The sequence below is a fragment of the Coregonus lavaretus genome (genome assembly GCF_964263955.1).
Source record: "Coregonus lavaretus genome assembly, chromosome: 5".
NCBI lineage: Eukaryota > Metazoa > Chordata > Actinopteri > Salmoniformes > Salmonidae > Coregonus > Coregonus lavaretus.
Genome location: NC_139992.1, coordinates 46396064 through 46457011, shown reverse-complemented (window position 1 = coordinate 46457011; position 60948 = coordinate 46396064). Strand labels below are relative to the sequence as shown.

General features: G+C 43.8%; 3 protein-coding genes and 1 pseudogene across 4 annotated transcripts; all 4 read right to left on the bottom strand.

Moving 5' to 3' along the window:
- Positions 1–1107: 1107 nt before the first annotated feature.
- On the bottom strand, positions 1108–18575 carry LOC311129284 (angiopoietin-4-like; the record flags this gene model as incomplete). The annotated part of the gene is made up of 5 exons (XM_084161570.1): positions 1108–1433; positions 3633–3821; positions 4024–4141; positions 4370–4461; positions 18491–18575. 5 exons carry the CDS (start codon positions 18573–18575, stop codon positions 1108–1110), a joined length of 810 nt encoding a protein of 269 aa, XP_084017696.1.
- A 2627-nt stretch (positions 18576–21202) lies between these two features.
- LOC311129085 (angiopoietin-4-like) lies at positions 21203–25481 on the bottom strand. The gene is made up of 7 exons (XM_084161354.1): positions 25273–25481; positions 23390–23468; positions 23268–23295; positions 23067–23158; positions 22733–22850; positions 22398–22586; positions 21203–22230 (listed from the first exon to the last, which is right to left on the bottom strand). Exons 2-7 carry the CDS (start codon positions 23453–23455, stop codon positions 21929–21931), a joined length of 795 nt encoding a protein of 264 aa, XP_084017480.1. The 5' UTR covers positions 23456–23468; positions 25273–25481; the 3' UTR covers positions 21203–21928.
- A 3486-nt stretch (positions 25482–28967) lies between these two features.
- LOC311129283 (protein adenylyltransferase SelO-1, mitochondrial-like) lies at positions 28968–36396 on the bottom strand (annotated as a pseudogene). The gene is made up of 9 exons: positions 36393–36396; positions 35103–35565; positions 33673–33860; positions 33067–33244; positions 32661–32791; positions 32051–32375; positions 31329–31514; positions 30800–30956; positions 28968–29183 (listed from the first exon to the last, which is right to left on the bottom strand). The product of its transcript is annotated as a protein adenylyltransferase SelO-1, mitochondrial-like (transcript).
- Positions 36397–39504: 3108 nt separating this feature from the next.
- LOC311129427 (tetraspanin-7-like) lies at positions 39505–40596 on the bottom strand (the record flags this gene model as incomplete). The annotated part of the gene is made up of 1 exon (XM_084161709.1): positions 39505–40596. One exon carries the CDS (start codon positions 40594–40596, stop codon positions 39505–39507), a length of 1092 nt encoding a protein of 363 aa, XP_084017835.1.
- Between the last annotated feature and the right edge of the window lie 20352 nt (positions 40597–60948).

Sequence of the window (60948 nt, the reverse complement as noted above, 5' to 3'; positions counted from 1 at the left end):
ATGGTTGGGATGGTGTTCTTCGTCTTGCAAGCAACCCCCTTTTTCCTCCAAACATAACGATGGTCATTATGGCCAAACAGTTCTATTTTTGTTTCATCAGACCAGAGGACATTTCTCCAAAATGTATGATCTTTGTGCCCATGTGCAGTTGCAAACCGTAGTCTGGCTTTTTTATGGCGGTTTTGGAGCAGTGGCTTCTTTGCTGAGCGGCCTTTCAGGTTATGTCGATATAGGACTCATTTACTGTGGATATAGATACTTTTGTACCTGTTTCCTCCAGCATCTTCACAAGGTCCTTTGCTGTTGTTCTGGGATTGATTTGCACTTTTCACACCAAAGTACGTTCATCTCTAGGAGACAGAATGCGTCTCCTTCCTGAGCGGTATGACGGCTGTGTGGTCCCATGGTGTTTATACTTGCGTACTATTGTTTGTACAGATGAACGTGGTACCTTCAGGCATTTGGAAATTGCTCCCAAGGATGAACCAGACATGTGGAGGTCTACAATTTTTTTTCTGAGGTCTTGGCTGATTTCTTTTGATTTTCCCATGATGTCAAGCAGAGGCACTGAGTTTGAAGGTAGGCTTTGAAATACATCCACAGGTACACCTCCAATTGACTCAAATGATGTCAATTAGCCTATCAGAAGCATCTAAAGCCATGACATAATTTTCTGGAATTTTCCAAGCTGTTTAAAGGCACAGTCAACTTAGTGTATGTAAACTTCTGACCCACTGGAATTGTGATACAGTAAATTATAAGTGAAATAATCTGTCTGTAAACAATTGTTGGAAAAATTACTTTTGTCATGCACAAAACTATAGTTTGTTAACAAGAAATTTGTGGAGTGGTTGAAAAACGAGTTTTAATGACTCCAACCTAAGTGTATGTAAACTTCCGACTTCAACTGTATATTTTGAAACTCCATTGGATTTTTGCCCAAAGCAAAAAATTAAAACAATTACTGAACATAATTAATGATGGTTTTTATTTTATTTTATTAAGTTAAAGATAATAGTTTCAGTATAGTTTTGTTTGTCAAACCTTGCCTTGTTTATTATTTTACTTTTAGTTTACGAAATTGTTTTTTCAAGATTTGTTTTCATATTAGTTTGCTGTAATAATCTTCTTCCACACAGACTTGATCATCATGCGGCTGGCTCGGGCCGAGTATGGGGCAGGTCCTTTCCAGGTCTCCCAGTGGAGGCCGGAGGCCCAGCCGTTGTGTTCGCCGGCGGGGTGCCAGTCGCCGTTCAGGCTGGCGGAGCCACAGCGGCTGTACCACCACCCTCCTCCTCCCTCCGAGAAGCTGCATGTGTTCTCGGCGATGTCGCCAAAGATGCAGGGCGAGCAGCCGTCATTGTCCTTGTCGGTTGTGCTGAAACCAAAGCCATTCTGGTCAATGCCTGTGTAATTCCCACGGATGGCATCACCTACAGAGAGACAGGGAGTGATGAAGAGAGAGTACATCAGTTCTACTTCACTCTTAATTGTATTGACTTCCAAAGCATACACCATCTAAGAATATCAACCCAGCATACATACAGTGGGGAAAAAAAGTATTTAGTCAGCCACCAATTGTGCAAGGCCTGTAATTTTCATCATAGGTACACGTCAACTATGACAGACAAAATGAGAAAAAAATTCCAGAAAATCACATTGTAGGATTTTTTATGAATTTATTTGCAAATTATGGTGGAAAATAAGTATTTGGTCAATAACAAAAGTTTCTCAATACTTTGTTATATACCCTTTGTTGGGAATGACACAGGTCAAACGTTTTCTGTAAGTCTTCACAAGGTTTTCACACACTGTTGCTGGTATTTTGGCCCATTCCTCCATGCAGATCTCCTCTAGAGCAGTGATGTTTTGGGGCTGTCGCTGGGCAACACAGACTTTCAACTCCCTCCAAATATTTTTTATGGGGTTGAGATCTGGAGACTGGCTAGGCCACTCCAGGACCTTGAAATTGTTCTTACGAAGCCACTCCTTCGTTGCCCGGGCGGTGTGTTTGGGATCATTGTCATGCTGAAAGACCCAGCCACGTTTCATCTTCAATGCCCTTGCTGATGGAAGGAGGTTTTCACTCAAAATCTCACGATACATGGCCCCATTCATTCTTTCCTTTACACGGATCAGTCGTCCTGGTCCCTTTGCAGAAAAACAGCCCCAAAGCATGATGTTTCCACCCCCATGCTTCACAGTAGGTATGGTGTTCTTTGGATGCAACTCAGCATTCTTTGTCCTCCAAACACGACGAGTTGAGTTTTTACCAAAAAGTTATATTTTGGTTTCATCTGACCAAATTACATTCTCCCAATCCTCTTCTGGATCATCCAAATGCACTCTAGCAAACTTCAGACGGGCCTGGACATGTACTGGCTTAAGCAGGGGGACACGTCTGGCACTGCAGGATTTGAGTCCCTGGCGGCGTAGTGTGTTACTGATGGTAGGCTTTGTTACTTTGGTCCCAGCTCTCTGCAGGTCATTCACTAGGTCCCCCCGTGTGGTTCTGGGATTTTTGCTCACCGTTCTTGTGATCATTTTGACCCCACGGGGTGAGATCTTGCGTGGAGTCCCAGATCGAGGGAGATTATCAGTGGTCTTGTATGTCTTCCATTTCCTAATAATTGCTCCCACAGTTGATTTCTTCAAACCAAGCTGCTTACCTATTACAGATTCAGTCTTCCCAGCCTGGTGCAGGTCTACAATTTTGTTTCTGGTGTCCTTTGACAGCTCTTTGGTCTTGGCCATAGTGGAGTTTGGAGTGTGACTGTTTGAGGTTGTGGACAGGTGTCTTTTATACTGATAACAAGTTCAAACAGGTGCCATTAATACAGGTAACGAGTGGAGGACAGAGGAGCCTCTTAAAGAAGAAGTTACAGGTCTGTGAGAGCCAGAAATCTTGCTTGTTTGTAGGTGACCAAAAACGTATTTTCCACCATAATTTGCAAATAAATTCATTAAAAATCCTACAATGTGATTTTCTGGAGAAAAAAAATCTCAATTTGTCTGTCATAGTTGACGTGTACCTATGATGACAATTACAGACCTCTCTCATCTTTTTAAGTGGGAGAACTTGCACAATTGGTGGCTGACTACATACCTTTTTTCCCCACTGTATCATATGACATACAGTACCAGTCCAAAGTTTGGACACACCTACTCATTCAAGGGTTTTTCTTTATTTTTACTATTTTCTACATTGTAGAATAATAGTGAAGACATCAAAACAACGAAATAACACATATGGAATCATTTAGTAACCATAGAATTGTTAAACAAATAAAAATATATTTTAGATTTTAGATTCTTCAAGTAACCACCCTTTGTGTTGATGACATCTTTGCACACTCTTGGCATTCGCTCAACCAGCTTCACCTGGAGTGCTTTTCCAACAGTCTTGAAGGAGTTCCCACATATAGTTTTGATGTCTTCACTATTATTCTACAATGTAAAAAATAGTAAAAATAAAGAAAAACCCTTGAATGAGTAGGTGTGGCCAAACTTTGACTGGTAGTGTATGTGTGATGTGTAGAGGTCCCATTGCTGCCACCAAATGTGAATAAACTATAACACTGAAGTAAATAATATGACCACTGTCACCTTGTGCTGTTGAAATTCATTGTTACCTGCGTTGCCTCTGTAGGCTCCAACGTTCAGATAGTAGGCCTCGTTCTCCGTGCCCAGACGGAAGTCGCTGTACTCAGCAAAGGCAGTGGCCCCTTCAAAGTCCCACAGGTCGACCCGCATAGTCGATCTCAGCCCCCTGCCCCAATTGGTTAGAGCAAACACCTTACTCAGACCCAGCCAGTGGTCCTCTAGGAAACAACAGGGAAGAGAACTAAAATGGGAAAATGTAAATGCACTGCAGTATGGGGAACCCTCTATGATAAGTTGACTTAGAAGAAACATTATAAACAAAAATACATTTCAATATTTGTAACATTGGTTCAGTAATCTACACAGTTCTCACTATCAGTTGCAGGTGGAATGTGAGGTCTCAGAGGGAACCTTCCTTACTCTGTAGATTCCCAAAGCCTTGTTCGTACTTGGCCCACTTCCTGTTGAAAAGAACCTCTGCCCCGGAGCGCCTCTGAAAGACTGTCCAGCCTCCATCTGCCAGCATTTCACAAAACACCTGTATACAATATCAATGTAGTTTTGAATCAACAATGTTTTTGACAAGTTGTTTTGTTGTGAACAAAAATGGTCCAAGAATGGAACCCTGTGCAACTCCAGTAACTCTGGCAAGCCTGACGACACCTTCAACATTCTGTAGCTAAGCTTTACTTCCCCAGTGTGGTTGTGTAACCAAATGACAACAGTAGATATAGTGCCTGGCCTAAATATTTTGATGTTTCCATACCTTAAAGGGGGATGTGACTCCTGCAGGCTGAATGACATACACTCCACTGGTGGCTTGAGGGGAGAGAGTTTTGATCTGTGTGCAATCAGTCCCTGAAACAAACAAACACACATGCACATACACAAGAACATATTGAAATAGGCAGGGGTCAGGTAAAGAATGGCTGTCTCTTGTGTTTTTAATGTAAGTAAAACAAATAACTGTAACCCTTACCTTGAACAACTAAAGGTGTTTTCTGGCCCTGTACAAAACCAGCAGATAAGTAATGGTTACTCCCAGCTTTAAAGGAATAACATGTTTCTCTGTTTATCAGTGTTGACTGACTGTGTACTTACCTGAGTCTGGTCAGTGATGCAGATGAGACTGACCACCAGTCCACAAAAAAATAATATCCTATTCCACATTTTGTCTGATTTTCTGAGAGAAAGAGAGGGAGAGAGAGAGGGGGGGGGGGGAGAGAGGGGGGGGGGGGAGAGAGAGGGGGAGAGAGGGGGGGAGAGAGCGGGAGCGATTAAAATGTCATTTTATTTTCAGCTTTTTCCTTTTTATTGGTATCATTGATATCACCTGAATTTTGTTATTGTAATCCCACAAATTATGATATTTTAGAAAGGGCTAAAAATACTGATATTAATGTCTAACTTATCTAAAATCTTAGAAACTAGTGGCAAATATCACAACATTATCACAGAGAACCTGAAACGTCACCATTCCCACTCCATTCACAACAGAGTGGTGACCATACATGTAACCTTGAAATTCAGTTTGACCAAATAAGGGAAAATTAAATAGTTATAGTAAAAAAAATGTTCTTATGCTGCCATCATTAGACATTTCACACAGGATAAATATTATGTAAATTATTATAATCACAAATTAGAAATATGCCTGCATGTGATTCATAAATGTACAGAAAACCTACCTTCTCCTGTGTATTCCTTTACAGTCTATGGTCTACTCCCAGTCAGTTGAAAGTTCATTCAGAGAGGGTTTCCTGTAACTCTATTTATTTAGGTTGAGGGTGCGGATCCGTAGGTAACCGCCCGTTCCGCCCCGTCCCACCCCCATGGATCCCCTGGAAAGATCCGTATCATGTTCTGAGCATGTGTTTCTTTACCTCAACCTAATGCACAAATTGTTGTGGTCACCCTCCCTTCACATTTCTCACTGTCAATCGTGAATTAGAATTCTTCAAGTTTTTCTGGTGAAACGTCCATGCAGCATCTGCATGCCAACCATTTGATCTCAATCAGTTTCATGGGAATATGCATTTAGATCTTTTTAGTTATGTAGTGTGCGAATTTGAGAGAAGATGGTGTTAACAGACTGTAGCATACCAGTGTTATTTTTTCAATCAAAGCACATAATTTGCCTAATGGCGCGTGCTGTTAAGTTGTGGCTGCATGAGAGAAACATTTGACCATTCACACAATCATCCTAAACTGTCATAAAAAAAGTGTTTTTTGTCTTACTGTAACATTATACTATGCCTTACTCGGTTATGTTATGTAATACACTATCACTATGTGATCTTGCAGACACTGACTCAGCTTTGATCTAACTTCATTAAACGAGCACCATTCGCCAGAGTAGCGTGTTCTTTAAGAATAGAGCAGAGACTGTGCGTAACTTCAGGGCCTTTAGCCCCTAAAGAGGGGTCCAGTAAAGTTGGATCCGCAGTCGCTCCGATTTATTCATTGACTCAAGCATCACCTACTGTACATACCCTCACTCCACATTTCCAGTAACAGTTTTCAGTCGCTTGACCTGACGAACATCTGTGTTGGATTGAAATGTCGTCAATAAAGGTGGTAAATTGGGAGCATATTCAGTGTGTGGGCCTCTCTGTTCTTTTCAAGTGTTGTCAGTTGCCTCACAGTATGACAGATAGATAGTTAATGTTGTTGCAAAAAACACTCCACCACCACGTCCTTGTGCTAATGTTATTGTGTGCTCTGTGAGCCCTGTCGCTGTCTAAACTCACAGCCCGCCCCAATTACAAACAGCAAGGAATACATCCAGCACAATCCAATGAGCAAGGAATAAAATAAAGTATGTGTGTATGTGTTTATCTCTCAAATGTCTTTAGATGTATACTATTCACCCCAAATACAATTGCAAAGTGTTTCAAATGGTATTATTTATGTATCAGGGTTGGTGGATTACTTGAAAAATTGAATCAGTTACTGATTACAGATTACATGACAATAAAAGTAATTAGTAACATAATCCATTGGATTACGCAAAATGATTAACGTACTTTTGGTAATCTGATTACTTTTGGACACCTCAGTTTATGCTGTAGACCGATCAGTTCCCTCTCTAACTCTGCTCTGTGGATGCTCTTTCCACAGTTGTATCCTCAGTGTCCAACACAGATGGTCTAGTACGGGATGGATCCTCTGTGACTCTGCTCTGCAAAAACTCTGACATGAGTAATGCTTGCTGGAGCAGAAAAATGTAATTGGTTTCGATGCGTTGAACCCATAGTGAAGGTATCAGGACCCAACATTTTTTTTGTCCTGACACACCCTGACACCAGTCTCAGAGGTGACCAGATGGGTATCCTACGAAGCAGGTTTGAGGTGTTAGTGAGGTAACTCTGCAACTCGGAATAACCGGTCTTACAAAAGTGGCTCACCTTTTAGCCAGGTAAATTTCTATGGCAACGAATCCTTCAGAACTAACTTCACTGAACTCCACTTACCCTGAATGAAATTACTGAGCCACGAGTTGAGGACCAATGAAATCAGATTCCCTCCCTCTTGCAAAGAATGCATCATCATCCCTTTCATTTGAGGAAGACAACTTATAAAATATTTAATTAATCAAATGTATTTTTGTGTGTAAAAAAATATTAATGTTAAAATATATCACATTACACATTTAGTAATGACAGAATACATTTTAAACTTCACGCACAGTAACACTTTTGTATGACAATACAATACATTTATTGATAGGAGTGGGAAAAAAGTGCTTGTGGTTGTGCATTGATAAGCACACCAAAGTTGCCATTAACGATAAGTAATAAAATAAAGACAGCACTTCCATAAACCTATTTCACACCATAGCCTGCGGAATTTGCAAGATAACTTTTTCTTTCATTTGGATTTCAGCAATGTGGCACTGACTCGCCCATGGATTGATGTTTTAACATTGTCTCAATTAAGATTTTGGTGTTTGAATAGCCATGTGCGACATGCAGTGGTGGATAAAGTACCCAATTGTCTAAATAAAACATTCCTTATATTAAGCAAACCAGACGGCACCATTTTCTTGTGTTTTTAATTTATTTACAGATAGCCAGGGGCACACTCCAACACTCAGACATCATTTACGAACGAAGCATGTGTTTTTAGAGAGTCCACCAGATCAGAGGCAGTAAGGATGATCAGGGATGTTCTCTTGATAAGTGCGTGAATTTGACCATTTTCCTGTCCTGCTAAGCATTCAAAATGTAACGAGTACTTTTGGGTGTCAAAAGTTTTGTGTTTTTTTATAGGGGGAATGGATCAGCTTAATATTGCAGATAGATTGTATCTTCTATCAATGTAATTGTCTGCATCACTTCCAATCCCCCATGTTTTTTTTAATATATATACTCCCCTTTATTACTTTTCAACCCCACCATCCTTTCCCTACTTGGAGTAAATTAGTGAACAACAATGCCCAGGCCTCTACTTCCGGTCTATACTTACTATCTACACCTTATGGACAGAGTTAATTTTACAATAATTCTATTATATATATATATATACAGTGGGGAGAACAAGTATTTGATACACTGCCGATTTTGCAGGTTTTCCTACTTATAAAGCATGTAGAGGTCTGTAATTTTTATCATAGGTTCACTTCAACTGTGAGAGACGGAATCTAAAACAAAAATCCAGAAAATCACATTGTATGATTTTTAAGAAATTCATTTGCATTTTATTGCATGACATAAGTATTTGATCACCTACCAACCAGTAAGAATTCCGGCTCTCACAGACCTGTTAGTTTTTCTTTAAGAAACCCTCCTGTTCTCCACTCATTACCTGTATTAACTGCACCTGTTTGAACTCGTTACCTGTATAAAAGACACCTGTCCACGCACTCAATCAAACAGACTCCAACCTCTCCACAATGGCCAAGACCAGAGAGCTGTGTAAGGACATCAGGGATAAAATTGTAGACCTGCACAAGGCTTGGATGGGCTACAGGACAATAGGCAAGCAGCTTGGTGAGAAGGCAACAACTGTTGGCGCAATTATTAGAAAATGGAAGAAGTTCAAGATGACGGTCAATCACCCTCAGTCTGGGGCTCCATGTAAGATCTCACCTTGTGGGGCATCAATGATCATGAGGAAGATGAGGGATCAGTCCAGAACTACACGGCAGGACCTGGTCAATGACCTGAAGAGAGCTGGGACCACAGTCTCAAAGAAAACCATTAGTAACACACTACGCCGTCATGGATTAAAATCCTGCAGCACACGCAAGGTCCCCCTGCTCAAGCCAGCGCATGTCCAGGCCCGTCTGAAGTTTGCCAATGACCATCTGGATGATCCAGAGGAGGAATGGGAGAAGGTCATGTGGTCTGATGAGACAAAAGTAGAGCTTTTTGGTCTAAACTCCACTCGCCGTGTTTGGAGGAAGAAGAAGGATGAGTACAACCCCAAGAACACCATCCCAACCGTGAAGCATGGAGGTGGAAACATCATTATTTGGGGATGCTTTTCTGCAAAGGGGACAGGACGACTGCACCGTATTGAGGGGAGGATGGATAGGGCCATGTATCGCCAGATCTTGGCCAACAACCTCCTTCCCTCAGTAAGAGCATTGAAGATGGGTCGTGGCTGGGTCTTCCAGCATGACAACGACCCGAAACACACAGCCAGGGCAACTAAGGAGTGGCTCCGTAAGAAGCATCTCAAGGTCCTGGAGTGGCCTAGCCAGTCTCCAGACCTGAACCCAATAGAACATCTTTGGAGGGAGCTGAAAGTCCATATTGCCCAGCGACAGCCCCGAAACCTGAAGGATCTGGAGAAGGTCTGTATGGAGGAGTGGGCCAAAATCCCTGCTGCAGTGTGTGCAAACCTGGTCAAGACCTACAGGAAACGTATGAGCTCAGTAATTGCAAACAAAGGTTTCTGTACCAAATATTAAGTTCTGCTTTTCTGATGTATCAAATACTTATGTCATGCAATAAAATGCAAATGAATTACTTAAAAATCATACAATGTGATTTTCTGGATTTTTGTTTTAGATTCCGTCTCTCACAGTTGAAGTGTAACTATGATAAAAATTACAGACCTCTACATGCTTTGTAAGTAGGAAAACCTGCAAAATCGGCAGTGTATCAAATACTTGTTCTCCCCACTGTATATATATATATATATTATTATTATTTTTGCTCTTGAACTTCTTCTACTCTCAACCTCTCCGATCATTTTCATGATGTACATCCGGTTTGCTTCTATATGCCATATCTTTCTAACTGTGCTCTTTCCCAAAAGCTCCCAACATACAACCTATATACTTATTATGGACACAGTATGCTTACATTATTAGCTATCTTTGTTATTATTTGTTGTTATTTGTTATTAGTCCCATCCTTCAACTCTATTCAATACCTCCCATCTATCTCTTAACACCCCATATATGATTTCTATTTGCCATATATATTTCAACCGTACTGTGATGTTTTACAAAAGTTCTGAACCTTTCTATTCTCATTGCTTCTACAGATTGTGAATTAAAAATAAACATTTTTGCTAAAAGTATTATTATATTATTGATTGATTGACTATGACTTTTCAGATCACCCAGTAATGCTATCTGCAAGGTTAGTTCCAGGTAAATATTGCAATCCTTTAGCCATTCCTGGACCTGTGTCCAAAAACAAGCTACAAATGGACAGAACCAAAACAAATGATCTAATGATTCTGTCTCTTCACAGCAAAATCTGCAGAGCTGGGAAGATTGTATCCCCCATATAAATAACATTCTATTGGTAGGAAGAATTTTATATAATAATTTAAATTGAAAGATTCTAATTTTTGAATCCGGTGTCGTTTTGCGTGTCAGTTCATAAACACTATGCCATGGGATCGGTACGTCAAAGATCTCTTCCCAACTATTTTGCAATCTATATGGGACGGCTGTCAATCCTTTGGTCCTTAAGTGAAACTGACAGGGACGGCTTGTTCAATAGGGCGATATGGGCGACGCACTGCCAAACGGGAAAAGGAAGGGATTTTTTTTCTAATCAATTATATCACGGCAACAGCAGTTATCAGTGTTCACGTCTGATCTGCCAGCCACTAAATGTCAAATCAGGCTAAAGTCGTGCTTCAAATGGCCCCGCCCGTTTTTGGGGCGATTTCAGTCAAGTTGAAAATCGCCCAGAAGTCTCTCATAGCCTGTCATGTAAAATCTATTTTTTTCACATTTCAAAGCTTTCAATACATTCTCTATGGGTGTCTGTGGGCTTGCACTTACGCGCTTTCGTCATACGTGACGTAACGTTGAACGTAACTAAGACAATGGCGGCTATCAGCGTCTCTGTTGCGACCTGCAGTGCGGCGTTATTTTATGTTTTTAATTTGTAGACTTAGTTTACAAACATTCTGCCAACCATGGATTTCCAGTGGTTGGTTTTGGACTGATCTTGTTGATCGTGTACATACCCGCTACGAACGGACTAAATAATGAAAACGCTGCTGGCAGCTGAATCCCAATACAGCTGGGAGACTTGGCTGGATGAGTCCCGGACAGAGAAGTGGAGCCGGCCACCTTCACCCTGGTCAGAGCGGACCGCGATCCTGGTAAGAGAGCGACTCTGTACCCCGACATTGAACTGCTTTCTGTGTCATTGCGACCTTACTATCAATTCAATTCAATTTAAGGGCTTTATTGGCATGGGAAACGTGTGTTAACATTGCCAAAGCAAGGGAAGTAGATAGTAAACAAAAGTGAAATAAACAATAAATATTAACAGTAAACATTACACTCAGAAGTTTCAAAAGAATAAAGACATTTCAAATGTCATATTATGTATATATACAGTGTTGTTACAATGTGCAAATAGTTAAAGTACAAATGGGAAAATAAATAAACATAAATATGGGTTGTATTTACAATGGTGTTTGTTCTTCACTGGTTGCCCTTTTCTTGTGGCAACAGGTCACAAATCTTGCAGCTGTGATGGCACACTGTGGTTTTTCACCCAGTAGATAAGGGAGTTTATCAAAATTGGGTTTGTTTTCGAATTCTTTGTGGATCGCTGTAATCTGAGGGAAATATGTGTCTCTAATATGGTCATACATTTGGCAGGAGGTTAGGAAGTGCAGCTCAGTTTCCACCTCATTTTGTGGGCAGTGTGCACATAGCCTGTCTTCTCTTGAGAGCCAGGTCTGCCTACGGCGGCCTTTCTCAATAGCAAGGCTATGGTCACTGAGTCTGTACATAGTCAAAGCTTTCCTTAAGTTTGGGTCAGTCACAGTGGTCAGGTATTCTGCCACTGTGTACTCTCTGTTTAGGGCCAAATAGCATTCTAGTTTGCTCTGTTTTTTTGTTTGTTCTTTCCAATGTGTCAAGTAATTCTCTTTTTGTTTTCTCATGATTTGGTTGGGTCTAATTGTGTTGTTGTTGTTGTTGTTGTTGTTGTTGTTGTCCTGGGGCTGTGTGGGGTCTGTTTGTGTTTGTGAACAGAGGCCCAGGACAAGCTTACTTAGGGGACTCTTCTCCAAGTTCATCTCTCTGTAGGTGATGGCTTTGTTATGGAAGGTTTGGGAATCGCTTCCTTTTAAGTGGTTACTATCTGCCCCGTGAGTTCCCCCAATTGTTTGTTACCGTTGTGTACTGTTGATAATCACAAGTTTACTGGAGAACTGAGACCAAGTAGAGACTTTGGACAGGGTGGATATGGTATAATAAAGGCAGTTTATTCAGAGGTAAAGATATCTGGAATCGCGTGCACGGACTCGTGCACGTGTGTAGGTCACCTAAATCATCAGAAAAATTGCCCCTCCTGAGAATTTTTTCAGGAGCCGCCACTGGAAACTGATATACTTTTTTATTTATCACAGTTTTCCTTAACCAATTATGTTATTTAATGCAAGGCCGACAGACAAGTTCCTTACTTTCTCCCCCTTCCACTTTCCTCTTCCACTTTTGCGGTAAGGCTGCAATTAATTGGTTGTAATTTTGGGTAGAGCAGACATTTCCATATGTTTTTGTTAGCTGCATGTGCGTCATAACTCCACCAGTCCTACCGATGATATCATTTACGAAGATTATTGTCACACCCTGGCTATGGGACTCTAGTTGTTGAGCCAGGGTGTGTTTGTTCTATGTGGTGTGTTTCTATGTTGGGGGTTCTAGTTCGTCTATTTCTATGTTTTGCCTGAGTGACTCCCAATCAGAGGCAACGAGTGTCAGCTGTTGGCTGGTTGTCTCTGATTGGGAGCCATATTTAAACTGTATGTTTTCCCTTTGTGTTTGTGGGTTTTTGTTCCGTGTTCGGTCATTGTCACCGTGGACTTCACGAGTCGTTTCTTGTTTTGTATTTGTGTTTACACTTTAACTAATGAAAGTATGTTCGTTCATCACGCTGCGCATTGGTCTCTCCCTGACGATCGTGACAGAAAAACCCACCATACCAGGACCAAGCAGCGTGTCCAGGAGCAGGCAGCCTGGACATGGGAGGAGATATTGGACGGGAAAGGGTCCTGGACCTGGGAGGAGATCCTGGCCGGGATGGATCGCCGGCCATGGAGTGAGACAGTTGAGAGGCGACAGAGAGAGGAGCAACGGCGTAAGCAGTGTCAGCGTCGGACGGTCGAGAGGCAACCCCCAAAAAAATTTAGGGGGGGGCACATGGCAGGGGCGACTGGGCAGCAGGAGGCTGCCACAGGGCGATTAGGTGAGGAGGCCACCAGGTTAAGGGGGCTACTGGCCCAGAGGGAGCAGGAGTTAGTGTTGCAGAGGATGGAGCTATTGGAGACGATAAGGGAAAGGGTGAGAAATGAGGCACGGCGAGAGGAACTCGGTAGGCAGCTGAGGGAGCGGAGGGTTATGATGAAACCCAGTCCCGCTCCTCACACCAAGCAAGTGGTGTGCGTCACCAGTCCGGTCCGGCCCGTTCCTGCTTCCCGCACTAAGTGTACGGTGCACGTCGCCAGCCCAGCCCGGCCTGTTCCTGTCCCTCGCACCAAGCCTACGGTGTGCGTCGCCAGCCCGGCCCGGCCTGTTCCTGCCCCTCGCACCAAACCTACGGTGTGCGTCGCCGGCCCGGCCCGGCCCGTTCCTGCTTCCCGCACTAAGTGTACGGTGCGCGTCGCCAGCCCGGCCCGGCCTGTCCCTGCTCCACGCACCAAGCCTACGGTGTGCGTCGCCAGCCCAGCCCGGCCTGTCCCTGCTCCACGCACCAAGCCTACGGTGTGCGTCGCCAGCCCGGCCCGGCCTGTCCCTGCTCCACGCACCAAGTTTACGGTGTGCGTCGCCAGCCCAGCCCGGCCTGTCCCTGCTCCACGCACCAAGCCTACGGTGTGCGTCGCCAGCCCAGTCCGGCCTGTCCCTGCTCCACGCACCAAGCCTACGGTGTGCGTCGCCAGCCCAGCCCGGCCTGTCCCTGCTCCATGCACCAAGCCTACGGTGTGCGTCGCCAGCCCAGCCCGGCCTGTCCCTGCTCCACGCACCAAGCCTACGGTGTGCGTCGCCAGCCCAGCCCGGCCTGTCCCTGCTCCACGCACCAGGCCTACGGTGTGCGTCGCCAGCCCAGCCCGGCCTGTCCCTGCTCCACGCACCAAGCCTACGGTGCGCGTCGCCAGCCCGGCCCGGCCTGTTCCTGCCACTCGCACCAAGTCTACGGTGCGCGTCGCCAGCCCGGCCCGGCCTGTTCCTGCTACTCGCACCAAGCCAGGGGTGCGAGTCGTCAGCCTGGTCCAGCCCGTTCCTGCTACTCGCACCAAGCCAGGGGTGCGAGTCGTCAGCCTGGTCCAGCCCGTTCCTGCCACTCGCACCAAGCCAGGGGTGCGAGTCGTCAGTCCGGTGAGGCCCGTTCCGGCTCCACGCACCAAGCCAGGGGTGCGCATCGTCAGCCCGGTCCGGCCCGTCGCTGCTCCACGCACCAAGCCAGGGGTGCGAGTCGTCAGTCCGGTGAGGCCCGTTCCGGCTCCACGCACCAAGCCAGGGGTGCGCATCGTCAGCCCGGTCCGGCCCGTCGCTGCTCCACGTACCAAGCCAGGGTTGCGAGTCGTCAGTCCGGTGAGGCCCGTTCCGGCTCCACGCACCAAGCCAGGGGTGCGCATCGTCAGCCCGGTCCGGCCCGTTGCTGCTCCACGCACCAAGCCAGGGGTGCGAGTCGTCAGTCCGGTGAGGCCCATTCCGGCTCCACGCACCAAGCCAGGGGTGCGTATCGTCAGCCCGGTCCGGCCCGTTGCTGCTCCACGCACCAAGCCAGGGGTGCGAATCGTCAGCCAGGTCCGGTCCTTTCCTGCCTCACGCACCAAGCCAGGGGTGCGCGTCGTCTGTCCGGCACAACCCGTGCCTGGGTCACCGGTGCCTAACCAGGTACCGGTCAACGGCTCCACTACGGAGTTGAAGCTAACCGCTCCTGCTACGTCCAGTCCAGCTCCAGCCAGCGGGGCCAGACCGGACCAGGGGCGCTATGGGGGGTTTGTTGGAGGGTGGTGGGCAAGCCCGGAGCCAGAACCGCCGCCGAGGAGGTATGCCCACCCAGCCCTCCCCTGTTTTGCTCTTTTTGAGGCGCGGTCGCAGTCCGCGCCTTTAGGGGGGGGGGTACTGTCACACCCTGGCTATGGGACTCTAGTTGTTGAGCCAGGGTGTGTTTGTTCTATGTGGTGTGTTTCTATGTTGGGGGTTCTAGTTCGTCTATTTCTATGTTTTGCCTGAGTGACTCCCAATCAGAGGCAACGAGTGTCAGCTGTTGGCTGGTTGTCTCTGATTGGGAGCCATATTTAAACTGTATGTTTTCCCTTTGTGTTTGTGGGTTTTTGTTCCGTGTTCGGTCATTGTCACCGTGGACTTCACGAGTCGTTTCTTGTTTTGTATTTGTGTTTACACTTTAACTAATTAAAGTATGTTCGTTCATCACGCTGCGCATTGGTCTCTCCCTGACGATCGTGACAATTATACCTTTTTTAAACATTCTGTCAAAAAATAAAGGTTTTTTGTCAATTAGTATATTTGAATTTAACCACAATATTTGTTGCATTATTTGTTCTGTCGTTTCTGGAGGATTAAATTGAAATTGCAACCAACTTTCTATGGCTTGTTTTAGAAATAGTGACATTTGGGAGATTATTTCCTTTTCAAATAACTGAAAGTGAGAGGTTGTAATCTGATTAAGGGAAAAAGGCCTTTCTTGAACATTGGGTGAGACAATCTTACTAATTTGCTTGAGAACCAGTTCGGATTTAAGTATAACTTTTGTATGACTGAAGCTTTTAGTGATAGGTCTAATGCTTTAATATTTAATAATTTCTGTCCTCCGAATTCATATTCATTATATAAATATGCTCTTTTAATGTTGTCTGGCTTGCCGTTCCAAATAAAATTGAATATTTTTTTCTCATATAATTTAAAAAACTGTTCGCTAGGCGTAGGCAAGACCATAAGCAAATAGGTAAACTGGGATAATACTAAAGAGTTAATCAGGGTGATTTTTCCACAAATTGACAGGTATTTTCCTTTCCATGGTAGTAAGATCTTATCTATTTTTGCTAACTTTCTATTAAAATTTATTGAAGTGAGATGATTTATTTCCTTTGGGATACGTATTCCGAGTATATCCACATCACCATCAGACCATTTTATTGGTAAACTACATGGTAATGTAAAAATTGTATTTTTTAGTGATCCAATACGTAATATAGTACATTTGTCATAATTTGGTTGTAATCCAGAGAGGTTAGAAAATGTATCTAGATCCTCTATGAGGCTGTGGAGGGATTCTAGTTGTGGATTTAAAAGAAAACATGAATCATCAGCGTACAATGACACCTTTGTTTTTAAGCCCTGTAATTCTAATCCTCTGATATTATTATTGGATCTGATTTTAATAGCTAACATCTCGATGGCCACAATAAATAGATATGCCGATAGTGGACAACCTTGTTTCACTCCTCTTGACAGTTTAAAACTTTCTGAGAAATAGCCATTATTTACTATTTTACACCTAGGGTTACTATACATGATTTTGACCCATTTTATAAGAGATTCTCCAAAATTGAAATGCTATCTAAAGATAGTTAATGGCAAGTAGTTTTAAGTCAACGTCCTTTAATTCTGGTCCAGGGAAAGTGCTCCCTTTCTAAGTATGTGTTTGCCTCCATTGTTCCTTGTGTCACTGACAGTTGTCACAAAGAGTATTTACTATCAACTCACTGCGATACTAGATGTTTGTCCAACGGTCACAAATTTCTGATTTTGGAACGTCGAATTATGGCAAGAATTTACTTGCCTTGTCAAAATAATTACATTAGCCTATCAAAATGATGATTTCAATTACACAATAACCCGGGTGAAGTTTAGCCAACGCTTCAACTTGGTTAAAAAATGATTGGCACGTGTGTTTTTCTGTTGCTCATTAGAAAAACAAGATTTCAGTCTTGGAGGTGTGTTTCCTGACCAATTCGGCATTTGGTTAATGATGTTTGTCCCCCATGAGACGCTGTAGCCTATTTCACTTCCTCAAAATCCCCAGAATGAATCTAAGATAACTCCATAAATCTGTAATTATTTTTTTGCATTGTAGCTAAGGTGTTTGGTGCAGTATTTCTCAAGTTAAAAAAATGCGCGATGTGTTGTCATATGGAAACCAAGTTGTAGCTGCTGGGCAGTTCTGTCTCACTGTCCATGCTATTGGGTAGAGAGCAATCACCGCAGCTGTTCACCCCATGTTAGTGGGCAAATTGACATTTTTAAATCAAAACCCAACGTTCATTTACCCGATGTGCACGGATGTTCCAAACTCAGTTGTAGATGACTGACTTTATGACCAAAAGTAGTAGTCAATCTTGACACTAGAATAACTGTTTCTGACTCATATCAATGCTACATAGGCCGTTTTCAAAGGGATTTGTTGCTTTTTAAAGGCAGTCACTCTTTAAGGTTAGGGCAATGGTTAAGGGAGAAGTTACACGACAGTTAGACCTAATCACGTGATTCTGCGCATGCGTGTAGCCAGCTAATGTCACCATGATATCGCCTACATGTGTAATCAGGGATTTATATTCACTGTGAAAGTGATGGCAGCTTATACTTTACTTCCATATCCTTTCCCATGCTGTTTTGAAAGGGCTTCAAAATTATGTAATCAAATTCATTAAAAACACTGTCATTTAAGATATTGTAGCGAACAGCAGGGCAGGGATGTGAACCAGGGATAGACACTAAGGGTTGCCCTATTGTCTGGGGGAAGTGAACTGAGCAGTCGTGCTAGTTGAGCCTGCTCTGAGGTGATTTAAAAACACAACCTAACTGAAAATAATTCCAGCCTAAAGCTGATTTTTCTCGATCCTCCCCGTTTTTTAAGTGAAAGTGAAAATGTAATTTATGGTATTCGAGAAGTTGAGCCTGCTCTGCAAAACACCCAAAATACAAATAATTTCACAACAGATATTTCTGGTTCCTCCCCTATGTGTAGGTAAAAGGCTGGCAATACTGTATATAGCATTTCTGCATATAAATAGCTAATTTACATTTTGGGTCAAGTGATCATAATCTTTGGGCAACCAAAAATATTCCTGACTTGCCCAACGAGCAACACAGTGTCCCGTGTGTATCAACAATGGTCCACCACCCAAAGGACATCCATCCAACTTGACACAACTGTGGGAAGCATTGGAGTCAACATGGGCCAGAATCCCTGTGGAACACTTTTGACACTGTAGAGTCCATGCCCTGACGAATGGAGGCATGTTCTGAGGGCAATAGGGGGTGCAACTCAATATTAGGAAGGTGTTCTCAATGTTTTGAAAACTCAGTATATATACAATTATGTTCTGCTAAATGGCATATATACGTTTTTTTCAATCACTTTGGCACATTTTTCAAATGTAGGTGGTATATTTACAAAACTCTTAGTACAAAAGTCAAGACTGATATCACTTGTAATGCCCCCTGTCTTATGTTCAGAATCTTTGATTGAGCACTCTTTGGTGTTGAACACATCTTCCACCCCTGAGTCATTCATCCGAAATATTTTTTTTTGTTTACGTAAAATACCATAGTTTAGTGACAAGATGCAGGCTTCCTTATTGTTCCAAGAATTTCTAAGCAAGCAGCTGGAGGAAGGGCTTTTTCCTAATGAGCTCGTCTTTCATGGAATGGTCTGCCGATCCATGTGAGAGACGCAGACTCTGTCTCAACCTTTTAAGTCTTTACTGAAGACCCATCTGAAGACTTACTGAAGACTCATCTCTTCATTAAGTCCTATGATTGAGCATAGTCTGGCCGAGAGGTGCAAAGGTGAACGGCAATAAGGCAATGAAGTGACGAACCACCCTTGCTGTCTCCCCACTCTCCACTGGGATTCTCTGCCTCTGACCCTATTGAGGGGGCTAACTCACTGGCTTGCTTGCGCTTGCCGTTGCCATCTCTTGGAGGGAGGTGCTACCTTGTCCCGGACCTGCTGTTTCAACTCTGTCTGTCTCTCTCTTTCTCTCTCTCTCTCTCTCTCTCTCTCTCTCTCTCTCTCTCTCTCTCTCTCTCTCTCGCGCGCTCTCGGGCCTGCTGTCTGGACATCTGAATGCTTGGCTATGAAAAGCCAACTGACATTTACTCTTGAGTTGTTGATCTGTTGCACCCTCTATAACCACTCCCCTTTGCGTCGTGCCTAAGAACAGCCCTTAGCTGTGGTATATTGACCAATATAACACACCGCCTCTGACCTTATTGCCTAAATATACAATTCCAGTGATACAACTAGTGGTGTATTTTTTTGAACTGTTAATGGTAACCACAGATCACGATATATATACAGTGCTATGAAAAAGTATTTGCCCCCTTTCTAATTTTCTCTACTTTTGCATATTTGTGATACTGAATGTTATCAGATCTTCAACCAAAACCTAATATTAGATAAAGGGAACATAAGTGAACAAATAACACAACAATTACATATTTATTTCATAAACAAAGTTATGCAACACCCAATTCCCCTGTGTGAAAAAGTAATTGCCCCCTTACACTCAATAACTGGTTGTGCCACCTTTAGCTGCAATGACTCCAACCAAATGCTTCCTAAGTCTCCCGAGTGGCGCAGTGGTCTAAGGCACTGCATCGCAGTGCTAGCTGTGCCACTAGAGATCCTGGTTCGAATCCAGGCTCTGTCGTAGCTGGCTGTGACCGGGAGACCCATGGGGCGGTGCACAGTTGTCCAGGGTAGGGGAGGGAATGGCCAGCAGGGATGTAGCTCAGTTGGTAGAGCATGGTGTTTGCAACGCCAGGGTTGTGGGTTCAATTCCCACGGGGGGCCAGTATGAAAAAAAAAAGAAGAAAAAAAAGGTATGCACTCACTAACTGTAAGTCACTCTGGATAAGAGTGTCTGCTAAATGACGTAAATGTAGTTGTTGATCTAAAATGTAAATGTAGTTGTTCCTTGTTGATCAGTCTCTCATGTCGCTGTGGAGGAATTGTGGCCCACTCTTCCATGCAGAACTGCTTTAACTCAGTGACGTGTGGCATTTCAAGCATGAACTGCTCGTTTCAAGTCCTGCCACAACATCTCAATTGGGATTAGGTCTGGACTTTGACTAGGCCATTCCAAAACTTCAAATTTGTTGCTTTTTAGCAATTTTCATGTAGACTTGTGTGTTTTGGATCATTGTCTTGCTGCATGACCCAGCTGCGCTTCAGCTTCAGCTCACAGAAGGATGGTCTAACATTCTCCTGTAGAATTCTCTGATACAGAGCAGAATTAATGGTTCCTTCTATTAAGGCAAGTCGTCCAGGTTCTGAGGCAGCAATGCGTCCCCAAACCATCACACCACCACCACCATGCTTGACCTTTGGTACTGTGGAATGCAGTGTTTGGTTTTCGCCAGGCATAATGGGACCCATCTCGTCCAAAAAGTTGACTCAAGTTTGCTAAAAAGCACCTGGATGATCATCAAGACTCTTGGAAGAACGTTCTATGGACAGATTATTCAAAAGTATAACTTTTTGGACGACATGGTTCCAGTAATGCCTGGCGAAAACCAAACTCTGCATTCCACAGTAAGAACATCATACCAAAGGTCACGCATGGTGGTGGTGGTGTGATGGTTTGGGGATAAAACAGGGTACGTTGATTTAGTAATCTGTTTTATTTTATTGATCCTTTATTTAACCTGGATCAGTCACATTGGGATTTTTTTTCCAACTGATATTTACTCCTGAGGTGCTTACCTGTTGCACCCTCTACAACCACTGTGATTATTATTTGACCCTGCTGGTCATCTATGAACGTTTGAACATCTTGGAGAACGATTTGGCCTTAATGGTCACAGCCAGAAGAAGACTGGCCACCCCTCAGAGCCTAGTTCCTCTCTAGGTTTCTTTCTAGGTTCCTGCCTTTCTAGGGAGTTTTTCCTAGCCACAGTGCTTCTACATCTGCATTGCTTGCTCTTTGGTGTTTTAAGATGGGTTTCGGTATAAGCACTTTGTGACAACTGCTGATGTATAAGGGCTTTATAAATAAAACAAATTAGATGTTTTATTGATTTTTCAAGTGAGCCCTGGACTTAATGTAGCAACGTGTAACAAAGATAAAGATCCATAATCAATCAAAGTTAGAAACCTGGCTCTAGGGTAGGAGAAAAACAAACCTATTTACTGGATGAGAAACCATGAATGATTTAATGTGCAATAAGTACAACGTTTATTTCACTATAAACACACACCATAGAATGCATGCATCCAAGCATGTTTACAGGGCAAAAATAATGGTGTCTGAACTTGATTGAAAATGGGCTAAGTTTGTGTTAAAGAAATGTTCAAAAAGTTATTATATTTAAAAATGCATACAGTATCAACATTCTAGAATATAAATTATGACAAACTATGTGATGAAACAGTTCACAAGTTAGATCTGTAGAATTGTTGCTGTGTAACAAATAAAACTTCCACAAGGTATTTTCTCTTCACTGAAAACATGGTGGCTCTGAGCATGGTGGACTTCAGACTTTAAATGGTCAAGTGTAAAAAAAACTATATTTTCTATTTCTGTCACATGTTGGCTCTGATTTGTGCATCATTATATAATACAACAAAGAGAATTGGATAAACAAAAAGATGAAGAAACGAATAGATGAAAAAGCGCAAATACAGTGTGTTGATTGGACAACAGGCCCAAATAAACAGACCATTCAAGCTAAAGCAATATGGCACGGCATGCAGGCATCACTCCATGGAACACATAGCTGTGTGTGTTCCAGTTCTTTTAATGGCTTCCTCTACTCATGCCCACTACTGTGCCACACTGCCAGGTGCTTCTCAGACCGGTGGTCATAAAGGAAAGGAGACATAGGCCTAGGAAACCATTTCAGATAAATTGAGACGTGGCCTCACACAGACTTGATCATCATGCGGCTGGCTTGGGCTGAGTATGGGGCAGGTCCTTTCCAGGTCTCCCAGTGGAGGCCGGAGGCCCAGCCGATGTGTTCGCCGGCGGGGTGCCAGTCTCCGTTCAGGCTGGCAGAGCCACAGCGGCTGTACCACCACCCTCCTCCTCCCTCCGAGAAGCTGCATGTGTTCTCGGCGATGTCGCCAAAGATGCAGGGCGAGCAGCCATCATTGTCCTTGTCGGTTGTGCTGAAGCCAAAACCATTCTGGTCAATGCCGGCGTATTTCCCACGAATGGCATCACCTACGGAGAGACAGGGAGTGATGAAGAGAGAGTGCATCAGTCCTACTTCTATAGAATATCAACACAGCATACATATCATATGACATATATGTGTGATGTGTAGAGGTCCCATTGCCATTTAAATAATATGACCACTGTCACCTTGTGCTGTTGAAATTCACCATTACCTGCGTTGCCCCTGTAGGCTCCAACGTTCAGCTTGTAGGCCTCATTCTCCCTGCCCAGACGGAAGTCACTGTACTCAGCGAAGGCAGTGCCCCCTTCAAAGTCCCACAGGTCGACCCGCATGGTCGATCTCTGCCCCCTGCCCCCCTTTGTTAGAGCAAACACCTTGTTCAGACCCAGCCAGTGGTCCTCTAGGAAACAACAGCAAAGAGAACTGAATTGAGAAGAGTAGAGTACAGGGAACCCTCTATAAGTTGCCTTAGATGTAAACATGAGTATTATAGACAAAAATTAGTTGCTGGTGAAATGTGATGTGCTCAGAGGGACCCTTCTTTACTCCGTAGATGCCCAAAGCCTTGTTTGTACGCGGCCCACTTCCTGTTGAAAAGAACCTCTGCCCCGGTGCGCCTTTGAAAGACTGTCCAGCCTCCGTCCGCCAGCATCTCACAATACACCTGTATTCAATAAAAATGTACTTTTGAATCAACAAACTGTTTTGTTGTGAACTAAAACGGTCCAAGAATGGAACCCTGTGGAACTCCCGTAACTCTGGCAAGCCTGGCGACACCTTCAACATTCCATAGCTAAGCTTTACTGCCCCTGTGTGGTTGTGTAACCAAATGAGAAAAGTAAATGTAGTACCTGGCCTAAATATTTTGATGTTTCCATACCTTAAAGGGAGATCTGACCCCTGCAGGCTGAATGACATACACTCCACTAGTGGCTCGAGGGGAGAGAGTTTTGATCTGTGTGCAATCTGTCCCTGAAACAAGGAAACGCACATGCTCATGCATGAACATATTGTAATAGGCAGAATGGTTTTCTCTTGTCTTTCCAATGTAAGTGATGTTTTGAAAATAACTAACACTTACCTTGAACAACTAAAGGTGTTTTCTGGCCCTGTACAAAACCAGCAGATAAGTAATGGTTACTCCCAGGGTTAAAGGAATAACATGTTTCTCTGTTTATCAGTGTTGACTGACTGTGTTCTTACCTGAGTCTGGTCAGTGAGGCAGATGAGACAGACCACCAGTCCACCAAAAATAATCCTATTCCACATTTTGTCAAATTTTCTGAGAGACAGAGGGAGAGATGAAAATGTCATTTTAGTTACATTTCTTCTGCTGTTTCCTGTGTGACCCAACGCTGTAAAAATGCAATGTTCCCTAAATTGCATCCTGTACAGGTCCCAAACTAAGAAATAATCTAAAACACTACATACTTCATCTCCTTAGACCCAGAGCTATCTCTTAGTAGTATTTGGTGTGTGTTAGTATGATTATTGTGGCATCAGTAACCTCTTATACATTAGAAACCTGTCCACTCATCTGCAACCACACTGGTCCCCTACACAAGCAAGCACATGTTGTTGGCCATCCATGCAAGTAAATTACTTGAAATATATATTTTTTCTGTCTTCTCTAAGATGTAGTGATTATGTAGAAAACAAGAAATTGAGAAACAAACAGAGCTACTGTAGTTTTGTAAGTGTTACAAAAATGCAACATTTGGCTTAAAGGGTTGCTAAACTGAGACACAGGGCCACATTCATTTATTGACATACAATTAGAGAGATTGTTTCCCTTCCAAATTCTGCAAATATGGACAATCAAATACTTCAGAAGTAACTTTGATGTCCCCTCTACACATCAAAATAACAGACATGTAAATCTTACAAAAAAAATACATTATATGCTTTTGATAGCGAAATACTTAAATTTGTATAGGTCGAGTTGTATCAGTTTGGCTATTTCAGATAAAATAGGACATCATTTCAGATGTATATACCATTAAACAATACACTGAGTGTACAAAACATTTGGAACACCTGCTCTTTCCATGACATAGACTGATCAGGTGAATCCAGGTGATAACTATGATCCCTTATTGATGTCACTTGTGATATCCACTTCAATCAGTGTAGATGAAGGGGAAGAGACAGGTTAAAGAAGGATTTTTAAGCCTTGAGACAATTGAGACAAGGATTGTGTATGTGTGCCATTCGTAGGGTGAATGTGCAAGACAAAATATTTAAGTGCCTTTGAACGGGGTTTGGTAGTTGGTGCCAGGTGCACTGGTTTGAGTGTGTCAAGAACTGCAATGCTGCTGGGTTTTTCACACTCAACAGTTTCCCATGTGTATCAAGAATGGTCCACAACCAAAAGGACATCCAGCAAACTTGACACAACATTGGGAAGCATTGGAGTCATCATGGGCCAGCATCCCTGTGGAAGGCTTTCGACACTGTAGAGTCCATGCCTCGATGAATTGAGGCTGTTCTGAGGGCAATAGGGGGTGCAACTCAATATTAGGAAGGTGTTCCTAATGTTTTGTACACTCAGTGTACGTTCCATCACATGTAAATGCTTTTGATACATTTTGATGTGATTTTAATAGATTTTCACAGTTTTCTTACCACCATTCTTTTCCTACCATTGAAGCCCAATGTTGCATTTTTTGCAACGTTTCCAGAAAAAACGGATTAAATAAGAAAATATGAATATTATCAAAATCTGAGGCAAGTATTTCTGAAGGGCAATCAATTGTTTTTCCTCATTTGGATCTATACTTGGGTCTCAAAGGGTGTCACTGTTATCACATTAACATTTGTTTATTGTAATCCCACCCACATTATTATATTTTTGAATTGACTAAAAGGACTGATAAGGAAATATCTAACTTATCCTAAACTTTTGCAAAATGTTGTGGCAAATATCCCCACATTATCACAGAGAACTTTAAACATATCCACTCCATTCACAAAACAGTAAATGCTGCCATCATTAGACATTTCACACAGGATAAATATTATGCAAGTTATTATATTGCAAATTTGAAATTGTCATTGTGTGATTCATATATGTAGAGAAAACCTACCTCCTCCCGTGTAGTCCTTTATGGGATATCGTCTACGCCCGGTCAGTTTAAAGTTCATTCAGAGAGGATTTCCTTTAAGCCTCTTTATTTATTGACTCAAGCACCGCCTACTGTACACACCCTCACTCCACGTTTCCAGTTTAGTGTTGTCAGTTGCCTCAAAGTATCACAGACAGTGCTCACAGACAGGGAGATTTCACTTAAGGGCCAATGGAAGGTTCTACAATGTGCAAACTCCTCCCAACCTGGGCACCGGGCCATGCAAAATGAACTTGCCCATAGTGTTGTTGTGGAAAAACACTGTGCTAATGTTATTGTGTGCTCTGTGAGCCCTGTTGCTGTTACTTAGAGCCCCCGTCCCAAAGCAAACACTCTTGAAATTCCAATGCTGGACTTTACAGGAAATTACAAACAGCCAGGAATACACACAGCACAGTCCAATGAACAAAAAATACAATAAAATAAAAGTATGGACACTCTTGTTACCAACTCCATATGTATTTATCTCTCAAATGTCTGTAGATGTACCTTATTCAAAAACAATTGCAGTGTTTGTCATGAGAATTTTGTTATCTCAATGGTTGAAGTCAACTACTTCTTAAATCTTTGAATAATTCCCAGAGGTTGTAAATCTCTAGTTTAAATAATAAATTAAACAAAGACCCCTTTCTGCAATGGTCAGCCTTTATTAATGAGAGCGCTCTGCCACAAAATGGACGCACAATATTTTTATACACACACATCAGAGGAAAAATCCCACCCCGCTTTAGGCGGGCTGTATTTTTCCACTGTACACATCTTGTAAGCTCACACCTGGGTTTAGCTCATGTGGTTATCCTCTGCTCTCCTGACCATCAGGTCACACACACACACACACACACACACACACACACACACACACACACACACACACACACACACACACATACACACACACACACATGTTCTTATCATAGCCTACTCCTTGCTCGGTCAGGCTGCATTTTCTCTCTATTCCCATACATAGTTATCGCTGTTCTCACAATATTCTGCAAGCCTTTCACTCCCCACCACAGTACATGTGTTAGTTAGACTGTATTTTGTGTGTTGGTTGTAGCTATCAGGACAGTCAAATCAAGCCCTTTTATGACAACACTCCAAATGAGGATAATATAATGTGGCACATTGGCTGCGTACTGAGCACTGTTCTGTATGTACTATAAATATTAAACAAACATACAACAATATCTACATTCTGAAAAAAAAATTGAAAAAGCTAATCTCAATCAAATCAAGAATAATTTAAAGATACAGCTGAATATAAAGTAATGATAGGTTTATTAAAATGTAACATGGTAGAGCAAGTTATCAATAAGCAATACCAAACCTGCTGTACATTAATATTTACATTCATAGTTTTAAAAGCACATCAAAGTGCAGAACAAACTCATTTTAAAGCATATTTTTTTCCACTTTCAACATATCACATAATATAAATTAACATAAAGTTGAAGTCAGAACTATACATACACTTAGGTTGGAGTCATTACAACTTGTTTTTCAACCATTCCACATATTTCTTGTTAACAAACTATAGTTTTGGCAAGTCGGTTAGGACATCTACTTTGTGCATGAGACAAGTAATTTTTCCAACAATTGTTTACAGACAGATTATTTCACTTATAATTCACTGTATCACAATTCCAGTGGGTCAGAAGTTTACATACACTAAGTTGACTGTGCCTTTAAACAGCTTGGAAAATTCCAGAAAATGATGTCATGGCTTTAGAAGCTTCTGATAGGCTAATTGACATAATTTGAGTCAATTGGAGGTGTACCTGTGGATGTATTTCAAGGCCTACCTTCAAACTCAGTGCCTCTTTGCTTGACATCATGGGAAAATCAAAAGAAATCAGCCAAGACCTCAGAAAGAAAATGGTAGACCTCCACAAGTCAGGTTCATCCTTGGGAGCAATTTCCAAATGCCTGAAGGTACCACGTTCTTCTCTACAAACAATAGGGACCACACAGCCATCAAACCGCTCAGGAAGGAGACGCGTTCTGTCTCCTAGAGATGAACGCACTTTGGTGCGAAAAGTGCAAATCAATCCCAGAACAACAGCAAAGGACCTTGTGAAGATGCTGGAGGAAAAAGGTACAAAAGTATCTGTATCCACAGTAAAACGAGTCCTATATCGACATAACCTGAAAGGCCGCTCAGCAAGGAAGAAGCCACTGCTCCAAAACCGCCATAAAAAAGCCAGACTATGGTTTGCAACTGCACATGGGGACAAAGATCGTACTTTTTGGAGAAATGTCCTCTGGTCTGATGAAACAAAAATAGAACTGTTTGGCCATAATGACCATCGTTATGTTTGGAGGAAAAACAGGGAGGCTTGCAAGCCGAAGAACACCACCCCAGCCGTGAAGCACAGGTGTGGCAGCATCATGCTGTGGGGGTGCTTTTTGCAGGAGGGACTGGTGCACTTCACAAAATAGATGGCATCATGAGGAAGGAAAATTATGTGGATATATTGAAGCAACATCTCAAGACATTAGTCAGAAAGTTAAAGCTTGGTCCAAATGGGTCTTCCAAATGGACAATGACCCCAAGCATACTTCCAAAGTTGTGGCAAAATGGCTTAAGGACAACAAAGTCAAGGTATTGGAGTGGCCATCACAAAGCCCTGACCTCAATCCTATAGAAAATGTGTGGGCAGAACTGAAAAAGTGTGTGCGAGCAAGGAGGCCTACAAACCTGACTCAGTTACACCAGCTCTGTCAGGAGGAATGGGCCAAAATTCACCCAACTTATTGTGGGAAGCTTATGGAAGGCTACCCAAAATGTTTGACCCAAGTTAAACAATTTAAAGGCAATGCTACCAAATACTATTTGAGTGTATGTAAACTTCTGACCCACTGGGAATGTGATGAAAGAAATAAAAGCTGAAATAAATCATTATCTCTACTATTATTCTGACATTTCACATTCTTAAAATAAAGTGGTGATCCTAACTGACCTAAGACAGGGAAGTTTTACTAGGATTAAATGTCAGGAATTGTGAAAAACAGAGTTTAAATGTATGTGGCTAAGGTGTATGTAAACTTCCGACTTCAACTGTAACATTGTGTGAAATCTAGACTCAAAATCATTATAAAAAAAAAAAAATGGATTCAAGAGATTGTGTGTAGATATGGTTTTTAACCAATGTTCTAAGATCAATACCATTTGTGGGTGTTAGTCAGATGATCAATGATTATGTTTCTGAATGTATGAGTTTATTTGTTTATATCTCTGCAATGATGCATACACTACATGTTGTGTGTGAAATAATCTAAATACATGCAAAAGTCAAGTGTGTGTGTGTGTGTGTGTGTGTGTGTGTGTGTGTGTGCGTGTGTGTGTGTGTGCGCGTGCGTGCGTGCGTGCATAGACACACAGTCAGGGTGCTCCTGGTCTCTCCAACCCAGACAGGTCACTGTTTTGACTGATTACCTGAGTCTTCATACACCATCAGTTTATTCTACTGATTGACATCCAGGAGCACTCTGAAGTATACAACTACCTCCCTTGACATTAACCCAACTGACTAGGAACAAAGAGGAGGGTTCCATCATTGAAAAGTGTAATGGACCTAGAACAGTGCCCTGAGGGACACCATCTACATCTTTCTCCACTGTCAGTTGAGTTTTGGGGTCAGGAGGCACTATGATGATCAGGTGACACAGATCTCTCGTGCCCACACAGGAGGCTTGCTGTCATATGGGACACCATTTTGGTTTCCAGCTGTCCTCCCCTCATCCTTCCTTCCCTCTTTGTCTTTCTCCATCCCTTTCTCGTCCCTCTCTCCAAATGTTTTAGGCCCACCAGGTAGTTCTGACTCAGGTTGGGCAGAGAAGGGGTTCTCTAGAACTTTTAGAACTCTGCGGACCTGAGAGATTGAACAAGAGTTGATTAAACTTAATGAGCAATGATATATATACAGGGTTCTGTACTAACGGATTACATGTAACAGGGATTACGTAATCAGATTACAAAAATGAAGTAACTAATCAACCCAGTTTACTAAAAAAATTAAATAAAAAGTTACTGTTAGTCTTAAAAACAGCTGAATACATTTTGGATTACTTCAACTAATAAGATGTGGGCTGCAAGTGTTTGACTCAAGCACACTGAAATGGGTCTTGCTCAAGGGCACATCAGATTTTTCACCCAGTCGGCTTGTGGATTCAAACCAGCGACCTTTCGGTTACTGGCCCAACTCTCTTAACTGCTAGGCTACCTGCTGTTACACAGCCCAGAAGTCACCTTTCAGTGTTAATGGAAGCTTTTCCCTTCCGTTCTAATCTATTTTAAATCTCCAAAACTGCCAAGTTCTCTCCTTGGTTGCTTTCCACAGAAAACGTTTTAAAAACTAGAAACGTCAGACCCCCACTTACTGAAAACTGAATCATCCCAAATTTCATCAGGATTTTTGGGTCAAAAGGATAATTTTGATTAATCAACACAGCTCCATCCTGTTCATTTCCCAAGTACTGGGATGACACACATGACAAATCAGCTGCTTACTCAGCTAAACCTCTAGTTTCAGTGGAAATGAGTACACTAAAATCTACCTGTCTGACTTTTCAGACAGATCTACGTGTTTTGCAAACTTAGAATAGTCTACATTCAAAGAATTTGCACAATTGATCATCCAACTCATGAAATAATCGGATTACTATTGGATCCGTTACATCTGTCTATTGATGTCTTTATCATGCTAGACTGTTATAGGTCAGACATGGGTGGGTCAGACATTCATGGTTGGGTCAGACATTCAAATGAACATTTCCTCTTTTACTGGCCACAATCTGCTTGGTGGCTGGGTGTAGTAGGCCTATTGATGAGTGTTGGGAATGCTTTCCCTGGAACTTGACAGTGAAGCTGACCTTTTAGCAGTGATGCAGCAGGCAGCTGAGCCAGCACTTGCCTGAAGATATCTGCAGCATAAACTGAGGAGGCAGATACTGGCTAACCAAAGAAGTAATCCAAAAGTAATCATATTACGTTACTCATTTCGAGAAATCCAATGGATTACATTACTAATTACTTATTGTTATGTAATCTGTAATCAGTCACTGATTACATTTTTCAAGTGATCCACCCAACCATAGATATACAGTACAGTGAGCTCCAAAAGTATTGGGACAGTGACACATTTGTTGTTGTTTTGGCTCTGTATTCCAGCACTTTGGATTTGAAACGATACATTGGCTATGAGATTAAAGTGCAGACTGCTTTAATTTGAGGGTATTTTCATCCATACTGGGTGAACCGTTTAGAAATTGCAGCACTTTTTGTACATAGTCCCCCCATTTTAGGGGACCAAAAGGATTGGAACAAATTCACTTATATGTGTATTGAAGTATTCCTAGCAATGTGTCACTGTCCTAATACTTTTGGAGCTCACTGTATAATATCACTACAAACAGAAAATGCAAAAAAAAATGGATTTCACCATGCATTGATAGCTACAGCGTTTAAAGTAGATACAACATTCTATACCTCTGAGAAGTCTCCATTTTCGGCAGCCTGTATTGCATTCTGGGCAATGTAGTTGCGGAGAACCACGCGTGGGTTGGTGCTGTCCATCACACGGATCCTCTCTTCCTCGATGGTACACACCTCCCTCGTGCCATTACACTCCTTCACCAACCGCTTCCTGGGTCATCGAACACACAGGGGGGATGATGTAAACCATGATTACAGTGTGAAACAGAGGAGGCTGGTGAGGGGAGGACGGCTCATAATAATGAATGGAATGCAGTGAATGGAATGGTATCAAACACATAGAAACCAGGTGTTTGATGTGTTTGAGACCATTCCATTGATTCCGTTCCAGCCATTACTATGAGCCCGTCCTCCCAATTTAAAGTGACACCAGCCACCACTGGTGTGAAACTATACCAAGAAAGTATGGATCAATTCATATATGCTTTAGTATGCAGGAAGCATGCTATTTCTTTCATCAATAACCAAGTAAGTGGTTTTGATTGAGTAGGATCCTCGATCCGGCATCTCCTAACTAACTAACCTGTACTGGCTGACCCAGCGTAGCCAATCCTCTCTCTGCTTTGCCCTCAGCTCATCCTGATTGGTGCTCAGCAGCTCCTTCAGCCTGCTCATCTTCTCCAGCTGATGGGCCACCTCTGGTCGGTCTGTCACCAGGCAAAACATGGCTTGGTTGGTCTGGGCCATAGAGAGGACCATAGCCAGCTCACTGTGTGCAGAGAGTGAGTCAAGAGAGATGTAAAAGATTGAGGGGCTGGATTAAAAACATTAGCTAGGAGAATGGGCAATATAGTGCTAGTTCGCTAATTACTTGGTGATAACTATACGAATATGAATTCATACACTGAGGTGCTACATCTGACATACTTACATTAGCATGTGTAGCTAATATTGCTAGCTAGCTACCTACTTAACCAGACAGATAATAAAAATGTCTAGCAACCTAAAACAGGTCCTTCTGCACTAAAACAGCCTTAACTTACAGATGTAAGTGTGTTGGTGAAGAGAGAGAGAGAGAGAGAGAGAGAGAGAGAGAGAGAGAGAGAGAGAGAGAGAGAGAGAGAGAGAGAGAGAGAGAGAGAGAGAGAGAGAGAGAGAGAGAGAGAGAGAGAGAGAGAGAGAGAGAGAGAGAGAGAGAGAGAGAGAGAGAGAGAAAAGAGTCTGAGTGGGGACTTTATATGTTCGGTTGCTGGTTGAAATAACTTATTGTTGTGCAGAGTTAGTCCCCTCTGTATGTACAGGTACAGTATGCCTGTTTTCTGCACAGTTTGTCCCATCCCTCTCCCCATACCTGTGTTGTGCATGAGCCGCAGCAGCTCAGAGACAAGCTCCTGGTCCTCCGGTTCCTTCCACCTCAGTAGGCCCAGCTTCCTCCTCATGTTGGCCAGGTAGAGGGTCTCGTAGAGAGGCATGAACTCGTCAAGGATGGCCCCTGCCTGGGAGGCATGGAGCTCAGAGCCCAGGGTCTCAGCCAGACGAGCGAGGTTCCAACGGCACACGGACGGCTGGGCTTGGTATGAGTAGCGCCCCCTCCGGTCCGACGCGTTGCACAGAAAACTCTGGGTCGAATCTGGAAGATGGGAAGAGATATGGAGTGTTTACCAATAAGCCCTTATGATTAATCAATTGTGTACCATACATGACCGCACAAATTGCATTTTGTTAGCAAAAATGTATAATAAGGAATTTTAGCTGTGTTCTTTCTACCTAATAATACTGTATATTCAGCTTGCCTATAAGTTATTTTGTGAGTTACATACTCATGATACAAGTTTCCATTTCCTGAATGAATATGTTTTGATGTCATTAGGACATCTTGAAGTTCCTGTTGAAAGGGGAAGTGAGGCAGAAGTACCTGTCCATGAAGCCAAAGGGGCCGTAGTCCACAGTATGTCCCAATATGCTCATGTTGTCTGTGTTGAGGACACCATGATATAAGCCAACACATTGCCACTGGGCCACCAGACGAGCCGTCCGCACTGTCACCTGGAAACACAAGGGGGCGCCACAGAGCACAAATGAATGTAATTTTGTCAGTGTGCACTTCAGGGTGAAATGTAATCCCCCTGTATAGTTTATGTACAGTGCTTGAGAATAATTTAAGAATATTAGCAATGTCCATCTGGTACCATTGTTCATATTGATAATAAGTAACACTATCTCATATTTATTATACAAGTAGCAATACAAAGGGTAGTATAGTCGTCGTATAGTGATACAGGAACCTCACGTTGAAACTGAAGTTTCAGTATGGTCCACACCTCTTTGAAAAATGCTGTGTTCCTCTCTTTGTGGTTGCTGTGGTTTCGTTGGATATCAGGGTAAAAGGTGTCGATGATGTAGTCCACTAGCTGAGCCCGAATGTCGTGGCGCCCTGGACTGGGACCCTGTCGGCCTGAAAACTCGTCCCGAGACTGAAAGATTTCAAAGGAGCCGAACCTGCACAAGCAAGTCATCATTCAGTAACAAAAGCAGAGTTCATGGCTAGCCAGCTAGTCAGCTAGCCAGCTAGCCAGCTAGTCAGATAGTCAGCTAGTTAGCTAGCCAGCTATATCCCAATGCTCTTAAATGAATTATTTTCCTTGTCTTCTCTCACCTATGACCCTGATACACCACCTACAATAAGAAGGCTATCACAGTAATATAATATAGCCAAATCATCATATTCAATGGCTTCCTCTCTCTACCACTGAGCACTTGACAAGGGAGAGAAATATTGTATAAATCCATCCATTCCATTCACCTTCCTACTGTGGTCATCATGAAGGAAAGGAGACAAGGAAAGGAGGCCATTGGTACATATTGTAACAAGGACCCTGTATCTCGCTACATTGAGAGGAAGAGGGGAACCACCAATAACTATTCACCTGATGAAGGAGGGGGCGATGCGCAGGACCACCGAACGCCTGACCATTGTTGAGGGGGTCTCTGTTGACATAGAGGTCCGATGTCACCAGAGAGGCGGCACGGGTGGTGGGGATGCCCAGGGCGGCCATGGCCTCGCTGCACAGGAACTCCCGGATGCTGGAACGAAGGACCTTCCGTCCGTCTGACTCTGAGGAGGATGAGAGAAGAGGAGGAGAGAGGAGGAGGAGACGAGAGGAGAGAGGAGGAGACGGGAGGACAGAGGAGGAGAGAGGAGGAGAGAGGAGGAGATGGGAGGACAGAGGAGGAGAGAGGAGGAGAGAGGAGGAGATGGGAGGAGAGAGGAGGAGATGGGAGGACAGAGGAGGAGAGAGGAGACGGGAGGAGAGAGGAGACGGGAGGAGAGAGGAGGAGATGGGATGAGAGAGGAGACGGGAGGACAGAGGAGGAGAGAGGAGGAGACGGGAGGAGAGAGGAGGACAGAGGAGGAGAGAGAAGGAGACGGGAGGAGAGAGGAGGACAGAGGAGGAGTACAACCATAACATGGATTAGGAATAATAATAAAGGAAGGATTAGAAATGGTCCTCTTGCCAGGAAATAGTACTACCAGCTGTACTGGCCAACTTCTGTTTGAAATGACTTATTTTTACAGTGTAGTTAGACCTAAATGTAACGATGTAAAGAAATTATGATTCTACGTGACTACATGCACATGATAGCTGTGAAACAAAGATAAAGTGTGACCAAAAGGTGTATTGGTCCCGGAATCAATTATGAGTGATAGCTATCTGAAATTCATAAGAGTATTGGTCTTTGGGTACAAGTCTTGTGTGCAAATCCAAAGAATAGAAGTAGACCTACTCAAGCAGTAGTACCATTCACTAGGTGGGCCTGGCACAATTCAGATGCCTGTGCATTGTTTAGCACTGCAGAAGGAGTTGAAGTGTGCCAAGAAGTTGATCTCTTAAGCAACTCTGCAGCTGTTGTGCAATTGCCTCACATGCACATGACTCTAATCTAGGCATGGGAGACTTGGCTGGGATGCCAGATCCATTGAGTCAGCAAATTACTATTGTGTGCCTTTGCATGGAGGAACATTCTGGAACATACCCCTACATTCATGCATGTTTACAGACTTCCAAAACGATGTCCTACTTAGCCTACTGCTAAAATAATATCATATAGGCCTAGTGAATGACAAACAATGAGGGAAGAGTGCATACAACCAATATTAATCTCGTAAAATTAAGCATAGGGCCTGGGCTGTAAATGATACAACTGTCAAAATCTGTGCAGTTGCCATTTCAGGCCTATTGTAGGCTAATTGTCGGTTGTGATAGGTTTATACAAAAAACGCGGACCTTCCTTGAAAACCTATTAGGCCTAGGCAGTAATACCATTCAAAACGTATTGCAAAAATAAAAGCTGTTACCTGGAGTAAGGTGTGACACCTGCACCCTTCACCTGTATTTCCCATCGGCCACATGGGTTGTCACGCTGCTTGGAACCGATTTGGTCCGCAGGTGCTTCCACCTCACCAAGGTAACACAGCTGTCCAGCAAATAGTCCAAACTGATGACCACAGTAACAATGCGCAGCCGGCTCCGTGCCCGGTAAAACTTTCAAACCGCTCAAATATTCAGGACCGAGTGGGTCGTCAAATATTTCCTCTGCGTCTAGCCCAAGCAGAGCGAGTGCTGGTCCGGATACTGCAACGCAAGTGTGGTTGATAAGAGGTTGTGGCTGGACTCGGGAGAAGCATGCTCCGCTGACCGTTCGTGACCCTGGTTCTTTGGAGGAGTCAAGTGGAAGTTTTTTCAGTGCAACATTGTTGAAAGGTAGGCGCTCGAGAGATGAGGATGCAGAGCCTTCCGAGTCCATGCCGACAGTGACCACTATAATGGTCAACAGAGTTCGGGTCGGCCAGTTAGTCGTGCCCGGCACGAAAGAAGTGCTCTATAATCCACTCATAGATTTAGTTTATGGCAACTCTCTCTCACACTGACTGGATCATGGTTCAAAACAGTGAGTGGAGCTTATTAGTGCACTATTCAAAACCAGCCTACATAGAAAGTCGTTAAAGTCTCAATTTGACTCACTTGAAGGTTGTCATTATGGTAATCTGACATCCCTCTAGTCTATTTTGCCTTGGTTAAACCAGATTGCGATTATTAATTGCCCGATGGAGTAGGCTACAATGCTCAAATAAAGTATTATTCTACAGTGAGCTTTCAAAGTGTGTGTGCATGTGCACGTGTGTAAACTCTGTCGTAGCCGGCCGCGACCGGGAGACCCATGGGGCGGCGCACAATTGGCTCAGTGTCGTCCAGGGTAGGGGAGGGAATGGCCGGCAGGGATGTAGCTCAGTTGGTAGAGCATGGCGTTTGCAACGCCAGGGTTTTGGATTCGATTCTCATGAGTGGCCAGTATAAAAAATAAAATAATGTATGCACTCACTAACTGTAAGTTGCTCTGGATAAGAGCGTCTGCTAAATGACTAAAATGTAAATGTAAATGTAAATGTAAACAAGGTATGCCTGGCTACATATGTGTAGCTAACTGTGTGTGTAGCTTTGTTGATGTCTGTGAATGTGTGTGTGTGGTTTGTAATGTAACCTTTTTAATTGCCAATAATATAGACCAGGGCACATTATTGCTTCCTTGTGCAGGAGAGTATATCGCTCTTGTCTCATAGGGTTTTAATGAGATGTCATATAGGTACCCATAATTCAACACTGTGACTGTGTCTGACCAGAGCGGCCCAGGCGGAATCGACCATTCCCGATGCTGAGGATTTAACACTCAGGTCCACTTCCAGCACGGGTCCTGGTCATAAAATAAAGGCCAGCTAGCATCCAAGGCTTTTAAAATGCAGATGGAAGCACTATGCCTGCCAATCTGTGAAGCAGGAGATACATTTGGCAGTTTATATCTTTAAAGAGGAAGCACTGGGGAAGGACTACCTGGATTAGTTTTTGGGCAAAATGGTGGGATATGACTATGGAATTTGTATCATATAGGTAGGCGTAGTTGATAAAATACAGTATAGGCATTTGACACAATTTGCCACTATCATGCATATTCCCTGCATGCATATCAGCTTAAATGTATACAACAGCAAGTCATATATACCATCACAAAATACATAAAGAATATACACTACAGATGGTTTATAAAGAGTTGCAGAACATCAACACACACAATCAATTTTCAAAGATTCACTCAGCATATAATTATGTGTTTGGAGTGTAGTTTATTAAAGCAAAGAGCTCACCGTCGTTCTTTCCTTTGAGTATTTGAGTGAAATGTACTTTCCGGTGAGTATATTTTTGTATACAGGAGTTGTGTTTATCAGATTATGGCCACATCAACATGAGTAGTACAGTGGTGTCATGTGTTTGTGTCTCTCATGTCAAGAACAACCAACAGACTGTGAAGTACATCCATTCTCTGTCATGAGGTATGACACAAATATTTTGTTAATCAGTCATGAGGTAATGTCTGTGTGTCGATAAGCATTAGAATAGATGTTACACATTATAAACTGGGTGGTTCGAGCCCTGAATGCTGATTGGCTGACAGCCGTAGTATATCAGATCGTATACCACGATTATGACAAAACATTTATTTTTACTGCTCTAATTACGTTGGTAACCAGTTTATAATAGCAATAAGGCACCTCAGGGGTTTGTGGTATATGGCCAATATATCACGGCTAAGGGCTGTATCCAGGCACTTCGCATTGCGTCGTGCATAAGAACAGCCCTTTGCCGTGGTATATTGGCCAAATACCACACCCCCTCGGGCCTTATTGCTTAATTATAACACGTGGAACACAACACAGTGAGTATTGGAGGGTAGAGGATAAATGGTGATTGTGAGATCACATTAGGGAATGTACTGATCCATTGGGTTGTACACAAGATAAATTAGGGGGCGGGTGTTGAAACAACCTATAATGGGAATAGATGTCCATTACAAATGATTAGGGGAAACAAGACATTTTGAAGACAGTTCCCCCGCCTACAAAATCCCTATTTAATTCCTGGTTGTATAGATGGTTACTTTTTGTATGATAGACTTCCATTGGTCTGAGTTACTTCATATTCAATATCAAATCGATGTCAATTGCCATTCTTATTGCAGTTTGATTAACAACAATGCACCTTGTGAGGAATTGCGATAGTTATTTTAAAAAATGAATCACTGAGGTAATGATGATTTTAAGGCTGTCAAGTACGGCTTCATGCTTATGTGACAGCCCAACCAATACACTATATCTGTGTCATGCCAGTGCCTTGGAACCATTACAGAATTGGTGTGTAGATGAATTTGTGTATATGCTAAATATAACAAAGTGGTTATTGTCACAGTAACTTGCAAACCGAGACCAGAAAAGGATGATACATTCCCATCATAATACACCAAATGGAGGTAAATGATCACATTTACTGTCACCAATACAGCCGAGGCTGCCCCTCCTCCTTGCTCGGGCAGGCTTCGGCGTTCGTCGTCACCGGAGTACTAGCTGCCACCGATCGGTGTTTCTGTGTTACACTAGTCTTGTCTTTATAATTCACACCTGTTACCCATTAGGCTTATTTGTTTCCCTATAATTACCTCTGTTTTCCCTCCTGGGTTTGTGCGTGATTGTCCGTTGTTTTACGTCATTTGGTGAGCTGTTGTTCTGCTCTTCCCTGCGTGGAGGGTTTGTTATGGTTTACTTTTGTTTAGTAAATCCATTCATTTTCTCAGTTCTGTGTCCTGCGCCTGATTCCGTTTCACCACTTCACCCAGACGTTGACATTTACATTATAGACATCGATCTGGTCTTTTCAAAAGCTTAACCTGACAATTTATCACAGAATGTTGGGAGTGTATCATCATAAGATGAATATGTATCACAAAATATAACTGCACAAACACTTAAAACATTTATACAAAGGTATACATGGAACTAGACCTGTCTGCTGTAGCAATTTGGACATTAGACATCTTCCATAATGGTCAACTGACTGTCAAATATTGATATACAAGACAAATATCACCAAACTGAAAATGGTATAGTCAGTACACTCTTGGAAAAAAAGGTGCTACCTAGAACCTAAAAGGGTTCTTCGGCTGTCCCCATAGGAGAACACTTGGAAGAACCCTTTTTGGTTCCATGTAGAACCCCGTTCCACAGAGGGTTCTACATTGAACCCAAAAGAGTTCTATCTGGAACCTAAACTGATTTTCCTATGGGGAAAGCCAAAGAACCCTTTTGGAACCCTTTTTTTCTAAGAGTGTATGGTCAAGTCTGACAATCATACTGTTAAAATATAACAGTAAATATTACATTTCTCTGTGCCAGATTATTTACAAGAAACAACCAAATTAGTTATTATGACTTATAGCACAGAATAAAATAACACTTTGTTTCACTGCACATCTTGTTAAACAGTCGCTCCACACATGTATATTACAGTATATGTTCAGTCTTCACATTTCTTAAAGGGGCATGTTCATAAACAGCAGGCAGTATATTTACAGTTATGTCAATTGCCGGTCTTCACAGATGTCCATGTATATACAGTAAATACCTCAGGATTGTTGGTCGGAGAAAGAGATGGTGAGTGGATGTGAAAAGGAGCAGGTATGTCACAGCTAACCTCGTTCTTGGGTTAAAGTAGTGACACTACACTGTCAGAGACAGAATAAAAAGATATGTCCTCCATTTTCCTCTTCCACACACAATCCCAAATGTGAAGTTAGAGGCATTGTACAGTCCAAATGGTATTACTCGCCGATGGGTTGATCCCTAGTCAAGGTCCAGGGTTGGCCCACTCTCTTTATTAGTGTGCGACTGGTCGGTGCGGTCTTGGTTGCAGGTGGTTAGCTAGTAGACAGGCCATGGCGATGCCGCCTAACTGGGTGAAGGCTAGCCCTAGCACGGTGGCAGCAATGTGGAAGACGTTGTCGTTGACAAAACTGAAGACCTTCCGGAAACATCCGTGGGGATGGATCCCAGCAGCCGCGACCCCTTCGCTGCCCACTGCTGGTAAGGGTCGGTTCCTGCAGCCCTTGCGTCGCACGCAGCAGCTGTCGGGTAGCGACACAGAGGAGCCGTTGCCCATGGGCGAGAAGGCTGCGTCCTGATTGGCCCAGTCGGAGGTCAGCCAATCGCGCCAGCCCTCGGCCCCGCAGCACTCTAGCACCCTCTGCAGGCTATCCAGAGCGTTGGAGCTGCCCTCGTCTTCGCCATAGCCTGCCACTGCCCGCTGCAGTCCGCTACGGAACCCTCCGGCGATGTCCTCGCGGTAAAACAGGCCCGAGAGGCCGGCGGCTAGCCCTGCCATCAGTGCCGCCAACTGGATGAAGCCATATGCCCGCAGCACGAAGGGTAGGTTGGCGGCCACTCCCAGACAGCCCAGGAAGCCCCAGGCCGTGACGGTGGCCCCCGTAGCCAGAAGGATGAGCGGGGCGTTGGGGTAGCGGTTGGCCGACAGCAGCATGTAGTCGGCCAGCGATACCTGGGCCCACACGCCCAGGGTGAAGATGGCCAGACCGGCCGCCCAAAAGAGGCAGCTGAAGGCCAGCAGGGCCAGGCGCAGCAGGGGCATGACGCCTACTGGCCGGCAGCAGGGTAGGGGTCCGCCCGCGCGGGGAACTGGGGGCGCCATGGAGGCCTCGGAGCACAGGGACAATGAGAGGCGCTGTTGCTGCTGCAGCTGTTCCTGGTGTTCCTGGTGTTGCTGCTCCTGGAAGGGCGAGAGCAGGTACCCGGGGAGTGCCGAGGGCCGCCGAAGCCCAGTAGAAGTGTTGAGGAGGCTCAGCCCTCTGGGAGAAGAGAGCCTCCGCGCCGCTAGCTGCTCACGTTCCCAGTCCACTGCTCGCCTGGGGCTCAGCCGAGCGGGCAAGGAGTCGTAGGGCAGTGCACAGCTCATGATGCAGGTTCAGGCTTTATCTACCTCCCTTTCTTGCTCACTCTCTTTCTTTCTCTCTCTCTCTCTCTCTCTCTCTTTTTCTTTATCTTCCCCTCTCTCCTCCTGTTCTCCCTTGTTTCTCCCTATGACGCAACCCCTCCCCCCTTTCTTTATGACTGGCTGTTAACCCCCCCCCCCCCCCCCCCCCCGTACCCCCACTTCACCGTAAATCTCGTTGACGGAGGCGTCGTGTTGTGGTGTTATCTGCATCCGCAGCCCCCCTCTTTCTGTCTTATTTATCTGTTTATTTCGGGCATTCCTTCCACCTGCGTGGTCACCAGAGCTCCATGTCACTATGGTGAGTGCCGCATCCTCTCGCTCTATGGTCAGCGACAGAGGTGTTTATGATGGCTAGGACTCGGAAACCACCCACGCACCCCCTCTCTCGGTGCGGAGGAGTCACCCCCTCTCTCGGTGCGGAGGAGATTTTAGTACCTACTCTGGTCGATTTGTAGCATCAACGAGCCGGCAAGAAAGTCCCCTATTCTGGTATGTGCTGTATTTTGTGAATATCATCCCAATAAAGACACATGCACTCACATGTAGGATATTCTGTTGAGATAAGGCAAGTGGCTGACAACCATTTTGTGAACCAATATCAGTCCAGGACCTATATGGACCACTGTACTTTATGGCACTTGGAATGGGATTGGATGGCGATAAAAACTAACGCAACTAGAAATACAGTATATTAGATCTGATCAACTGTATTAGATAACGAAACACAATTGGTTACACGTCCTTACATAGGCTATATAATTGTTTTGTTGACAATAGCCTGACCATTCCCATAATATCCTGCAAAATCCATGCAAATCAGAGGTCCCAGCAGAAATTCTGCTACAAATGATATGGTGTCAAAGGAGAGGCATGTCCCCTACCCTTCCCATAGATATTAGCAATCATTACCAAAGTTTGCTTTTGTTTAGCTGGCGTGCTATAGCTTCAGTTAGTTTGTCATACTAGCTTCCATTTTTCGGAACATCTGAGTAATTTACAATGAGATTACAACAACAGTCCCTTTTGGATCCCCTCTACCCTCGCAATACGCTTCAGCCATTTTGTGAACAAGTGCATGAAAAGGGTAATGTTTTAATTGGAATTAGTCCGGAGGTGATTTTGATAGTCAATGGGAAACCAAATTCAGCTGAAGGGTTTGGTGGGGTAATGGGCTTAATGGCCTGACTGCCATTAACAACATCGAACCATTAGCCAAGGTAAAAGTCTCAGTTTGATGTCATAGCCCCACCAATATATCATGGTATATCCTCCATCTTGGGCTTCCTGGACACATTAATATACTTTCCCCTATGAGTTTGCTGCAAATGGCACTGACCCTAATGTTTTATATCTATTTTTCAGAAATAGCATTTGTTTACAGTGTTTAGTCATGAAAGAGAGGAAATAAGCTAAATATAGACTCCCAATTCATGGACCGAAGATATCTCCTTCTCTCAGGTGCTGTTAAATGGTAACCCGTTGTCCCCGGCTGGAATAAGTGCATCCCTCTAAGACATTGGTCATCCTCTTTCTCCTTCTGCGTCACACACACACACACACACACACACACAGAGACACACACACACACATATACACACACGCACACACACGCACACACACGCACACATATACACATATACACACACACACACGCACACACACACATATACACATATACACACACGCACACGCACGCACACACATATACACATATACACATATACAGATATACACATATACACACACGCACACGCATACACACAGAGACACACACACACACATATACATACACGCACACACACGCACACACACGCACACATATACACATATACACACACACACGCACACACACACATATACACATATACACACACGCACATGCACGCACACACATATACACATATACACATATACAGATATACACATATACACACACGCACACGCATACACACGCACACACACACACATACACATGTACACACACGCACACGCGCACACACACACACACATTTACACGCACACACATATACACACACACATGCGCACACACACACACAGACACACACACATACCACACACACACACACATACACATACACACACCAATCAGGGTTCATTAAAGCCCCTTCCGCTAATTAAACACATTCGCGCAATGAAGGCATCGTTTGAAAAGGACAACCATCCATCAGGGGAGAGGGGCAGGGAAAGGGGGGTGCCAGGGGAGAGGGGGAGAAGGAGGAGGAGAGAGGGGCAGGGGAGAGGGGCACACCTTGGAGGGCCATTTACAGTTTTTTTCAATTGCTAACAAGCATCGGTCAATACTGAAGCCACTTTTTCAAAACTCTTCACACAGTCTGCATTACCAACATACATCTTGGCCAAACAGTTAATCTCACCTCCAAAACTCACTCAAACCACCAAAACATTTAATACATGTCTCAAAATAAACTTGTTCGACCATAACACTGGCAACAATTCTCACTCAGAAAGCATACATTGTCACTCGTAACACACTTACCTAAAAAACAATAACAACAGGGAGCATTACATAAATGATTAACTTTTCTCTTTGAAGTTTGAATGATTTTTCACATAAATCAGTATTTCATTATAGAATAAGAATAACACCTTTTCACTTTATTGACTGTACTAAAGTACAGTGAGGGAAAAAAGTATTTGATCCCCTGCTGATTTTGTACGTTTGCCCACTGACAAAGAAATTATCAGTCTATAATTTTAATGGTAGGTTTATTTGAACAGTGAGAGACAAAAAAATCCAGAAAAACGCATGTCAAAAATGTTATAAATTGATTTGCATTTTAATGAGGGAAATAAGTATTTGACCCCCCCTCAATCAGAAAGATTTCTGGCTCCCAGGTGTCTTTTATACAGGTAACGAGTTGAGATTAGGAGCACACTCTTAAAGGGAGTGCTCCTAATCTCAGTTTGTTACCTGTATAAAAGACACCTGTCCACAGAAGCAATCAATCAATCAGATTTCAAACTCTCCACCATGGCCAAGACCAAAGAGCTCTCCAAGGATGTCAGGGACAAGATTGTAGACCTACACAAGGCTGGAATGGGCTACAAGACCATCGCCAAGCAGCTTGGTGAGAAGGTGACAACAGTTGGTGCGATTATTCGCAAATGGAAGAAACACAAAATAACTGTCAATCTCCCTTGGCCTGGGGCTCCATGCAAGATCTCACCTTGTGGAGTTGCAATGATCATGAGAACGGTGAGGAATCAGCCCAGAACTACACGGGAGGATCTTGTCAATGATCTCAAGGCAGCTGGGACCATAGTCACCAAGAAAACAATTGGTAACACACTACGCCGTGAAGGACTGAAATCCTGCAGCGCCCGCAAGGTCCCCCTGCTCAAGAAAGCACATATACAGAACATCTGAATGATTCAGAGGAGAACTGGGTGAAAGTGTTGTGGTCAGATGAGACCAAAATCGAGCTCTTTGGCATCAACTCAACTCGGCGTGTTTGGAGGAGGAGGAATTCTGCCTATGACCCCAAGAACACCATCCCCACCGTCAAACATGGAGGTGGAAACGTTATGCTTTGGGGGTGTTTTTCTGCTAAGGGGACAGGACAACTTCACTGCATCAAAGGGACGATGGACGGGGCCATGTACCGTCAAATCTTGGGTGAGAACCTCCTTCCCTTAGCCAGGGCATTGAAAATGGGTCGTGGATGGGTATTCCACCATGACAATGACCCAAAACACACAGCCAAGGCAACAAAGGAGTGGCTTAAGAAGAAGTACATTAAGGTCCTGGAGTGGCCTAGCCAGTCTCCAGACCTTAATCCCATAGAAAATCTATGGAGGGAGCTGAAGGTTCGAGTTGCCAAACGTCAGGCTCGAAACCTTAATGACTTGGAGAACATCTGTAAAGAGGAGTGGGAAAAAATCCCTCCTGAGATGTGTGCAAACCTGGTGGCCAACTACAAGAAACGTCTGACCTCTGTGATTGCCAACAAGGGTTTTGCCACCAAGTACTAAGTCATGTTTTGCAGAGGGGTCAAATACTTATTTCCCTCATTAAAATGCAAATCAATATATAACATTTTTGACATGCGTTTTTATGGATTTTTTTGTTGTTATTCTGTCTCTCACTGTTCAAATAAACCTACCATTAAAATGATAGACTGATCATGTCTTTGTCAGTGGGCAAACATACAAAATCAGCAGGGGATCAAATACTTTTTTCCCTCACTGTATATGTAACAAGAATGATTCAGAAATGCAGTAATTTGCTTCAATAGCCTTTTTTTTCTATATCTTTGCATATAGTACTTTACTTGTGAAAAATAAAAAGTTTAAACAAAAAACTAAATCCTGAAATTCCAGGGCTGCAATAATAATAATAAAAAAAACATCATCAACATGTATAGTATAATCACTCATACTGTACAGTACTGTGAGGGTTCTAGTTCTCCCTCTCTCCTGCATTTGGCCACAAGTTCTCATCAACATCTTATTTATTCTCTGGCGATGCATCTTGGAAAGTATCTTCTGGAATGTCTAATCCAACCCTGGCAGTCTTCAGGAGCAGTGTCTCCACACCCCGCGTTCATGGCATCTAGTAAGGACATCTGGTCATGTGGATGGTGGTCATAAACCTTCCACCTCCACGCAGAGAAAAACTCCTCTATGGGGTTTAGGAAGGGGGAGTATGGAGGCAGGAATATTACTGACGTCCTGGGATGTGCAGCAAACCAGTCTGTGACTGCAGCAGAGTGGTGGAATGCCACATTATCCCAAACAACAACGAAGGTAGGCGAGTTTCTTGCCCCTCTTTCCTCCGCTGGCACAAGTCGATTATGCATATCATCCAGAAAATAAATGAGCCTCTCTGTATTGTAAGGGCCAATGAGTGGTTTGTGTAACAGCAAACCATCATTGGACAGTGCTGCACACATTGTGATGTTAGCTCCTCTCTGGCCTGGAACATCCACGGTTGCTCTCTGTCCAATCACATTTCTTCCCCAGCGGCGTGTTTTTGCCAGGTTGAATCCAGCTTCATCCACAAAGATGAATGTATGTGCGGTTTGCCTGGCTTCCATCTCCATTACTCTCTAAAATACAGTAAATCCACAGTTTTACAGTACTTTACGTTATGCATAGCTGTGTATGTACCCTGTTTGGTTATTGAACAGATATCTTACCTAGACATATTGATACCGGAGTTCTTTCATACGTTCACCGTTTCTCTCAAAGGGTACAGTGTACAACTGCTTCATCCTTATTTTATGTTTCTCTAGGACTCTGGAAATTGTCGTTGTGCTGACCGTATTCACATTCCCAAAAGTGATATTGTCTGTCCCGAATTTCCCGCAGTTTTATTGCATTGTTGCCAATTACCATGACAACAATGGCAATTTCCTGCGCATCTGATAATATTCTTGTCACACTCTGGCTCTGGGACTTTTTATGTTGAGTCAGGGTGTGTAGATTTCCGTGTGTTTTGTACTGTGTTTAGTGTCTAGGTGTTCTCGTTCTATGTTTGGTCAGTGACTCCCAATCGGAGGTAACGAGTGTCAGCTGTCGGCTCGTTATCTCTGATTGGGAGCCATATTTAAACTGTCTGTGTTCACCTTGTGGTTGTGGGTTTTTGTTCTATGTTCAGTCGGTGTAACTGAGGACGTCACGGATCGTGTTTTGTTTTGTCGTGTGTTTCAACATTAAAATCATCATGTTCACTCCCAACGCTGCGCTTTGGTCGTACTTCATAGGCGACCGTGACAATTCTGTCTCTCCCTCCTGTGGGAGGCAACCTTTGGATCCTACTGAAAAACACAAAACAATCAATATATTTCAAAATGTCAGTACATGTAAAAATGTGAACATACTGTATTGTACTGTAATATGTAGTTCAATTATCATTGAAGGATGCACATCTCACCTGTTGTTTTGCCGGAAAATTCGTACTATTGATGCAACTGTTGAACGCTGCAGATTTGGTTGCACCCTTAAACCGGCCTCTCTCAAAGAGAGACCATGGTTTACAACATGGTCAATAATTGTGGCCCTTATCTCATCAGAGACCACCGCTCTTGGTCTTCCTCTCCTTTGTCCTCCACACATTCTCCCTCTCCCTGCAACTCTTCTTTCTCCACCAACCTGTCTTCCTTGATCCATGTTTCCAAAATAAATAATTTCGAAGCTATCCTCTTTTGTCTGTTTGGTAATGAGACTAAAAACAGGACACTTGGATAGGCTTTCAGCTGAAATTGCAATCAGCTGTGTTTGGAATGATTAAATATTCTGCTGAGATTTTCTATACGTTTCAATCTGGTTACTGCAGAAATGCACGACATTTGCCATCATTTTGTTTTTAATGTATTTTTTAACAGTTTTGGAAACAGTGTGTTAGCATTTGAAAACATGTGCTGCAAATATATCGTTTTGCAGGTGGTGGAGTATGAATGAGAAAAGAGTTCATGGATTTCAGAGAATGTGGTCATTGAAGGAATTTTGTGTGAAAGCAATGAAAATGATTCACAGTTTGGTCCGCATACACTTCTGTTTCGCTGAAATTGTGAAGAGTTTTGACAATGTGACTTCAGTTTTGACCAATGCATGTTAGCAATTGAAAGAAACTGTAACTAGTGTGTTCCACCAGTGATGTTGGGGTGAGGAAGGTTCTGTGCAAACCAAGCCTGGAATATTGTCCATGTGAATGGTCATGTCCATGCCATGAGATTCCTCCTATTCCATCGTCTTGAAGAGTGTCTTAATATTACACACCTCACACCCATGTGCCAGTTAGTGTTTGTCACGTTTAGCTTGTGTCTGAATAGACAGCTTGGGCTTATGATAAATATGGTGGAACAAGGGACAAAAAAATAGGACAAAGTCCACAGAAAACCACAGTAGAAAACCACAGTAGAGGGCAGCATTTGCAAAGGAATTCAAATTCCAGCGGAAGTATTCACCTCTTGTTAAATGAAGGAAAAGAGCTTAGATCGATAAACTTTGATTCCTGGCTAATTTTAGCAATGCTGAGTATCATTTCTATAATAGTCACCACAATGTGACTGAAATTGGTTGACGGTTTAATCATCCATTAATTTAATTGAGTTATCTCCACCCCTTCTCTCCACATCTGGCCCAGTCCAGGGTATTTCAGGCAGTGAAACTGTTCAACTGCTAGACTGGTAGCTGTGGGAGTGAAACTGAGATTTACATAGACAGGGCTGGGTGGTTCTGCTTGTCCCAGAATAGAGCAGCACTGTCACCAGATGTTCACTCTGATCCCAGGGGGTTGGAGGTAGAGAAGACTTGGTGAAATATAATTAAGTGTAGACTACACATTGTTGAAATCCATTACTAAAACTTATAATTTAATAAAATCATATTGGGAATTAAACATTGTATGGAAAGTAACTGCTTAGCAGTTTGTGTTCTGAGAGCAGATCTTAGAGGTTTAATATCAAATATCTCTAATTATCATCACTGGTATTGATGCTACAGTATAACAGGCAAGATGACATGCACAACTTAATCTCAAAATAGTTCATTTAGCACTCAGCACTACTGATATTATTCACTATTATACTTTAACATTCAGCTCTAAAACACTAATGTTTCCAGAACTAGCACCATGTGGGGACTCTCTAGCTCCCTACAATGGCTTCTAGACACTAAAGTGACTTCTCCGGAAGGCGGCTGAATCACTGGTGTCGTAGTGGGTGACCCTGCAGGTGTACACCTCTCCCACTACCCAGAGTGCCTTGCTCAGGGTCAAGGTGCTGCTGTGGCTGTAGAGGCCACCTTTCTCTTCTTCTGTGGTGGTCAGGACCCCCTCCGTCACCTCCTCCCGTTCACCTACCAGCTCACCATCGCCCCCTGGGGGGAGTAGCCGCTCAGCAGTCAGGCCAGTGTGGCCGAGCCCCCAGAGAGCTGCTCAGAGGACGGGGGGAGCAGAGACATTGTGGGCCTGACAGAGGGAACAGCAGGAAGAGAGAAGAGAGGAGGGTCAGCTACTACTACTCTATAATGGAATATATTAGGAGAGGAGAGGAGAGGAGAGGAGAGGAGAGGAGAGGAGAGGAGAGGAGAGGAGAGGAGAGGAGAGGAGAGGAGAGGAGAGGAGAGGAGAGGAGAGGAGAGGAGAGGAGAGGAGAGGAGAGGAGAGAAGAGGATAGGGTCAGCTACTACTACTACTACTACTACTACTACTACTACTACTACTACTACTACTACTACTACTACTACTACTACTACTACTACTACTACTACTACTACTCTATAACATTAGGAGAGGAGAGGGGAGAGAATACACTGTGTTATCAGTGAACAAAACCATTTCAGATCAACAACACACACAGGATAAACAACTAGCTACAGTACAGAGAACCACCGAGAACAATGAAACACTGAATCTATAAAGATAAAGGTCAACAAAAAGCTCTGGATGGATTTTTAGACAAAACAATCCATCAGATACATGTATGTTACATTCATGCTCTACAGGTTAGCACACCAAGAGCAACAAAAAACTAGGAGGGGTTTTCCTGGACACAGATGAAGCCTTAGACTAAAAATCACTTTCATATAGTCTGGATACAGTATCATTTAATATTCACAATGTCAAATCAGACATGAAATCTCCATATCAATTTATGTCACATCTACTCTGAGATACAAGCCCAAAATGACCTCAAAATACTATTCAAAACTATAGATGAGATTCATCTTTCAACCATGTCAGTGTTAACATCTACTATGAATACAATTTAAAGTGTCGTTTATATTATAGAAAAAGTAGTTGCTACATCTCAACAGAACAATGAGCTGACATGCAATACTGTATATCAAAATGTGCAACTGTATATCTTTTTAAATGTCACATTAAAATACTTTTATTGTCAAATAAACTAGGTTGTATGTGAACAATTCTCTCACTTCGGTGACTCTGCCCTTTAAAAATCTACCAATCTGTCCACAGTAATCTCTAAAATGATATAGTCTAAAATAAATGTATCTGGAGAAGATGATAACATCTCAAAACGTTGTTACATTTAGTTTAATTTTTCATTCTGGTGAAGTCTTCGTACAAAAACCTCCTTCACACAAGAGTGAGCACCTTCATGCCCACAACATTCTCAGTACCACCCTAATAGTACTGAAGTATTAGTATAATACAATAAGGACTGATACTACTAAAATACTAGTATAATACAATAGGGACTGATAGTCCTGAAGGACTAGTGTAATACAATAGGGACTGATAGTACTGAAATACTAGTATAAGACAATAGGGACTGATAGTACTGATGTACTAGTATAATAGAATAGGGACTGATAGTCCTGAAGGACTAGTGTAATACAATAGGGACTGATAGTACTGAAATACTAGTATAAGACAATAGGGACTGATAGTACTGATGTACTAGTATAATAGAATAGGGACTGAAAGTAGTGAAATACTAGAATAATACAATAGGGACTGATGGTCCTGAAGAACTAGTATAATACAATAGGGACAGGAAGTACTGAAGTACTAGTATAATACAATAGGGACTGATAGTACTGAAGTACAAGTATAATACAATAGCGACTGATAGTACTGAAGAACTAGTATAATACAATAGGGACTGATAGTCCTGAAGTACTAGTATAATACAATAGGGACTGAAAGTACTGAAGTACTAGTATAATACAATAGGGACTGATAGTACTGAAGTACAAGTATAATACAATAGCGACTGATAGTACTGCAGAACTAGTATAATACAATAGGGACTGATAGTCCTGAAGTACTAGTATAATACAATAGGGACTGATAGTAGTGACGTACTAGTATAATACAATAGGGACTGATAGTACTGAAATACTTGTATAATACACTAGGGACTGATAGTACTGAAGTACTAGAATAATACAATAGGGACTGATAGTACTGAAGTACTAGTATAATACAATAGGGAATGTGTTCACACAGTGATACAGAGCCATACAAAAACCTCCCTAAGTCAGACTGCACAGTGACTGTACTGCTACAGCTGGGACCTACTGCAGGTGCTGAGGGGGAAGAGACAGTGACATGGAACACTGGTTAGTGAAGTCAACTTTTAATATGTTTAGATAGCATCATTCAGATCACATGTTCCCCATCATCATCATCATCATGCTTGTGAAAAATTGTTGTCATGGTCGGAAAGTGGACTTATAAAAGTTAAATGAAGTTTTAAAACACACAATACCTGTCCCTATGCAGAGTCAGATCTACAGAAGTAAAAAATAAATAAAGGTGGTGTTACATCAGCTTCAGCCTCCCTAAATCAAATCCCCATATGTACCTCACAACCAAATATTGATGTGATCATCTAGCATTATATTAACTGTTTTGATGATCAGGTTACTGACTGTTAGATCTGTGAATGAGACATGATGCTGGGCTCGAACATTAGACACATTTATGTAGAGACATACACTATACAGTATTATCATAAAGTATAATCTCAATTTTATCTGTCATTAATTACATGATGGCATATCTATTGTTTCTCCCTCCCTGAATCCACCATAGAGGTTAAAACCAGTCACTCCCTTACATCTGGCCCAGTCCAGGGTATTTCAGGCAGTGAAACTGTTCAACTGCTAGACTGGTAGCTGTGGGAGTGAAACTGAGATTTACATAGACAGGGCTGGGTGGTTCTGCTTGTCCCAGATTAGAGTAGCACTGTCAAAACTATCTTTATTTGAACTCAGAGGCAACAAGACATGCACAACTTAATCTCAAAATAGTTCATTTAGCATACAGCATTACTGATATTATTCACTATTATAATTGAACATCCAGCTCTAAAACACTAATGTTTCCTTCACTAGCACCATGTGGGGACTCTCTAGACTCCTACAATGGCTTCTAGACACTACAGTGACTTTTCCGGAAGGCGGCCAAATCACTGGTATCGTCATGGACGATCCTGCAGAAATATAAAACACTGAGCTAAATATATCAGTGATGCTGACAATATGTCAACTCATCCCCTCTCATGTCAAAGCATTCCTTAAGTGATAACACCCATAGGTTCAGACTACATAAATATTCCTTCCCTGTTGCTATGGCAAACAACCTTTTTTGTAACATGTCACACAATAAATTGAATGGACTCCATCTATGTGCAATAGTAATGTATCACATCATTTCAGAATAAATAACCCAGCTTCTGTAAAGTCCCTCAGTCAGGTAGTGAATTTAAAGCAAATATTAAACAATATTTATGGAGATTATATAACATGATTATAACCCCCTAAAATGTTCTGTGGTTCTGTCAAGGCAAAACATCTCTCCTGCCACACCTTTTCAGCACCTTCCCATTCTTTAATTGAACCCAGCTGAGGCTTGTTAACCAATTAAGACCATGATTGACTGGACAATGCTGCTGCTCACACAAACCTCTTCAACGAACGAAGGTTGTGAGAAGGTGACGGAAGCATGGAGAGGTCAGAGATAGCCTTGTAAAATGGGCTAAGGAACAGAAGTTGGGTTTTGGAGAAGTGCCATCAGTGCGTGCTCTGCAAGCAATGTAGCTGATGAAGGTGCGACAAGAGCGTAGTGAACGGATAGATGTGATTGTGGACAGCAAGGAAGAAGGTGAAGAGTTGAGTGTAGTGGGAAGATGTGTGTTGAGGAAGAATGGTGTCAGACATGATAAAGACGAATCTGGACCAATAGTAGTGACATTTTGGAGAAGGTGGACCCTTGCCTTTTGGCAGATCCATTTGTGGTTTTGTGGGTGATTTTTCATCTGACCATATGACATTCTCCCAATCCTCTTCTGGATGATCCAAATGCACTCTAGCAAACTTCAGACGGGCCTGGACATGTACTGGCTTAAGCAGGGGGACACATCTGGTACTGCAGGATTTGAGTCCCTGGCGGCGTAGTGTGTTACTGATGGTAGGCTTTGTTACTTTGGTCCCAGCTCTCTGCAGGTCATTCACTAGGTCCCCCCGTGTGGTTCTGGGATTTTTGCTCACTGTTCTTGTGATCATTTTGAGCCCACGGGGTGAGATCTTGCAGATCGAGGGAGATTATCAGTGGTCTTGTATGTCTTCCATTTCCTAATAATTGCTCCCACAGTTGATTTCTTCAAACCAAGCTGCTTACCTATTGCAGATTCAGTCTTCACAGCCTGGTGCAGGTCTACAATTGTGTTTCTGGTGTCCTTTGACAGCTCTTTGGTCTTGGCCATAGTGGAGTTTGGAGTGTGACTGTTTGAGGTTGTGGACAGGTGTCTTTTATACTGATAACAAGTTCAAACAGGTGCCATTAATACAGGTAACGAGTGGAGGACAGAGGAGCCTCTTAAAGAAGAAGATACAGGTCTGTGAGAGCCAGAAATCTTGCTTGTTTGTAGGTGACCAAATACTTATTTTCCACCATAATTTGCAAATAAATTCATAAAAAATCCTACAATGTGATTTTCTGGATTTTTTTCTTCTCATTTTGTCTGTCATAGTTGACGTGTACCTATGATGAAAATTACAGGCCTCTCTCATCTTTTTAAGTGGGAGAACTTGCACAATTGGTGGCTGACTAAATACTTTTTTTCCCCACTGTATACTGCGTCATCGGTCCAAATCCGCCCCACCTAGTCCAATGGCAACACCAATGTCTAGCGGGCAGATCACCAGAATACGGGCCATACTAATCTGTACTAGCAGATACATGGTACCTCAATACCCTGTTACAACAATACCGACCACTAATTGGATGACACAAAGTGTCACTCTACATTGTGTACACGGTAGCCCGCCCCATTCAATCAATGGGGCCACTCTACTATAAACGCCTGATTGGTGGAGTGCTGCAGATATGGTTGTCCTTCTGGAAGGTACTCCCATCTCCACAGAGGAACTCTTGAGCCGCCTTGCAGTAGAGCCTGCTCTACTAGGGGCGGTAGGGTTTGATAGTCTCTGCGTCACGTGGCCTGCTCTCCCTGCCAATGGCAAGTGTCTGGCCAGCTGTTTCCTCTCCTCATCTAGCTTGGAAAAACGCTCCGTCGCTTCTTTAACAGCTACTCCGACGAATCCGTCGTTAGAGAAGGGGGCGTTCAAGAGCGACGCTCTATCGGCTTCCTTCATAGTCGTCAATGACAACCATAGTTGTCGTTCCACAGCCACCGAAGTGGCCATGGACAGACAGCCGACGCTTGCGTCAGGTGGAGAATAGCGCCAGAAATCACTTCCTCCCTGCCGAGCTCAGTCTTACCCGTCGTTAGACGGGACAGAGAGGCCGCTAGGAGGGCAATGTTTTTGGCTGCTGCTACAGCCTGGGCTCCCAACGTAAAATACTTCTCTACCAGCCGTGCTGTGAGTCGGTCCTTTTGCATAGGCAGAGTGGCCTTCTTGGAAGAGGGCCAGGGACTCGAACCCGGCACGAGATACGCCGCTAGGGTGCTCTCCAGCCTGGGGATTCCCTCTGTGAGGCCCTGTTGCCTTCCCTCCACTCTGGTAAATGGGAGATACGCCTTGGCTGGCGAACGCACCTCCATAGGCGCCTCCCATGAGCCCTCCGCGTATTTAGCCAATGAGGGCATTGCTGGAGCCAGAGGCTCAGCAGCCCTTCATGATCTGGAATACGGGCCGCCCTCCATCATATCCACTTCCGGTACGGTGGGAATGGGGGGCAGTGCTATTTCTAGCCGTCTAGCAGCCCTCTCAATGAGCCCAGGGAAGTCTGAGCGCAGAGAGGCCGCTGCGAAAGACAGGGCTTCTGACCTCTCAGAGCCTGTGTCTTCATCGCCCAGGGAAGAATAAGACCTCTCACTCTCCAAAGGAAAGGGGGTCTTAAAAGTCTGGGTCTTGAGACTGGACTGTTCCATAGGAACGTCCATCTCGTCCCCATCATCCCCAGAGTCAGCCTCTCCAGATGGCGCCTCAGAAGCTGAGGCCAAAACTGAGAGCACGTCCTCTAGGGGAATATCCTCCCTAAAAAATGCACGCTGCTGCTTCCTCTCCTTCAAAGAAAGGAGGGCGCAGCTGGCGCATTTAGGGGGAACGCTGACGCCATCCTTGGCGTGCTGTGCACCCAAACACACAAAACATAGGTTGTGGGGGTCCGCAGCTGTCAAGGAGGCACAGCGGCATTGAGCTCTGAAAATAGCTTTTGGGGGTGGAAAATCTCCTAGTGTGCTCATTTAGGACGACGTCGATGAACTGGAAAATCGACTGCATTTCTTTGTCCTGAGTCTTCTCTTCATCTCTTCTTGGCTTCTTCAGTCTAGTTCAGTCGCTGAAGATAAAGGGAGGCTGATTGAGGGGAAGCATCCCCTTTTATAGGGACACCTGTACTCCTATTGGCTGCAGGTGTGTGCATAATTATGTCTCAGGCTGTTGCTGCCTTAGGGCAGTGGGTAAACCAATAGGAGCAGAGCTCCCCTATGGGGCGGAGCTCCACGATATAGAACTAAGCTATGACATTTAGGTCTGATCATTTTCAAAGAAACTGTGAATCAGGCTTTACAAATATATTTCTATATCATTCAACATTTGACTAAAGTCTAATTATTGAAAGAGACAACGAAAATATTTGTTCCAAAGGAAAATGTTTATTTTCATCTATTAATCAAAGCATCAAAGCAAACATTCCTACAGTATCTAATATATAAAAAAACAGAGCACATCAAATCTAACACTGATAAAACCTCAGTCTACAGAGAGGATTGACACATGAACTCAAGCAAAGCCCCCTGTTAGTCTACATGTCAGTGATCAATAAGACAGAGAACATCTGATCTCAGAACAGAGCCAAAGAAGAGGAACCAACAGCCTCTCTCCACAGGGGTGTGTGACTGAGGGGTCCTACCCAGAACAGTCAGCCCTCCTCAGGGTCTTGGTGACTGGAGTCTGGGATTTCTGCTGGGCGTCACAGGTCACCTCTCCTGCATTGGTCCACTCCTGGGCAGTGAGAGTCAGGGTGCTGCTCCAGCTATACAGGCCGTCTTTCTCCAGGACTGCGGGACTGGCCTCCTGCTTCTTGCTGGTCCCGTCCACTTTCCAGCTTATGGTCCAGTCTGAGGGGAAGCCCTTGTTGGCCAGACACGTCAGTGTGACTGTTGTTGTACTGGACAGCTCCTCACTAGAGGGGGCCAGGACGGTGAGGGTGGGGACACTGTTACCTGGAACAAACAGAACACATCAACTAAGTAACTACATCAAGTACAGCAACAGTAAAAAAATAATATTCAGCAAAGACACATCAAAATAATGTGAAGTGGAAATGCCCTGTAAATATGAATGTAGAAGTTAGATAGTTTAAAAGATGTGGAGAAAACACTAAAGTAATATGATACAAAGCAGATTTATGAACCAAACAAGTATAAAGTGGTTAAATAACTAGAGTTACTAGTCATACGGTGTCAGTTATACATGTCATACAGATATAGTTTAGGAATGGATCTGATCAGAATAGCCTACTCATATTCATAGTATTTTCATCACATATCAGCCTTGTTAGATCATGAAGTCTGTTACAAACATAACTGAGACCCTTTGTCTTCACACTAACAGTGAAGTCTACCATGAACACAATTCAACAATGATGAATACTATATACAATACTATTAAATAGTTATTATATCAGAATTAGGAAATATACAAATCAGACATACAAATAATCCTACAATTTATCATTTTGATTCCATAAATATCTATTTGAAAGAAGGCTCATTCAAAAGCTCAATTTAACCAAAAATATTTGAGAGTTAAAGATCAACAATCGCACGCAAACAATAATACATAATGCAACAACTATATTCAATATTATTAAGTAGTTATCATTCTAGAATTATACTCTGCAATCCATCAAACCAGACATATACATAAACACCTACATTTTAACATTTTGGTTCAATAAAATGTTATTTGAAAGAAGGCTTCGTCAAAAATAATAGAAATAACTATATTTTTTAGAAAGTAAAATATGTAAAATCGCGTAGACAGAGTTTAAGAAAGTGAAATACCAAAAACAATTAGCTAAAATTAATATCAAAAGAGCTTGTTACTTACTTCCAACATCAAGTCTGGTGCCGCTACCAAAAGTGGCCCACAGTGATACAATCCCTATTACTGCTCGTACAAAAACCTCCCGCACATGTGGCAAGCTGAATTTCTTTAGACTGTGGTTCAAATAATTAACTCTACTACGGTATGAATACTGTTAAGAAAATATTTCATCTACTCAATTTGAAATAAAGTGTTTTTTATTTAGTTTTCCTTAACATTGAGAAAAACCTACTTTTCTTGTACATTTCCTACTAGGTGCAGTATGTTTATTCATACAACCAATCTAAAATGTAGGCTAATCACTTCCATCTTTCAAAAATGCAGGTCAAATTTGATTAGGTGTAATTTCATTCATATTCAAATTGGCCATAGTATGTGTAGGCCTTGTGTATAATTTACTATTGAGGCACAATTAATAGAGATATTGACTCACAACATCAAAAGGTAAATAAAATGATTAATTTTGTGTTAACTTACTTCCAACATCAAGCCTGGTGCCGCTACCAAAAGTCCACCACAGTGATACAATCCCTATTACTGCTGGTACAAAAACCTCTCTGTGTTGTGATGCTGCAGCTGTTACAGTGAAGATCACTCATACTGAATCATCATCAACACAAATACACTTTAACATCTTCCAGGTAGAACAAACACTTCATATAAGCTGTTTCTAGATAATACAAATATGAATTGTATCTTGAATCCAGATATGAGTATTTTTTCCTCTTCTGTGTATCAGGTGTTCTCCTAGTCTGTAGGTACAGTCCAGCATTAGATCCAGTGTTGCTAGTATTCCTCCATATTGTCCATATGAAAGACAACAGCAGCAGCAGTAGTGATAGTGATCCATGTTGTATATTCCTTTATTAAAGATGTTGATCTCAGATTTAACTGTGGTGGTAAAGTCACAGAGGACAGACAACACTACCAGAGGAATCCTACCAGCTTTAGTTTAGAGAAGTGTTCACTAACTGATTAGAGGAACTTACATGAGAGACCAAGCATGAGTGAACAAACTGTTCATTATATAAAAATATAATGCTGGTGTGACATAAAATGTGCCATACGTTAGTGATCTGTGTTAACCGTTTCTGTTTGATGTTATGAATGCTAGCTCATACAGGACAAAATACATTTGAATGATGGGAGCTTACTTGGAAACATCTGACCTGCTGCTCTAAGAGTGTTTATAGCCACGTGAGTTTAACACTGTCACTCCCTGGCTCTGGGGACTCTATATGTTGAGCCAGGGTGTGTAGTTTCTATGTGTTTTGTTCTATGTTCACAGTCTAGTTCTTGTATTTCTATGTTGGCCAGAGTGGTTCCCAATCAGAGGCAACGAGTGTCAGCTGTTGCTGGTTGTCTCTGATTGGGAGCCATATTTAAACAGTCTGTTTTCCCTTAGTGTTTGTGGGATCTTGTTCCTTTTGGTGTGTTCCGTGTTTGTTGTGTTGAACATAGGACGTCACGTTATCGTTTGTTGTTTTGTTGCTCGTGCATTCATTAAATAAAGAAGTATGTTCGTTCATCACGCTGCGCCTTGGTCTACTCAGTTCAACGATCGAGACAGAAGATCCCACCATACCAGGACCAAGCAGCGTGTCCAGGAGCAGGCAGCCTGGACATGGGAGGAAGCGCCGGGAAAGGAGCTGGAGAGGTTGGCGATGGCCCAGGTGGGCAAAGTGTGGTCCTGGGAGGACATGCTCGGGGGAAAAGGGCCATGGGCTAGATTAAGGCCCTGGCGAGAGAGGAGCAACGGCGTCAACAGTGTCGTCGTCGGACGGACGAGAGGCAACCCAAAACATTTTTTAGGGGGGGGCACACGGCATGGGCGACTGGGCAGCAGGAGGCTGCCACAGGGCGAATTGGGAGGTTGGCAGAGGAGGCCGCCAGGTTACGGGGGCCACTGGTCAAAGTGGGGAAGGAAGGTGTAGAGGCACGGCGAGAGGTACTGGGGTGTGTTACCAGTCCGGTCCGGCCCGTTCCAGATCCCTGCGTAGGGCCAGTGGTGTGTGTCCCCAGTACGGTCCGGTCTGTTCCTGCTCCCCGCACCAAGGTAATGGTGCGCGTCGCCAGCCCGGCCCGGCCTGTTCCTGCTCCTCGCACCAAGCCTACGGTACGCGTCGCCAGCCCGGCTCGGCCTGTTCATGCTCCTCGCACCAAGCCTACGGTGCGCGTCGCCAGCCCGGCTCGGCCTGTTCCTGCTCCTCGCACCAAGCCTACGGTGCGCGTCGCCAGCCCAGCCCGGCCTGTTCCTGCTCCCCGCACCAAGCCTACGGTGCGCGTCGCCAGCCCAGCCCGGCCTGTTCCTGCTCCCCGCACCAAGCTAACGGTGCGCGTCGCCAGCCCGGCCTGTTCCTGCCACTCGCACCAAGCCTACGGTGCGCGTCGCCAGCCCGGCCCGGCCTGTTCCTGCCACTCGCACCAAGCCTACGGTGCGCGTCGCCGGCCCGGCCCGGCCTGTTCCTGCCACTCGCACCAAGCCTACGGTGCGCGTCGCCAGCCCGGCCCGGCCTGTTCCTGCCACTCGCACCAAGCCTACGGTGCGCGTCGCCAGCCCGGCCCGGCGTGTTCCTGCCACTCGCACCAAGCCTACGGTGCGCGTCGCCAGCCCGGCCCGGCCTGTTCCTGCCACTCGCACCAAGCCTACGGTGCGCGTCGCCCGCCCGGCCCGGCCTGTTCCTGCTCCACGCACCAAGCCAGGGGTGCGAGTCGTCAGCCCGTTCCGGCCCGTTCCTGCTCCACGCACCAAGCCAGGGGTGCGCGTCGTCAGCCCGGTCCGGCCCGTTCCTGCTCCACGCACCAAGCCAGGGGTGTGCGTCGTCAGCCCGGTCCGGCCCGTTCCTGCTCCATGCACCAAGCCAGGGGTGCGAGTCATCAGCCCGGTCCGGCCCGTTCCTGCTCCACGCACCAAGCCAGGGGTGCGCATCGTCAGCCCGGTACGGCCCGTTCCGGCTCCACGCACCAAGCCAGGTGTGCGCATCGTCAGCCCGGTCCGGCCCGTTCCTGCTCCACGCACCAAGCCAGGGGTGCGCATCGTCAGCCCGGTCCGGCCCGTAGCTGCTCCACGCACCAAGCCAGGGGTGCGCATCGTCAGCCCGGTCCGCCCCGTTCCTGCTCCACGCACCAAGCCAGGGGTGCGCATTGTCAGCCCGGTCCGGCCCGTTGCTGCTCCACGCACCAAGCCAGGGGTGCGCATCGTCAGCCCGGTCCGGCCCATTTCTGCTCCACGCACCAAGCCAGGGGTGTGCGTCGTCAGTCCGGCACAACCCGTGCCTGGGTCACCGGTGCCTGGTCAGGTACCGGTCAGCTGCTCCACACCGGAGCTGAAGCAATCCGCTCCTACGATGTCCAGTCTAGCTCCAGCCAGCGGGGCCAGACCGGACCAGGGGCGCTACGGGGGGATTATTGGAAGGTGGTGGGCAAGCCCGGAGCCGGAACTGCCTCCGAGAAGGAATGCCCACCCAGCCCTCCCCTGTTTGGTTTATGTGGAGGCGCGGTCGCAGTCCGCGCCTTTGGGGGGGGGTACTGTCACACCCTGGCTCTGGGGACTCTATATGTTGAGCCAGGGTGTGTAGTTTCTATGTGTTTTGTTCTATGTTCACAGTCTAGTTCTTGTATTTCTATGTTGGCCAGAGTGGTTCCCAATCAGAGGCAACGAGTGTCAGCTGTTGCTGGTTGTCTCTGATTGGGAGCCATATTTAAACAGTCTGTTTTCCCTTAGTGTTTGTGGGATCTTGTTCCTTTTGGTGTGTTCCGTGTTTGTTGTGTTGAACATAGGACGTCACGTTATCGTTTGTTGTTTTGTTGCTCGTGCATTCATTAAATAAAGAAGTATGTTCGTTCATCACGCTGCGCCTTGGTCTACTCAGTTCAACGATCGTGACAAACACTTCATGACTGAGAGCTGTCCTTCATGACAACAGAACCCACAAAAACCATAACTTTTGTCACCATCTTCATCTGGACACTTGCTTTCCGTTTTCAAGGTTAACATTTTTAGAAATTATTGTTGAAAATGAATTAAATCTATACCATCGACGTGTATATCAATGTTATTATTTATATTCAGAATGATTCATTGCCATATGTAAAATGTAATTTATTTTTACTATGGAAAATATGGGAAACCAGGCCTGCTATTCATAGCAGACTTCGAAAAGGCATTTGATAAAGTACGATTGGGGTTTATATATAAATGCCTGGAGCATTTCAATTTTGGAGAATCTCTTATAAAATGGGTCAAAATCATGTATAGTAACCCTAGGTGTAAAATAG

What these genes read in the sequence shown, in the direction of transcription:
- LOC311129085 (XM_084161354.1), bottom strand. Translation starts at nt 23,455, where the DNA reads ATGTGGAATAGGATTATTTTTGGTGGACTGGTGGTCTGTCTCATCTGC. An exon ending in GCCTCACTGACCAGACTCAG is followed by an intron (nt 23,296 to 23,389) that starts GTAAGAACACAG and finishes GGTTTTGTACAG; the next exon opens with GGCCAGAAAACACCTTTAGT. An exon ending in AACACCTTTAGTTGTTCAAG is followed by an intron (nt 23,159 to 23,267) that starts GTAAGTGTTAGT and finishes TCCTTGTTTCAG; the next exon opens with GGACAGATTGCACACAGATC.